At 36.8% G+C, this 72089-nt stretch overlaps 3 protein-coding genes across 4 annotated transcripts in view; 1 reads left to right on the forward strand and 2 right to left on the reverse strand.

The window, feature by feature from the left end:
• Nucleotides 1–12672: 12672 nt before the first annotated feature.
• On the reverse strand, nucleotides 12673–17401 carry LOC104896563 (hypothetical protein). The gene is made up of 4 exons (XM_057395763.1): nucleotides 17392–17401; nucleotides 15241–16003; nucleotides 14924–15156; nucleotides 12673–13131 (listed from the first exon to the last, which is right to left on the reverse strand). Exons 2-4 carry the CDS (start codon nucleotides 15983–15985, stop codon nucleotides 12673–12675), a joined length of 1437 nt encoding a protein of 478 aa, XP_057251746.1. The 5' UTR covers nucleotides 15986–16003; nucleotides 17392–17401.
• Nucleotides 17402–62668: 45267 nt separating this feature from the next.
• Nucleotides 62669–64516, reverse strand: LOC130591829 (uncharacterized). Its single transcript, XM_057395764.1, has one exon. The coding sequence runs from the start codon at nucleotides 64514–64516 to the stop codon at nucleotides 62669–62671; it is 1848 nt and encodes a 615-aa protein (XP_057251747.1).
• Nucleotides 64517–65322: 806 nt separating this feature from the next.
• The window catches only part of LOC104896817 (cysteine-rich receptor-like protein kinase 43), a 7548-nt gene continuing 781 nt past the window's right edge, over nucleotides 65323–72089 (forward strand). Inside the window, exons 1-5 of one of the 2 annotated variants that reach the window (XM_010683610.4) lie at nucleotides 65323–65608; nucleotides 65716–65852; nucleotides 66470–66680; nucleotides 69280–69514; nucleotides 69601–69751. In XM_010683610.4, the coding sequence (XP_010681912.1) occupies nucleotides 65554–65608; nucleotides 65716–65852; nucleotides 66470–66680; nucleotides 69280–69514; nucleotides 69601–69751 (789 nt within the window). In that variant the 5' untranslated portion in view covers nucleotides 65323–65553. Of the gene's footprint in view, nucleotides 65609–65712; nucleotides 65853–66469; nucleotides 66681–69279; nucleotides 69515–69600; nucleotides 69752–72089 lie in introns of both variants that reach the window. The other variant, XM_010683609.4, reaches the window with a different exon arrangement.

Below are 72089 nucleotides of genomic sequence, written 5' to 3' on the forward strand. Positions count from 1 at the left end.
AATAGCCAGCAATCTTCCAAAGAACTTTTGGGCAAAGGCAGTGAATACTGCTTGCTATATCATTAATAGGGTCATGCTGAGACCTATTACCTTAAAGACCCTCTACGGGCTTCCCAAAGGAAGAAAACCAAACATCTCTTATTTCAGAGTCTTTGGTTGTAGATGTTTTGTACACAACAATGGTAAAGACAATCTAGGAAAATTTGATGCTAGAAGTGATGAGGCAGTTTTTATAGGATATGCTTTAAATAGTAAAGCATATAGAGTCTATAAAAAAAGAACAATGTGTGTTGAGGAAAACGTCCATATCATATTTGATGAAACTAACTCTCTATAGGAACCATATTATGAAAATGATTTTGAAATCGGATTGACTCGTCCTGAAGAGCCAGCCAATGTTGATGAGGAAATAACACCTGCAGGTACTGATAAGAAACATATTCCTGAAAAAGAGATGATTGTTCCTGATCCTATTCCTCAAGAGGAACAGGCAGATGAAGAAACACAAGAAGAAGAAATACAACCAGAAATTGAAACAACTGGAGAACCTCAAGCTGAAGGAACAAGAGTAAGAGGTTTTGAACAAAGGCCCTGGAGACACCTAAGATCCCATCCACTAGATCTTATCATAAGCGATATTGAGAAGGGAACTCAAACAAGGTCCCAACTCAAGAATTTATGTGCTTTCCAAGCCTTTCAGTCCATGATAGAACCTCGAGATAACAATGATGCCCTACTAGAGTCTGATTAGATTAACTGAATGAGTTTCAGAGGAACAAGGTCTGGCATCTTGAGACCAAGCCTAAGAACCAAAAGGTGATTGGGCTAAAATGGATCTTCAGGAACAAGCTGGATGAGCATGGAACAATCATAAGAAACAAATCCAGACTTGTAGCTAAAGGGTACAATCAAAAATGTATTGATTTCGATGAGACCTTTGCTCCTTTGCTAGAATAGAAGCCATAAGAATTTTGATTGCCTTTGCTGCATTTATGGGTTTAGGTTGTACCAAATGGACGTTAAATGTGCTTTCTTAAATGGTATTTAATGGAAGACGTCTATGTGGAACAACCTCCCGGATTTGAAAACCTTGATCTTCCAAACCATGTTTATAAGCTTGATAAAGCTCTTTATGGGTTGAAACAAGCTCCTAGATCTTGGTATGAAAGACTCTCATAATTCTTGGTTTTACATGATTTCGTAAGAAATAAAGTTGATAGGACCTTGTTCCTTCGATCTAAAGGAACAGATATTCTAGTAGTACAAATTTATGTAGATGATATAATTTTTGGTGCTACTAAAGAATCTCTTTGCAAGGAATTTGCTGATTTAATGATTGGTGAATTTGAGATGAGCATGATGGGAGAATTAAACTTCTTTCTTGGTTTGCAAATCAAGCAAACTGAAAGAGGAACAATGATCCATCAGCAAAAATATGTGAAGGAACTACTGAAAAAATATGGGCTGGAACAAGCAAAAACAACCATACTCCTATAGGAAACAGGCACAAGGTTAGATGAGGATCCAAGTGGTAAATCCATAGATCAGAAACTTAATAGAGGTATGATTGGATCCTACTAGTAGACCTGACATTTCCTTTAGTGTTGGTTTATGTGCCAGATTCCAATCAAATCCTAAGGAATCACACTTGACAGCAGTCAAAAGAATTCTTAGGTATTTGAAAGGAAGTGATGATCTTTGTTTGTTCTATCCTCGAAGTGACATCTTTGATCTAGTTAGCTACTCTGATGCTGACTATGCTGGAGACTTGGTAAATCGAAAAAGCACTTCTGGAATTGCTCAGTTCCTAGGAACAAGCTTAGTTTCTTGGAGTTCAAAGAAACAAAACATTGTTGCACTTTCAACAGCTGAGGCCGAGTATGTAGCAGCAGCCGCTTGTTGTTCCCAGGTATTATGGATCAAACAACAGGTACGCGACTTTGGCATCAAATTTAAGTGTGTTCCTATATTCTGTGATAATACTAGTGCAATATGTATTTCCAAGGATCCAGTACATCACTCTAGGGTCAAGCATATTCATATTCGTCATCACAGTGTAGAAAAAGGTTTAGTCAAAGTTGAATTTTGTCCCACTGAAAATTAAATAGCTGATATCTTGATCAAACCACTTTCTAGAGATAGATCTGAAAAGATACGCTTGGAACTAGGGATGATCAGAATAATATGAAAATGCCTTTATATTTATTTCCTAAGTAATATTCATTACTAAGTGTGTCCTGCAATTTTCATGAATTTTATTCATACACCTTGGTTAAGGTTGAGAACTCACATTAGTCTCACAATATTCCCCTTCACTAGTACTTTGAGAATAATACATTACTTGTACAACTTAGTTAGAAGGTATCATAAGCACGAGTTCAAATATTCTTCTTTCTTTTTCTTTCTTCTATTTTTTATTCTTTTATTTTATTTTATTTCTCTCTTTATTTCTCAACTTTCTTTTTCGTTTTAACACTTCATATGTTGCATTGTTTTGAAAAATAAAATGCATTCCCTTTTGAAAAATTTAATGCCTAAGAAAAGGGGAACGAACCACATTAAATAAACCTCTCTCTCACGCGCATAAAAACCCCTTCATAAACCTTTCCCTCCATCCATCATTACTCACGCTATTATACTCACTGCAAAACCATCACATCCAAAATTTCTCCAACGTATCTCTCTCTTCTCAAAACCCTAACTCCATGGCACCCAAACGCTCAAGCACCAAAGTATCTCTCTTCCAAGGAGAAAATACTCCTTGTGGATTATGATGAAAGTGATAATGGTACTGAGGCCTCAATCCAAGATTCTTCTGCATGCAAAGAAAATTCGGAGGAATTGGACCTCTCTTCCAAGAAATTGGAAGATGAAATTGAGGAAGAAGACAAAGTAGAGAAAGATTTCAAATTCCCACAAAAGAGGTAAAAAGTCGAAGTCTTCGAAATTTTTAACTGGTTTTTTTGTTGATTTGGTTTGGTGCAAAAAAGTGAAGTGGACGGATTTCTTGATATGATTGGTTTCAAAAATGGTCGAAAGTTTTATGTATTGATGAGGGTGTATGAATCTGAGATAACTGAATTTTTTTCAGAATTTGTGAATTCAAATGGTTTGTGTATTAGTGTGGTTAGGGAAAACTTGGTTCAGTTTGATGAACAGAAACTTAGTGAATGGTTCAATGTACCTGTTGCTGGGTACAAGCAGTATGTGAAAGGGAAGTCTAAACTCAATGTGGGTGGGGGTAAAAATGAAAAAGTTTTGAAATTTTTTGGTGGACATCCTACTAATTTGTCTATGGATCAAAAAGATCTCAGCCCTTTCCATAAATTTCTTTTTCAACTTGTGTGGCGGTTCCTTGTTCCTCGCACCTCCAAAAGAACCCAAGCAAATCTTCTTGATCTCTCTCATGTACTGCCTAGCTAACAACATCCAACATAATCTCCCTGCCCTAATCATCACCACCTTACTCATTGTATCACCCACAAAATTGCATTGGTTATGGTAATGTCATTACCATAATCTTAAAAAAGTGCAAGATTAAACTGCCCTCAAACCCTCTTTTGCCCTAGAACCCGAGAACTACCTAACCAAAGACACCTCTCTCGCCTAAGTCTACAAGTTAATGGGGTGTGTTGGGGTTTGAGGTTGAAGAGGTGAAGATTAACGTGGAGAAGGAGGCTGCCCCTGCTATCAAGAGGAAGAGAGAAAATGATGTAGGATCTGGGATCAAGCAGGTTGTGAAGAAGAGCCAAAGGCTTGCTGGACCTAGGAGGAACTCTGTTGGTGGGATCATGATTGATCTGGAAGAGGAGCAAGATCCTTCAGGAACAGCTTATCACGCTGTGGATTTCCCTCTCCTATCTACTTCGGGTCTTCATGGGATACTCAAGGAGATTCAAGCTTCAATTGCTCTACTGGGAACTAGGGTGCAAGCATTGGAAGCTCGAATTGCACATCAAGATGTTCAGCTTGATCACCTTCTTCATGCTATGAACAAGGGTGCTTCCAACATTTGTACCAAGATCGATATTGTTGCCGCCTCCTTTCCCATTCATAAACTACCCTTATCCCAGTCCCTTCTCCCTTAGACTTTAAAATATTTTGCATTTTGGGTTGTATATTTGACGAACAATTGCATCGTATTTTCTGTTTTTTTTTTGGCAATCTTTTGCCTTTCAATATATGCATCTTTTTTTTTCTCATCATCTGCTCTTTTGCTTCTTGAACTCTGCTCCTGATATTTAACTGCTTTGTTGTGCTAGTTCCTGTACCTTTTTCTTGGAATGTGCGGATGGCTAATATTCTAAGATACTGTGTTAGAGCTACTTGTCTTAATTTAAGATTGTTAACTCTACTAGTGCTGTAGGCTTTATAACTTAGTTTTGATGATGACAAAAGGGGGAAGATGTATTGGCATTTTGAAAAAACTTTCTGATCTTCTTATTCTCTATTGCGTCTCTAGATCATCTTTGTCTCTGTTCCTAGGATTGTTGTCTCTGTTCCTAGTCACAGTTTCATGTACAGTTTAGTGTATTACAATCTTAAATAGTTTTAGATTATCTTAGTTCTTTTGTTGCGTTATTTTTCTTAATCTTTTTATTTTATGTTTTTTCTTAGTAATTTTTGCCAATTATTTGCCATTATCAAAACGGGGGAATATATTGTGTTTCATGTTTTGATGATACCAAATACTTAGGTTAATTTTACTATATAGTATTTATTTATTTATTCGAAAATTATAAAAACCAAAAATAATGTAATGTTACAATTTGAATTTATATCTTGTTGAAAAAGATTGATTATTTAATCTAAGTCAAGATATTTATCTTATTCTCTTTGAATCTTTATCATATGGTATGATTAATATTCTATTAACTTAGAACTCTTTGGATAAAAGATTTTTTAAGTTAGTAGACATATTGTGGTTGTGATTATGCAAAGAAATAAATGAAAAATGCGTGGAGAATATCGTGGAGATGCTTCCTTGGTTCTCTCCAACAAACTCTCATGGAGTGGCAAATATTGAGGAGTTGATCCCTTGAAACTCTCCAACCACCTCGCCACTAACGGCTATGGTAAGGAGCTTATTTCTGTTGCAAAGATCATGGAAGAAGTGCAGCGAAAGCAAAGGCTATGATATCCATCGTTCCACTTACACGAGTTGAGGAGACTATGGAGCACACCATGTCCCAATGAAGGAAGTACTTCGACAACTATTTAAAGGAGAGATTATTTGAAGAAAAACTTAAGAACTTTCATGCGACATCAAGTGCAAATTTACTTAGAAAGTTTTTCTTGTAATTTGCTTCGTCATTTAACATACACATTTGTAAGATTCTTAGAGTGTGGGTTGAGAGAACAAAATCTTGTAATCAAGAGAGAGAAAAGAGAAATAGAAAGAGAAGAGAGAAAGAAAAGACTTCTAGTGAAGTCGAGTGAGGAAAGTCACGTGTTCAGGGGGAACAAGGTGACTAGGAACTGGTTCCTAGAGGAACTAAGTGAGGATTGATTTATAATAAGTTGTAAGAACTATTATAAATAAAAGAGCAAGGTTTCTTCCTAAAGAATTGAGGAAGAGAACCTTGTTAGTTAAAAGGATCATCGTGTGTTCTTCCTTATTACTACTTCTCTTTATTAGATTTCATTTTAGTTTATCTGCAAAAAATTTAAAAATCTCCCCAACTACAATTCACCTCCCTTGTTGTAGCTGATCTAGTTTTTATACTAGAATAACACTCTCAATAAGAAAGAGAGTGGAAGATTATTAATAACAACACGAATTAAAACAAGAAGAAAAAAATAACTTGGGGGCTTACCACCATCAAAATGATGATGGTAGCCCCCCCAACTAGAAGAAAAGGATTAGGGTTTTTTAAAGAGGAAGAGAAGATAGAGGAAAGGAGAAGGCTAGGTTTTTTAAAGAGTGTAGTAGGCATTGTCATATTTATCATGCTTTTATTTGTATGAAGAACTGAAATTTAATTTATTGAAGTATATAAAATGTTTAAAGATAGCATTTCAATTCTAGCATTTAACTAAACATAGTTTCGCAAAATAATATAGTATAAGAGTCAAAAGAGTTTAGGAGGTTGTAGGTTATACTAGAGCAGGTGTTAAAATAGCAGCCCAAATGAATCTCCTACAGCTACAATTCACAATATTTGAAAAAACTAGCCGTAATGAGTCTTTCTTATATATTTATTAAACCTCAAGGATATGTGGTTCATAAAGTTTGCAGCCCCAATGTCAAATTGACGCCTTAGTAATTACATTTGGTGCATATATCGATAAAATGTCAAGGGAATTTGATGCATTTTTTAAACAAGTGGGATATCTAGTGCATTTTTTCAACCTCAAGGGTACATAGTGAAATGAAAAATCAATTCATTTGTTGAAATGTTGTGTTCCCCATCAACTTTTGTCACCCAACTCTTCTGCCTCTAGGTTTCCCTTCCATTTGGTGAAAAAGTTCTCTTTAAAATTTTTCTTAAATTCCTTTTTTTTTTTTTTGGCATGTGATGTGTTGTTAGTTTTAATTGGTGGTTTATGTGGGATACATACACCTTATGTATGTGTAGCATTTCCCTAATTTTTCCGAACATAAATTTTAAATAAGTTTGACTTACCTAAATTTGGAATTAAGGTTGAAATTATGTTGGCTTGGTTTCCATAAGTAAACTTTTGCTACTTCTATAAAAAATATTTAGAGATGTTGTGCACAATTTTATTGTTAAACTAGTATTTTGGTCTGGACGATTCCCCCGGATAGTTACAATTATCACATATATTAATATATATGAATTTCATAATTGATTTTATTAGCTTTCCATAGTATTTACTCTAGTGCGAAATTGAAAAATAGACGTGGCATAAAAAAACTTCTAAGAAATTAGGGATAAAAATAACACATTCAATGGAAGGGGGAGAGAGTGTCATTACTTAATAAAACTGTTAGAGATCAAAAGGCTTGTGTATGTCTTTATAACTACATATAATTATAAGACTTTATTATGTTTTACTTTGAAATATTAAGCATTGAAATTATAGTGGCTTAGTGGTCAAAGTCTCACATTTCATTTTAACGGTCAAGTGTTCAAATCCTTTTAATATATTTGTATATATTTTAATTTAATTCTACAATTGAGAGGAGAAGGAAAGAGGAAAACCGGCTAAACAAGTTGCATGTTAGAGTGGATCAAGAGACTAACTATAGCTTGAAGTATTATGCTAAACATTTATTTTCTATGCCATTTGTTATTTCACTAGGAACAGTACAAGAGGGGGGGTGAATTGTATGTGTAGAAATAAACGTAACTTTTTGCGGAAATTCAAACTTAAACATATAAACAAGCTAAACGAACACAAGGGATTTTTACAAGGAAAAATTTCTTAGGCCCAACAAGAAGAAACAACCTCGGCCACAAGGGATTTTAAACTCAACTCTTTCACTAATTAGGGCAAACAACTTTGTTACAACCTAATTCTACTTACGAGCCACACCTTGAGTTCCTAAACTCAAGTTCCTGAGCCACTGTTCCCTTAACAGTAGTTCCTCTCAACTTCACTCGAAGTTTTCTCACTCTTTCTTGCTTTACTCAAAGCTTCTCTCTTACAGAACTTCACTCAAAGTCCCCTTACCCCAAAAACCAAAATACAATTAATCGAAATGGGCTTAGTGGAATTAGAGTAAGAAAGCAAAGAACAAATGGCATTTATGAGAGAATGAAGGCACTAACTCTTTAATTAGTTAAACTCACTAAATCTCTTAGATAGTTACACTTTGGAACTTAATTGGACATTAATATTTATAGTGGTAGTATTTTAGAACGTGGGAATAAAAACATGTATTTGTGAAAAACCATTATCCCATGATGTTTCTTACCCCAAGGAACACGTTCCTCACACACCCCATGATTCCATGATCACTGTTAGACGTGGGAGTGTTTTTAGTTACTGCTCCTCAATTATAGCAACCACTTTAAGCATTACTCGAAAATCTGGTTAATTAAAAACATATTAATTATTAAATCTGAAATTAAAAATTATTTTAATAAAAATATTATCTTTAAATTACTTCCGTAATAACCGAATAATATTTTTATTATCTTTTGAAAAATAAAACCTTTTCTTTAAAAAGATTTTCCATAAAATCAGATTTTTCCTTGAATAAAACGGTTACCTACATTCTAGGCATAATTTTCTCAACTGCCATCAATGTACCGTTGTAATGCTTCAACTTAAGTCTAGTTCCTTTAAATTGTTAGTTCCTTTAACTCATAAGTTTAGTGCCAATTCGCCTGTTCCTTACCAAGGAACAAACTATCATTCTCAAATAAAAACTACCACAGTTCCTTACCATCTTTACTCGTTACTTTACAATGGAACTAGAAATAAAAAGCCTCGCTTTATTCTTCTTGCTCCAATGCTGCTCTAGTATCAAATAGGGAAACATCTTCACTTAGTCTTCAAAATCCAAACTTGATTTCTTCCTAGACTTAGTATTCTCTTTGTTTCTTTCAACGATACCTTGAAATTCACTCACTTAAATAATTCGTTAGTCCAGTACTTAGTTTGCATCTTTGTTCCTTTGTCATCATCAAAACTAGGGTTCAATAATTTCCCCCTTTTTGATGATGACAATAAAGGTACAAACTAAGGAAATAACAAATAACATAAGCGAATAATAAATCAAAAATAAATAGATTAAGTCTCTTAATTTTGATTTTTAATTTACCTGTACTACTATGTAAATGTATATTTTTTATTTTAGTTAGTTATCAGTTTGTTCCGAATGTTTTCCCCCCTTGTCATCGTCAAAAAGATCAAACTCTGTGTGATTTTAGGAATAGTGATCAAGACCTTGAGACCATGAACAAGGACCCTAAAAATGGTTAAGTTAGGATATGCAAAGGATATACTAGCTCAAACATCAATCACATAATACTAGCCATTCCAAGTAAGAAATTATGCACATAAATCACAAACGAAGACAGAAATAGCAAAAGTCATATATTTATAGCACTTGTTCCTTAAAGTACAAAAAGAGACAAGGAAAAGAAAAAAAAACAAAGCTAAGTAGTATTGTTCCTTGTAAAGAAACAAGAACTAAGTACTAGGAAGGGAAGGGGAATGGTGTTCCTCAACAACTTGTTCTTCAACTACATCCTCCAACTTCTTCATCACCTTTACATGGTGCTCACCAAGTTGCTGCTTCAAAATCTCAATGGCTTGGGCCATTGTCTCCATCTTCTTCTATTGATCAATCACTGCATCACTAAGAACTTTCATTAAACCCAACATCTTATCAGTTTTGGCATCTAAAGTCCAGTGAAGGTGATTATAAAACTTAATCATGTGTTGTGCAGGAAGACAGACTTCATTTACCCAGCCACAATCATCTGAAGGAACTTGTTCCTCTCCCTTAGAACCATAGGCAGTAGGTGGGTTTGGTGTAGGAACTGGGGTGGTTTCTTGTGAAGGACGAGCAGTTCCTGGAGTAGAAACATATGGAGAAGTGGTGGTATAAATGGGAGGAAGAAAAGGTGGTGGTGGTGGAAGATCAGTAGAGGTGGTGGAGAAGGGATTGGGACCAGTCAACTCATCCTTTAACTGTTCAAAACTAGAAGGAATAGAGAAGGATGAGGGAGAGATTGAAGAGAGTATTGTGTGGGGAACGGAGATTTTTGGTGAGGGTGGAAAAGTTTGTGCCTTAGAAGAGTGATGTTCCTGTTCCTCCACATCAGATTGGACTAATGGAGATTCCTTGTTGGAAAGAACAGGGGAAGTTTGAGCAATTTTCAATCTAGAGCTCTGCCTAACTCTTTTAGGAACAGGAGGGGTAGGCTTTTTAGCTATTGTTTTGCGCCTCTTGGGTTTCATTAAGATATCTAAGAATTTTCAATCAGCATCAGCATATCATTTTAACTCAAATGTGTCACTTCTTAGATAGTAGAATCCAAGATCATTTGTTCCTTTAAGATATCTAAGAATTCTCTTCATGGCGGTTAGATGAGATTCCTTGGGATTAGCTTGAAATCTAGCATACAAACCAACACTAAAAGCTATGTCTGGACGACTAGCAGTTAGATACAAAAGTGAACCAATCATTCCTCTATATTTTGTTTGATCAACACTTGTTCCTATGGAGTCTTCATCTAATATAGTTGAAGTTCCCATAGGAGTGTGATTTATCTTTGAGTTTTCGAGGCCATACTTCTTTAACAGTTCCTTTATGTATTTTTGTTGGTGAACAATTATTCCCTTTTCAGTTTGCTTAATTTGTAACCCAAAGAAAGAAATTTAACTCACCCATCATACTCATTTCAAATTCATTACTCATGAGATTTGAGAATTCTTTGCATAATATTTCATTTGTTGCTCTGAATATGATGTCATCAACATATATTTGAACAAGTAAAATGTCAGTTCCTTTCGATTTTAGAAACAAGGTTTTATCCACCTTTCCTCCTTTAAAGTTGTTTTCTAAAAGGAACTTAGATAATCTCTCATACCTTGATCTTGGCGCTTGCTTTAACTCATAAAGAGCCTTGTCAAGCTTGTGGACATGGTTTAGGAGATTATTGTTTTCAAATCCAGGAGGTTGTTCAATATATACATCTTCGTTTAGATAGCCATTTAGAGATGCACACTTAACATCCATTTGATATAATTTGAATCCCATATAAGCAGCAAAGGCAATTAGAATTCTAATGGCTTCTAATCTAGCTACAGGAGCAAAGGTTTCTTCATAGTTGATTCCTTCTTCTTGATTATAACATTTTACTACAAGTCTAGCTTTGTTCCTGATAATGGTTCCATACTCATCTAGTTTATTTCTGAACACCCATTTTAAGCCAATTACTTTTTGTTGTTTAGAAGAAGGAACTAAATGTCATACCTTGTTTCTTTCAAACTCATTTAATTCAGCTTGCATAGCGGTGATCCAATCAGAGTCAGCTAGGGCTTCTTCATGATTTTGTGATTCCACCATTGATAGGAACGCATGAAATGCACAAAAATTCCTTAACTGAGAACTAGTTTGCGTACCTTTGGATATGTCACTTATTATAAGTTCCACTGGATGTGACTTTTCTTGTCTTCAAGGTTTTGGTTGAAACTCTCTTATAGGAACAGGTTGTTCCTCGTAAGTTTCTTGAGTTGATGAGGAGCTCTGATCAGTCGTTCCTCTATTTGTTATGGTAGACTCAGTTCCTTCAAATTGAGGAACAGGAACAGCTCCTTCACCTTGAGGAACAGGAACATCATTGTAATGAATGTTTTCATTTTCTTCATTCCTTTCCTCTTTTATTTCTTCTTCTTCATTTGAATCTGCATTTTTCTCATTTGGTCGTACCAACCCAATCTCATAGTCATCAACCTGTATGCTTGGATTATTTGTCAGATTCATCAAAGATTATGTGAATACTTTCTTTAACACACATAGTTCTTTTATTGTAGACTCTATAAGCTTTACTATGTGATGAGTATCCTAAGAATATTGCTTCATCACTCCTTGCATCAAATTTTCTAAGATTATCTTTCCCATTATTATGAACAAAACATTTGCAGCCAAATGTTCTGTAAAAAGTGATATTGGGTTTCTTTACAAAGTAAAGCTCATAAGGAGTTTTGTTACTGATAGGTCTCATCATGGCATGATTAATTATGTGACAAGCAGTGGTAACAGTTTCAGCCCAAAAGTTCCTTGGAAGTTCACTTGCTATTAGCATGGTTCTCGACATGTTTTCCAAAGTTCTATTTTTCCTTTCCACAACCCCATTTTGTTGTGGTGTCCTTGGGGCAGAAAAATTATGATCCAGACCATGATCTCTGCTTAAGTCATCAAATTTTAATTTTCAAATTCTTTGCCATGATCGAATCTAATATGTATTATTTTATGACCACTCAAATGTTGAACTCTTTTAGTAAAGACAAAGAACTCATCATAAGTCTCATATTTACTAGAGAGAAAAATAACCCAAGTATACCTAGAGTAGTCATCCACAATAACTAATACATACCTCTTTCCACTTCTACTTTGAATTCTCATAGGTCCACACAAGTCCATATGAATTAATTCTAATGGTTTAGTGGTGCTTACTATAGTTTTAGATTTGAAAGAGGATCTAACTTGCTTTCCTGGGGCACATGCATCATAAACTTGATCAATATGAAATTCTATGTATGGTAATCCCAAGACGGGATCTTTTGATCTAAGTTTGTCAAGTAATGAGAAGCTAGCATGTCCTAGACGCTTATGCAAAAGGAGTGAATCATCTTCAATTACACTAAGGTAGCGTTTGGGAACCCAGATTTCATTTTAATTATTGTATTCTAATTCTGAAATTTGAAATCATGTATTTGAATTTCAATTCCAATTTCTCAAACTTGTTTGGAGAACATGGGAATTGAATTCCAATATTTCAAATCTATGTATGTGTTTGGAAAACATTGGAATTGAATTCCGGAATTCTAATTCCATGCTATTGTTTGGATAATCTTGTAATTGCATTCAACAAAAAATATTAAATCCTTAGCAAATAAAAGGCATTTGACATTCCAACAATCCAAAATTGTTATAACAAAATTTATCTCAACATCGAGAGCAACATTTAAGAGTAGTATTTGATAAAGTAACGAAAAAAACCTACAATGACATGAAAATGAGTCAAACTACTCAGCAAGGCACAAGAGTACCCAATCAAGTTTCTCATCCTCCGGTAGCTCTTTCAACATTAGAAATTCGTCGGGATTACCATTCATAAACCTTTTTACTGCCCTCATAATCTGATTCCTAGAAATGCCATATACTTCAGACACAACGGTATATATCTCTTGACAAGTGGGTTTCGGGGTGTCGTTCATTTTGCTTTGCACATATTCTCTGAAGGACTCGGCAAAACTGTTGACCGCATCAGCTACACTATCTTTTTTGCGCTTGCGAGAGCCTGAAACAGTTGGATCCTTGGATGAGCTCTTTCCTTCACTTATCATTTCCTCCTCCATGGCGTCCGCTGCCTCATCATGTTGTTCTGAACCATCCCCAACAGCTCTATCTGCACCGAATAGAGTGCATATATCTTCCCAATTCTCTATGCACTTGTTGCGATAAGAGGCTGCATTTTTGTTGTCCTGAAAATGATTGTACAAGAAAACATGATGAGGCATACTACAATCTGTTTAGCAAAGAGGAACTTAACAATATTCTTTGAAGTGTACAGTTTGGGATATGTTGGGAGATCTGGAAAAAAAGTAATTCACACCAATTATTAGAACAATTAGAGAAAACCGACAGCTGGGAACCTACATCATTGAAGATAGTACACCAGAATTCAGGCAAGATATTAAATTTCAGAAGAAAAATCAAGATAACATTGTCAAGAATAATGTTAGTTGTCATGGCAAATGGCAATAATTATTTAAGAAGCCATACATCCCAGTGTATAAGCCAAAGCCTCTGCCTCATATACCAAAGTTCCCTCCATTCCCTAAAAAGCCATGTCCTCCTATTAGTATTCCTAATTAAGTTTGTAAGAGATAGTGTACTGCTGGTTTAGTTTATGCTTCCAAAAAAAGATGCAGGCTGAAGTAGTACCATCCTTAAGTGGAGAATATATATTTCACTACTGTTTTATTGTTTTCTAGTATGTGTATACCATGGTCTGTCTGTTTTGACAATGAATTTCTCAAGTTCAAAGTAAAATGCTTGATTGAATGAAACTTTAGCTGTTAGTTCTTCTATGTTTCTTCATCTAAATTCATTCTTATCTCTAAGCAAACAATTCTTGAGAAATGATTCTAATAATCTATGTATTGTACTTCTGTAGCAAGACATCCCCACATAAGACACTTGGCATTTGAAGTGTGCTATAGCCTATATGTATAATAATTAACCAACTATGAACAAAGGAATGAAGCGTATGCCGTGTATGTTGCTCATGACTCTTTTTCTTCTCAAGTAGCTAGTTGAGGAATAGGGTAACAAAACAATATTTTGTATGCATATAATGGACCTAAGTCATTCGAAAAAAATCAGATTAGAACACCCAAGATAATGCAAAGTTTGTTGAAATAGATACCTTAATATATTCCTCCCATTGCCTTACATCTTCAATTGTGATGACAATCATTTTTCTTTCATCATCCCACTTAAACTTTGTATAAGTCTTAATGTCGGTGATGCAACCATAGTGCTTCTTCCAAAGTCTAGTTCGATTTCTCACATGCTCCACGTTGATTGGGATGCCCAACTCTTTCTTTAGTTCATCGACAACAGCTTAGGGCTTAAAATCTCCATCTCCTTTTTCCTTGTTGTGGAGTTGTTCCAACAAAACTCGGGTGAGAATATCATCCATCTGTTTATTCCAAGCCACATAGCCTCTTTTAAGAGCTTGCATAGGTTCCTTCCGTTTGTTGCTCATTACTGATGATTTGTGACAATCCACATACAGTTAACAGAGGTTATTATTGCAACAATAAAACAATGAAAAATAAGGCTGTAATTTAGCAAGTATTACAAAGAGTTAGTGTATTATGAAAAAAACACAAATAAGGAGCAAATATTATGGAAAGAGTTTTAAAAAGTGTTGCTCTTAAGCAAAAAAAGTTGACCCTTTAGTCTATAGGTCCAATAATATTCTTTTACAACATTAAAACTTTACTAGAATAACTAAGGTAGAGGATGTGAGGTAGCTCCCCTTCGAGCTTGATACTCCCGAAACAGTTTTTTTGCCAATTCATCTCTAAAATCGTTCCATTGAGGTGAGGCTTGTGTCGTTGATACGAAATCCTCCCTTCATCCTCTAAGGTATCTACAGCTTCAACATTGATAATCCTCATCCACCTCGTATAACAAATTCTCCTCATCCATATTCTCTTCTCTAACAAAGTTATGGAGAACAAAACATGCATTTATGATTCTTACTTGTGTTTGCTTCTCATAAAAACTACTTTTCCTCAATATAGCCCACCTCTTTTTCAATAACCCAAATGCTCTTTCAATAGTATTACGTGCAGATGAATGACGCAAGTTGAACAATTCTTTATAGTTTGTAGGAGTAGTTCCTCTCCACAAGTTCAAATGGTAACGAGTGCCTTTATATGGAGCCAAGAACCTATGTGCATTAGAATATCCCAAATCGACAAGAAGATACTTATCTATGACATTAAAAAGATTATAAGGAACTAAATTAACTATTATTATTATAAGGAGAAAGATGAAAAATCTTGAGGTTTTCTCACTTTTGAGAACTTTGAGACCATTAGGTCTTCGAAGGGCATCCCCTAGAATGCGAGGATCGGAAGCCGATCCTTCCCAACCTGGCGAAACATAATTGAACCGAAGACTAGGATCACATGTAGCTAGTACGTTAGTAGTAACATCTCCTTTCCTATCTCTATATCTAGGCCAATCCTCAACTCGAACTGTCATCTTAATAAGTGTCCCATCAAGTGCCCCAAGTGCCCGCTCGAACCACTTCCACTTATTGTCTCCATCATATGTCACACTAGAATCTACTTGCTTAATATATAACTTGCCTATCTTCATCACAGCTTTGAGCACGGTATGGAACTGACGGCTTACCGTTTCTCCCGAACGAGTGAACACAGCACCAATAGTTCTGTTCTTAAGATCATGTGCAAGAGTATGTAGAAAGAAAGCAACAATTTCTAAGACTGTTACATTCCTAGTAGTAACTAGACCTCCTTTAGCCACTAAAACATGACATAACTTATCAAAACAACTCCGATCCATACGCAACTGCTCCTTACAAATTCTATCATTCATGAGGGAATCCAACCAATACGCTCTTTTCATTGCACGTTCATGTTCATTCCAAGGCATGTCCTTATGCTTAAACCTATTATGCCATGCACCCACTGCTACCATAATAAAGCCACTAACTATTGCAATAAGTTCCATTTCATCATCATTGTCATCTCTAGTTCGCTTTCTAATAGTAGAAACTTGTTGATCATGAGACATATTGTATCTTGTTATATACTGAGACATAAAAATAGCCAAAGATTAATAAAGATAACAAACCCATCACTATCTCATAGCAACAAAAAACATGGAATTGAAAATACTGCACAGCCAACAGGAATTAAAATTCTAGAAATTATTTTAACAGAAAAAAGAAGTAATATTATTAAAATAGAAGATAAAACAATGAGGGTGAAAGAAGTTACAGCCAACATAATATTAGTATGTCAGCCATAGATCTTATGCATCCATTTGATGAGATAATAGTGTACAACATCTATTAATGATTCAATAAAGAAAGACTTATTGAGTGTAGAAGTGAATCCTTTCATCAGTGATAACCACTTTAGTATCACTGGAAAGATACTAGCCACCGAACCAATATAAGTTAGCTAGTTACATGACCATTGAAGTGTTGTGTTTTTACAGAACCCATGTGTAATTAACTAATAGTGCACATTATAGAGAATTGATAAACGTATGGTTGAAGTGTAACTTTGAAGAATGTTCATTAAATCCAACCAACACATACACAAATCACTATACATGCAAAAGAAAATCCCCAGACATAAACATGTTGAACTAGACTGTCAATTTTTAGGGACAGGATATAGCAGATGGAAGCATCAAAACCTCAATATAAGGTCAGGTAGGGCAACACCGCAATGTAAGACTGAATGCATTTATCCAATGTTCAGCAATAAGACAACACTTTCTAGCAATTATTTTGTATAGAAAGACTTGTTCTAGTATTCATAAGCAAATGCTAACAAACGTTTCAGGAACGTTGGTTAAGATAATAAGATCATTATCTGAATCTTCAACATATTTAATCACATCAGAACTGACTAGTAGACTAATTTCTATATTTTCCTTTTGACAAGATATACAGATCATGACATACCATTAACAATCCAGTGACCCACTCACCTACCTTCATTTGTCTGTTCTTCTGACCTTTTCAAACTTAGCATAATCCAATCAACACCATAATGCTGTTACAACAAGCTAAATTTTACTTCTTTTTATCTGGTCATGTGAGTGCAGTATATATGTTATGGAAGAGCCAAAATTATGCTTTCAGACTATCTTATGTGACCAATTTGAATGTTATAGAACTAATAAATCAAACCATTGAAAAACAAGATGTTATCAGCTATCTAACAGTACATAAATATGATTATAGCCAAAGAAATATCAAAATCGCAAACCTATTCCGCAAAATCCGAAACCAAACCCTAATTCTGCAAAATCCGACATAAATAAGTAAAACGCAATATGATTATAGCCAAAGAAATATCAAATTCACAAATTTAATCATGAAAAAAGCAAAAAAAATCATAAACTCGACCATATTAGAAAAAACCTAATTACAAAAGTAGGAAAAACACGAAAAAAAATTGTACCTTCAGATGTAAAATCTTTCCTCAATCTTTGATATCAACCACAAATTAGTTCTTTAAATTTTTGAGATCAACCGGAAATTCGTGCAAGAATCCGCAGGAACTGAAAATTCATCTTGGAGAAGTCGATCGTTGAGGGAGGAGAGAGAGAGAGAATCGTGGTTTTTTTAGGGGAAGGGTTAGATTTGGACTGGGCCTGAATTTGAAATCACATGGGGAGGGGTCTGATTTGAAAATAGCTTTTTCTAACATGGTTTGGAATTGAGGTGTAATTGGCCCAATTCCAACTCCAATTCTATTGAGTACCCAAACACCTGATTTGGGCCAAATTCAGAATTTCAAATGAAATCCTAGTTCCCAAACAGGCCCTAAGACACGTTAAGTTGATTTTAGGAACAAGATCAAGATCCACAATATATATATGTGTTCCCTTTCCTTGTTCCTTCCAAGATAACTTTCTTATTTTTAATGTTAATGATCAAGCTTTTTTTTTTTTTATTAACTTTGACAACATTTATCTTATCACAGAATTGGGAAATAATCAATAGATTATGTTTTAGTCCTTCAACTAACAAATACATTCTCAATGGAGTGTGATGGTGACTTACCAACCTTGCCCATGGCAACTATGTTACCTTTCTTATTATCACCAAATGTCACACTTCCACCTTCGTAGGTTGAGAGTGAGAGAAACTTAGTTTTGTCTCCAGTCATATGCTTGGAACAACCACTATCAAGATACCATGTGTTGTTCCCCCTCACTCCAACCTGCAAAAATCAACTAATTGTTAGTTGTGGGAACCCCTTGTTTCGTGGGTTCCTGTTCTTGACTAGGACTTGATTTGACAATATTTCTTGTTGCTTATCTTCACATTTTTGCCAATCATTTCAGTTTTTAGTTGACATTGATTAATGTAATGACCTACCTTTCCACAGTATACAAAATTTATCACTAGGTAGGTCAACATATTTCTTGGACTTATTCCTTTTCTTGTAGTTTTCAAAACCAAGACCTTCTTTTCTTTTAGTCTGTGGTTTCTCAATCCACTTAGGAACAGCCATCTGTTTGCCTCTGTTCCTTGCAACAACCAGTTCCTTCTTAAGATTAGATTGTTCCTTTAAACAATTTTTCTTTATTCAAATTTTCGATCTCAAATTTGTATCCTTTCAAAGGGGTTGATCTAATATCAAAGGAACTTAAAACAGGGACAAATTCCTTAAGTGTGAAATTTCTAAATTATTAGATAATTTTCATTTTTCAACTTTCATAATATTCTTTGATTTTTAAGTTTTTGTCAAACAAATCAAAGAATCTTGTTTCAACATCTATTCTCATTTTCTTAAGCCATTCTATGTGTTCTTTGCAGACCTTAAGGCTTGTTCAGTTTGTTCACGTTTTTCACGTTCATCTCTACATTCAAGAATTGCATCATAAAGAAGATCATATATTTCAGGCCTAGTTTTAATCTAAGTCTGACTCAAGTCCATGTTGACTTACCTCACATTTTCTTCATCTTCTTTTTCGTCAATGTTTGCCATGAGGCAAAGATTTGCGTTTCTTCAGTTTGTTGTTCTTTCTTCTTCCGTCTCTGAATCTCCCCAAGCAGCTATCATTGCTTTCGACGTTTGCCTTAGAGAAAGGTGCCTTTGATTCTTTGTTCCTTTCAGCAAAGCGTTCCTTGTTCCTTTCTTTGGTTTTTCATTTTCCCAAAGTGGACATTCCTTGATGAAGTGATCTGTACTCCACATTTATGACAAGCAGCTTTGTTAGAAAATTTTTAGTTTACCTTTGAAGTTCCCGTTTTCATGTTCCTTGTACATCTTTCGAAATTTTCGAACCATGGAGCTGCTTCTTCTTCTTCTGAGTCGATCATCTTCATCATCTGCTTTGAGAGCAATGATTTTGATTTGGAGTTTCACCATATCTATGTCAAGGTGAAGCTCATGAGTCATAAGTGACCCGCCAGCTGTTCTAATTGAACTTAGTGAATCTTTTGTTTCTTGTAAGAGTGACTTAGCCATCCATCTGTCCTTAGGAAGACTCCTAAGAACCTTTCGAACCTGTTCCTCGATGAAATAAACTTTCCAAGAGAAGCTAACTCATTAATAATGTTAGTAAAACGAGTAAACATCATCTGAATGCTTTCCTTAGTCTTCATGGAGAACAGTTCATATTGATTCATAGTAAATCAATTTTGATCTTTTGACTTCATTAGTTCCTTTGTGGGTTACTTCTAGTAAATCCCATATTTGCTTTGCGGATTTGCATCCCATGATCCTATTATGTTCATGGGGTCCAAGTCCACAATGCAACAATTTAATAGCCATGGCATTTACTTCCATTTTTTCAAAATCAGCTTTGCCATATTAGATAAGGGTTTAGAGTTACCTCATTTTTGTCATTTGTAGTTGTGACTCGAAATCACCAACTTCAATGACTCTCCATACCTGTAGTTTTCAGCCTTGATGAATATCTCCATCGGTTCTTCCAGTAGTGAGTAGACTTCCCATTGAACATGGGAGGCCTTTGGTAGAGTAACCTTCCTAAGTTTCTCGGTGGTATTCATTGTTCCTTGGATCTTTTTCTCAATAGGGTTTCCTATCTTTGTGAGTTCTAGCTCTATACCAATTGTTATTTCCTAGAACACTACAAGAGGGGGGTGAATTGTATGTGTAGAAATAAACGTAACTTTTTGTGGAAATTAAACTTAAACAATAAACAAGCTAAAGGAACACAAGGGATTTTTACGAGAAAAAACTTCTTGGGCCCAACAAGAAGAAACAACCTCGACCACTAGGGATTTTAAACTCAATTCTTTCACTAATTAGGCCAAACAACTTTGTTACAACCTAATTCTACTTCGAGCCACACCTTGAGTTCCTAAACTCAAGTTCCTGAGCCATGTTCCCTTAACAGCAGTTCCTCTCAACTTCACTCGAAGTTTTCTCACTCTTCTGCTTTACTCAAAGCTTCTCTCTTACAAATTCACTCAAAGTCCCTTACCCCAAAAACCAAAATACAATTGATCGAAATAATTAAGCTTAGTGGAATTAGAGTAAGAAAGCAAAGAACAAATGGCTATTATGAGAGAATGAAGGCACTGACTCTTTAATTAGTTAAACTCACTAAATCTCTTAGTCAGACACACTTTGGAACTTAATTGGACATTAATATTTATAGTGGTAGTAATTTGGAACGTGGGAATTAAAACTTGTGCTTGTGAAAAACCATTATCCCATGATGTTCCTTACCCCAAGGAACACATTCCTCACACACCCCATGATCTCGTGATCACTGTTAGACGTGGGAGTGTTTTTAGTTAATGCTCCTCAATTATAGCAACCACTTTAAGCATTAATCGAAAATCTGGTTAATTAAAAAAATATTAATTATTAAATCTGAAATTAAAAATCATTTTAATAAAAATATTATCTTTAAATTACTTCCGTAATAACCGAATAATATTTTTATTATCTTTTGAAAAATAAAATCTTTTCCTTAAAAAGATTTTCCATAAAATCATATTTTTCCTTGAATAAAACGGTTCCCTATATTTTAGTCATATTTTTCTCAACTATCATCAATGTACCATTGTAATGCTTCAACCTAAGTCTAGTTCGTTTAAATTGTTAGTTCCTTTAACTCATAAGTTTAGTGCCAATTTGTCTATTCCTTACCAAGGAACAAACTATCATTCTCAAATAAAACTGACATAGTTCCTTACCATCTTTAGTCGTTCCTTTACAATGGAACTAGAAATAAAAAGCCTCGCTTTATTCTTCTTACTCCAATGCTGCTCCAGTATCAAATAGGGAAACATCTTCACTTAGTGTTCAAAATCCAAACTTGATTTCTTCCTAGACTTAGTATTCTCTTTGTTCCTTTCAATGATAACTTGAAATTCACTCACTTAAATAACTCGTTAGTCCAGTACTTAGTTTGCATCTTTGTTCCTTTGTCATCATCAAAACTAGGGTTGAATACCATTTGTCATAATATTAGTAAGAGATACTTAATTTTTTCCCCACTTTTTTTAACATGCTAAGCATGAGGTCCAATCTTAATTTTTATCCTCTTTATTATCATTCAAGGAATAAACTTTGTCTACTTAGTGGGTAATATACCTACCAAATATAAACACTAATAATTATTAGAGTTCAACTCAATATAGTTTATTATCTATCAAGTGTGTTTTGAATATATAGTAGATATTATAGGTAGATAAATCAATCTCCATCCTTCAACAACTCAGCGACTAAATATGTATAAAAAATACACTCATATTTCCCCTTATTTTTCATTTCCTTATATCACTAACCTTAATTGGCTTGTGGATGAATTGAACCAAAATGAGGTTGATAAATTCTAGAGAGAGAGAACGAGAAAGAAAAAGAAAAAAGCCATCCCCAATGACTTTCCCTCTACTTTACCCAGAATAACCATTTCGTCAAGCCTCTCCACCCTTTGCTCTTCTCTCCTCTCAAATCTCGCTTTCTACAAATCCTTGAAATGACCTTCCTCCCCAAGCATTAAATCTAATTATAGCACTTTTGGCTCTCCTAAGATCAGAATTTTCGAGATTTATCAAGATTTTAGGCTCAAAAAAATTCCATTAGAGCAGCGCAATTTAGCTTGTAGAGGTAATTATTACTTTTCCAGGGTGATTTTTGTCAACCGCCAAAAATATCTTGAGATTCCCGATTTTAGGGGTAAATTGGGGGATTACTTTTCTATCTACCACAAGATCTACATCATTATGGATAACCCTTATTGCCTTGGGTTAGTGTGCTTTCTTCTTCTTGCAGAAATACTTGTCAGATAATCCGTACTCCCATCCGGGAAAGTCATCTCTCCTTCCTTTAATTAATTTGCATTTTTTCAATGATCTTGTCTCCTTCTCCCTTAATTGCTTCTTCCCCTCTCGCTTGCTTCGGATTATGTGGTTGGTGGGTTCTCTCTCCCTCCCCCTCTCCCACTTGTTGGCTATGACCATTCGATTCTACTTTAATTCCCCTTATATTTTTTCAAATGTTATGCCCCCCTACCCGTAGAAGCCTTAACACAGACCCCCCCCTATAAATACTTCTAGGTGATTACGATTGCATTCACCTCTCCCAAACACTTAAACTCCCTTCCTCCTTCTCTATGATACTGCTTGTGCGCATGTGTGGTTGTTTTCATTCAATCTTGTTGTAGCATCTTTACGTCTAACATCTCCCTATCTTCTAGCTATGCATCCATCCTCAAATTCCTTATCCCTCTTCAACCCCTTCCCCTTGACTCTGATCGGACCAATCCCAATGCAACTTCCTCTTTCGATAACGGTGTTAGTTCACCCAATTTTGCAGCTCATAGGTCAGTTGAATGTGTGGATTGTCACAGTGAAATCACACCTCCCCCTCCCTTTCAATCAGGGAACCCAGTTTCTCCTCTCTCGAACCTTCTAACTCCAACTCCCCCAAGTGTAACAATTGAGGGCCCGACGCTTGATGAAAATTAGCGCACCTTGCTCCAAGCCTCATGTCTTTTGGCAAAATTTGGGGTGACCCGATTTCCTTTGCTTCTATTATTGCGCACCTTAAGCATGATTGGTCGTTCATTCTTGGATTAGAACCTCTCTAATGGTTGGTTCCTTCTCAAGTTCTATAATCCTATAGACAAAATGGAGGTGTGGGATTGAAGACCTTGGTTTATCCAAGGCCTTAATTGTTTTTCTTGTTCATTGAAAACCTATGTTCCAACCCTATTTTAACTCGGTTACTCAATTTGATCAATACGTTAGAATTCCTTTCTTCCGAATGAGTATTGGTCATGGCCTCATCTTACTCACCTTACAAGAAATATTGGTCAACTTGTCAAGCTTGATAGGTTCACCCTCCAAAATGATTACAAAGCCCATTATGCTCGTGTGTGTTTAAACATTAGTATAACCTCCTCGACGCCTTATTCTATCACTATGGTTAATGAGCATGGGACCTCCGAATTTTTCTTAACCTATGAGAATGTTCATGAAGTTTGTCCTCTATGTGGTGTCAAGGACCATGTCTTATATTTTTTTCCTCAAAAGTTGGCCTCTTGTATTGACCTTGTGGTTGCAAAATTAGAAGCAAGCTCCCTTAATCCCTCTTCCCCAAATGTTGATGATGCTAATTGGTTTTTTGTTAAACGTCAAAGGACGGGTAGTCCCCATAACCTTCCTTTTCGTGGTGCTTTTAGAGGAAGGCGACCATAATGTAGGTTCCCTGCTACCCCTCGCCTAACCCCTTATAGGATTACCCCGGTTAATGAGGTAAATTACCCCCTCCTCCTTCCTCCCAATGCTACCGCTGCTTTCCCTACTACTAATGCCTTCGATACGTTGGCTGATTTCCAAATTAATGTGAGGATGGTATCCAACTTAACTCCAACCCCCCTCCCCCCTCCAAACACACACACAGTTGATGTTGACCCAACTTTTCCCACTAACCATTTGGATGATGATTATGAATTTATTCAAGCTCTTGGAGTCATTCACCACTCTCCTATAGTCGTCTTCGATGCGAATATGATAGAAATCTTATCTTCTTGTTGATGTCCCTCCATAGATGATGATGTGATGATGCCCAAAGATAGCCTCAAAAGGCGAAGGAAGAACGATGTTGAGGCCTCTTCCCTTCCCCCTACTACTACTCCATGATTTCGGTCTTCATGGAAGATTTTGGGGTCATTAGATGGACAGTTTTGATGCTTTTCTTGCCTTCTTTTGTTGTTATTTTCTTTTACAACTACGGATTATTGTGTACTTTTGTGGATCATTGTGTATTTTCCTAGTTTCTCTTATCTTTTTTTTGGACAACCCATGTTAGTTTGACATTGTTTATTTTTACTTGCATGGGCATATTTTATAATTAGCTTTTAGTTCTTATTTTCATCTTCTAATGTAAAATGTATCTTCTTCGTGTGCTTGTTGCATTTATTCTGTATTTTTTGGTTCAACACATTGTATATTGATCTACTGCTTCTCTTACTTTACTTCTGGTGGGTTTTTTTGCTAGACCACCATTTTTATCTCTTCCCTCTCTTCGTCTCCCTCTCCTTCAAACTCCATTATGGGTTTTACCAAAGGCTTTTCTGCTCTAGCTAATTCTCCCCTCTTATGTGTTTTGTTCCTTGCCAGGATTTTATGGACTAGCTTCTATTTATTCATGTGCTTATGGTCCCTGAATAAATGGATTTCTTGGTGCCTTACTCCAGGTGCTAGTTGGTCTAGCACTCTTCCCCTTCTGGGCTTTAGGCCTTTGCGCTTCCTTATTCTCAATGTAAGTTATGAATGGGCTTTTAGGCCCCATATGAACTTAGCGTTAAGCGCTTGCACTGGATACTGTATTCAGAACTAAAGCCAAATCTTGCAATTATGAGCTCTAGGCCTTTGTCTTTTCCTTCTCTCAATGTAAATTATTACACATCGCTTGTTAGGCCCCATTTGCACCTATTGTCTATAGCTCGCAACAAAACCATGTATTAGGCCCACCCAAATCCGAAAAATCTGCCTTATGGTTGTACATTAGGTGTGATAGGCACAAAATTCAAATTTGTTTATCCAAATGAAAATTGCAACTTGGAACATTCAAGGAGGCAAGCGGCCAGAAGCCTTTCCTGAGTTAATTTCTTAACTCATAAACACGAGCCTGATATAATGTTTATCTCAGACTCAATGACTTCAAAATCTAATAGCACAAATGTAATCCCCCATAATTTGATGAATTTTATAAATGCATTTTTATGCACATTATATATATTTTGATGTTTAAATTATATATTTCTTAAAAGGTTGACTATTTGAAAGTCAAAGGAATTATTTAATGATTTTAAGTAGTCAAATATTTTATTTAATCATACTTTAAAAATTTTGGGAAGGTAGCTTATAAGTTTTTGCCAATGAAATTTGAGAAAATGCACGATGTGTTTCATATTTCCCAACTCAAGAGATATATCCCTGATAAGAGTCATGTTTTGGAGCATAGAAGAATACAAATTGATAGTAGTCTCACATATGAGTAAAGACTTGTGAAAATTTTGGATAAAAAGTTGTGTAGTACACGTAATAAGAATGTGAATATTGTAAAATTGCTTAGGTCTAATCATAATCTGAATAGGCAACGTGGAAAGCCGAAGATTAAATGAAGAATAAGTAGCCTCAGTTATTCCTTGAGATGAGCTACGAGGGCGTAACTCGTTTTCTTTATGGGGGGGTAGAATGCGATAGAATTTTGCGCTTTTTACCTTATTTGATGGTATTTTTATGCATTTTTTATGCTTATTTTGGCGATTTACACATGATTGTGCAAATAAGTAGGTTCTTCACATGGAAAATGTGTTTATGAGTAACACAAGAGTTTTAAAGATGGTAAAAGTTACACATCAACACATGTTGCGACACAAGTATTTTCCAAATAGAAGTTGAGTCAAAAAATTTGAAACCGTGAGAGTTTTCGTACCAAGTTTCGAGATGAAACTTCTTTTAAGAGGGGTAGACTGTAATCCCCGTAATTTCATGAATTTTGTAAATTCATTTTAATGTATATTATATATTTTAATGTTTAAATGATTTATTTCTTAAAAGGTTGAATATTTGAAAGTTAAAGGAATTATTTAATGATGTTAAGTAGTCAAATATTTTATTTAGTCATACTCTGCAAAAATTTTAAATAGCTTAAAATACCTTTTGGTTTAGTAAAAAGGATTTGAAATTGAGTTAGAGAAGCCCAACTATGCAAATCACCCAAACCCAAACACCTTTTTCTAAACTAAATAGGGCTAATCATGTCAACCCCAGAACCCCCCCAGATTTCCCACACTCCACTTACTCTCTCTTCCTTCTCCCAATGTTCGGCCCTCATTAGTAGAAAAAGGACGATTTACGTCTCCCCAAGTGAGTCGCACGACAAGGAAAATGACGCAAAAGTTAATGGAGACATAATTTGTGTCGCATGCGAGCTAGTGTGCGACGCAAAACGTCATTGCACAAGAACCAGGTCACAAGCTATATGCGTCGGACCCTTATGATGAGACACATATAGCTCAGATACAAGGATGTGTGTCAGACAATGAGGCCCATCCGACGCACATAACTGCATCCATGTGACAAAAATTGAGGCCCTATCTACGTCGCAAATCTTCAAGGTGTGTCGCAAAAGGATGATTTGCGTCAGACCCCTTGACCCATCCAACGTAAATCAGTTTTCCCACTTATTAATTTCCATCCAACAACATTATTTTGAGCCCTAACACACAATTGTAAACTGAAAACTCGAAGTCTCTCTTTCTCTCTCCTGCGACAAACTCACCCCCGCCTTCACCCTCCTCGGCGCTCCCTCACCCTTGCCGGCGACCGTCGCTTCTCCAGTGAATTCACTCAACCCCTCTCACTCGTTTTTCGTTGTTCTTAGATTGCACTTTCGCTCGCTCTCTCTCTCATTCTCGGTCCTCAATCTCTCTCGGTTTTTAGTCGCACTCACACCCTGCTGCCGCTGATATGAAATGGTAGTCGTTAGATAGAGTTCTAGTTCTGTTAGGATTCTATGTAAATTAGGGTTTTAATTTCAGCTTTATTTTAATTAAGTGTTTAAGTGATAAAGGAATCCTATTATACTTAGGAGTCTAATTCCTTATCAAAGTCTAATTAGGAGTCTTAATAGGCGTGTGATATATAGGTGATTATTTATCTTGATCCTTAAGATAAAGATAGATAAGTTTATTAGTTGTTTTACTAGTTCTAGTAGGGTTAGGAAACTTGTACTATATATATGAGTTTTTCGGCCATAATAAAAAGTAAGATTGATTTTGAGTTAATTCTTGTGAATTAAAGTTTCAGAAGAGAATCCACCAAGTTTCAGGAGTGAATGCAAAATCCTAGTTGAACTTTGAGTCGAAATACGCCTAAGTTCTTCATATCCGGTTATTAATTGAGTTATTGCGACGAAATACGCCAGTATACTCAAGGTTACATTAAATAAAAACATAAAAATCCAAACTTTCATAAACAAAGCCACTAAACTACATAAAAGAGCCCAAACCTAGTGAATTCTTCCATAAAGAATCACATCAAGTGGTGTGGCTGCTGCCCAACCATCGCCTACTGCTGCTGCTACGCCCACGCATCGCCTAGCCTTCGTCTCCTGCTGCCGCACACCCTCGGCTCACCCTTCGCCTACATCTCGCGCATCTGTTCGCTGCAATCTCGCGCATCATCGCGCGCACTCGACCACGACCACGCACCATGGACGATACTCCGCCCGACGCGCTCTCGACAATCAACGAAAAACTGGACGCCCTCATGGCCCAATACTCGGCCCTGGCCACAAAAGTGAACCATGTCGAGCGTGACAATACTTTTTCACGCACGCCCCCATATCAACCTCGGCGTGACGACGATCTACGTTTAGCCGAGTTACCTGCCTTTGATGGGGACTTGAATCCCGAAGCCTATTTGGAGTGGGAACAACGGATAGAACGCCACTTTGAGCACCGGAACCTCAGTGATGGGTCTCGCTTCTCCTACGCTATCCTAAAACTCACAAAGTATGCATCCCTATGGCATGAGTCTACACGAACTAGGCGTGCAAGAGAAGAAAAGCCTCCCATTGATTGTTGGTCCTCCCTAAAGACCAAGATGCGCAAACGATTTGTCCTTCGCACCTGCCGCCAAGAGCTATTTGTGCGCCTCACTTATTTACGTCAAACTACTATGAGTGTCGAGCTATACATCAAAGAGTTTGAACGATTACATATGGCATGCGATATTCAAGAAGCAGATGAACAAAAAAATGCTCGCTTTCTTGTTGGTCTAAATAGGTCCATCGCCAATCTCCTTGAATTACAACAGTACGTAACTTTTGATGATGTTTGTATTTTAGCTACTAAGATTGAACGTCAACTACGTGAAAATCGAACCCGTACTCCATGGGCTGCTACTATGGCTTCGCCCACACCTTTGGTCACTCCTTCCAACCCCACGCCTGAAGTGCCTAGTGCACCCCCTCAAGCAACCACGCCATCCACTACAACTCCCACTACATCTACAACTCCTAGTACCACTATTCGAAGTAAGAAAACGCAGTGTTTTCGTTGCCAAGGTCTCGGACATATAGCTAAGCATTGCCCTAACACCACTCTCACCACACGTGAAGAATTGGTGCTCTATTTGGCCGAAGAAGTGCACAACCCTCCTGCTTCTATGGATGAGGATGATTTTTGGTCGAACCAACCAATATGTGAACCAGAACGAGAGCATCCTACATTACTCATTCGTCGCTCTTTGTTATCTTCTAGCCATGATGATTCTGTGGATGAGCAACGTACTAACTTATTCCATTCAAACTGTATCATCAAGGGTTAAGTTTGTCCTTTTATCATAGATAGTGGTTCATGTACTAACGTTTGTGATGTGTCTATGGCTGAAGCATTAAATCTGCAAACACGCAAGCATCCACATCCCTATAAACTCAGCTGGTTAAATGATGATGGCATTTGGGTACGTAAACAAGCTTTAGTTGGTTTTCGTGTAGGTGAATACATGGATCAATTATGGTGTGATGCTTTACCCATTATTGCATGCTCATTATTATTAGGAAGACCATGGCAAAGTGATCGACATGTGATGCATAATGGGAAAACTAATGCATATTCCGTTTTAATGGGGGATAAACGAATGATCTTGCAATCTTTACCTCCTAAATCTAGGCGCCCCAAGGAGAAGGAGAAGGATAACCAAGAAAGAGCTCATGTATGCATAAGTTCATGTCATCATGAAGTTCTAAAAACTGCACAAAAAAAGAAGGAAGGGAGACAACAAGTTCTACAATTACGCCAAGGTTCTAAGATGGACTTAGGAGACAAAGTATGGTTGTCACTTGCTGCTCAAAAACTTCATGTGAATCATAAGGATGGAGAGCCTATGGATGAAGGACCATTTGAAATTGTGGAGAAGATAGGCTATGAAACATTCAAAGTGCTGCTAGGAAATGGCATATGTGCAACATTTCCTTCCTGTGATTTGGTACCATGCTTTCCAGACTAAAACTTGTGGTCAAGTTTTTTTCTAGAGGGGGAGTTTGATATGAAATGGTAGCCGTTATATAGAGTTCTAGTTCTGTTAGGATTCTATGTAAATTAGGGTTTTAATTTCAACTTTATTTTAATTAAGTGTTTAAGTGATAAAGGAATCCTATTATACTTAGGAGTCTAATTCCTTATCAAAGTCTAATTAGGAGTCTTAATAGGCGTGTGATATATAGGTGATTATTTATCTTGATCCTTAAGATAAAGATAGATAAGTTTATTAGTTGCTTTACTAGTTCTAGTAGGGTTAGGAAACTTGTACTATATATATGAGTTTTTCGGCCATAATAAAAAGTAAGATTGATTTTGAGTTAATTCTTGTGAATTAAAGTTTCAGGAGAGAACCCACCAAGTTTCAGGAGTGAATCCAAAAACCTAGTTGAACTTTGAGTCGAAATACGCCTAAGTTCTTCATATCCGGCTACTAATTGAGTTATTGCGACGAAATACGCCAGTATACTCAAGGTTACATTAAATAAATACATAAAAATCCAAACTTTCATAAACAAAGCCACTAAACTACATAAAAGAGCCCAAACCTAGTGAATTCTTCCATAAAGAATCACATCAGCCACCCACTTCGCCGACGAATCCTTGTGGTCGTCTCGATGCCGGTGCACTTGGTTTTTGTCTCCCACACTCATTCTCCCTCACTCATTCTCCCACTCTCTTTCTCGATCACTCTTTCTCTCTCACTCGCCGCCAGTGCCTCTGTCGGCAATATATGTAATTTTTGTTGCTTTTAAAATTTTTATGTATTAATTTACATTAATCATATATTTTCAAGTTCACTTAATTTTTCTAGGGGTTGCTTTTAATGATTTTAGTTTTAATTTTTGTTACGGGGTTAAAATTAGAATTCAACTCATGATAAACATGTGTGAAATCAATTTTGAGATTAAGGCTATGTTCAGTTCACCTTATTTTTGCTTATTTCAGATCTAATAAGATCAAATCAGATCAGCAAAAAAAAGTTCAGATCAGATCAGATCAGAAAAAATAAGTTCAGATTAGATAAGACCAGATCAGATCAGTTCAGATCATATCATGCTTATATTTAAAAACTCCTTATTACTATCAAATATCTTTCATTACTTATTAGTAAAAATTATAATAATTGAATATTAATAAAATACTCATTGAGACGAATCAAACAAGACCCCACATGACTATATTTTTTCTTATATATTGAGAAAAATCTAAAAGATTCTCTCTAATTGTGAATAGTGTCAAGATTCTAAGTGAGAAAGATAAAAAAAATACAAAGGGAGTATTATTATTTACTAGTACATTTGTTTAAAAGGATTATTATTGATGTTGTTGTACTTATTAATTATTAATATTGGTAATTATTATTAATCTTGTTGTTACCATTATAAATGTCATTGTTATCATTATATTAAGTTATTTCTGTTGTAGTAAATAATAGAAAATTAAAAGCCACGTGTTAAGAACATAAGATTGACGCAAAAATAAGAAATAAATATAATATGATAGCTCAAATCCATGACAATGAAACTACTAAGTTCGGGTTACATTTCAAAATAAGCTAAGTGTTAGATACAAATTATAAATTTAGATTCGGTACACCTCTTCCTACCGAATTCCAAATCTCTCTAGCTATTTGAAGTTGCACGCTATTTATTTATTTTATGCGCAAGTCATAGTTGTTTGTATATCTTATTTTATTTTATATGATAAAAAAGAGTAGAGTCTGCCGACTTCTCAAGTGTGAAACTTTTTTTTAAGGGGAAGTGTGAAACATTGTATAAGTGCTCTTATAAATTAATGACTTGAGTTATATAATTATTTTTAGTAATAACAATTATTATGATTATGATTATAATTACTATTGTTGTTCTTATAATAATGATAATAATAATTATTATTATTAATAAAAGTTGTGTAAAAGTTGTAATAGAAATAAAATGATAATAATAGTAACACTATAAAGATGATCTTATAATGTATTGCATAATAATGAATTACAAAGTAATAATATAATAGTAATAATATATCTTATAAAAGATAAGATCTTGTAAATCAGATCTGTTCAGATCAGATCAGATCAGACCAGATTAGACCAGATCAGACCAGATGAGATCAGAAAAATAAGTTCGGATCAGATCTAAAAAAATAAGTTCAGATCAGATAAGTTCAGATCAAAAAATTCAGGTGAACTAAACATAGCCTAAATTTAGGATGTTTGTAGTTATAGTTTGTAGATTGCAGTTTATACTGCTTATGAATTTCTATAGTTTGTGTAGTGTTCTAAAATACTTCCTTGCTAGCTAATATATAATTATATTTATAAGTTTTGTATTGAATCAATTTCTTGCATGTGTTTCTTGAATACTCACTTTAGAATTATGTGTTTCGGTTATGAGTTAGAATTATTGAATACTCACTTTAGAATTTCAAACTTATAAGAATTTATATTATAGTTTCCTATTTATCTTGAATTTTTGAAGTTACTGATATGTTATTGTGTGACGATCCGAACTCATCTCTTTCAATGGTGTTGCATTCTCTCACTTTGCCACTCCTTTACATTGTTCTTCAGTTGTCATCTTCGTGCTCATCGGTTTGATGGTTCTCTAAGCTCACCTTGTTGTGCTTGTCTTCGCTGCTCCTTAAGAGTAGAGGTATGTAGTATACCTTTTGTTATTGTCTGATTTACGTTAATTCAACCATTAGTTTGTATTTGTGGATTTGTTTTAATTGTCTCTATATGTTAAATTATAACCAAACCTATATGGGGGGGTCGGAAAATCTATGGAATTGTTTGGTTATATGGTTTGGAAAGTATATGTGAATTGTTTGGTTCTGTGATTAGGAAAGTATATATTGAATTATAACCAAACCTATATGGACATACCTTAATGGGATGGGTAGGGGAATCTAAGGAATGGATTAGTTTGTGTTGTTTAATTGCAATGTGCATCATTTGCCTAGGTACCCGTTCGATGCTTACTCATTAGGAGTTAGTCTTGAATAACCCTCGGGTTGGGATTGTCTTTGAGTTTCTTATCTCACTTAGGATCTGAATGAATGTTTGGTTTTCGATTCTAAGAAAGATCCCGCTAATTTCCCTAAGCGTTCTCTGGGTACATATGTTGATAGTTTAACTACTATCTTCTTCGTGTACTTGGAGAACTGTAGGGAAGTGCTGCCAAATTTTTCTTTGAATTTAAAACCAAATTGTTATTTCACTAGGAACACTACAAGAGGAGGGGTGAATTGTAATGTGGAACTTATTGCCCAAATAATGCGGAATTTAAAACATAAGCAATAAGGAACTGAAAGTGCAAGAGAGATTTTTACGTGGAAACTTCTTGTCTCAATACAAGAAGAAAAACCACGACCTACTAAGGATTTAAACTCTTCACTATAATAGGAAATCTCCTATGATTCAACCTATTACATACTCAAGTTCCACTCGGAACTACAACTCTCTCACAATCTCCACTCTATACTCTAGACTTAACTCTAAGTCTATCAAGAGTTCCCACAACTCTTTACAAAAGGTTTACTCAAACCCTTCACCCCTAAATAGACTTCACCCTAAGTCTACGCATACACAATAAGAACTTACTCAAGTTCCTAACTCGAACTTGATACAAGAATTCACTCAAACCCTTTACCAAGTTCTCATTACAAGAGTTCACTCAAACCCTTTAACCCCAAACTCAAATACAGACGCTTGATAATTTGGTTTAACTCTAGTATATAGAAACTGAATAACAGTAACGGAACATGGCACTCGTAGGAACTTGAAACTCAAAGGAACTGACTCAAACAAGGAATAGAAAATATAATTCTTTTGTAACGCTATTCCTTAAGCCAAACTTATGGAATGACATAAGTCTAACACTATGGAAAGACACTAGTCAGACACTACGGAATGACACCAGTCAGACACTATGAAACTCAATTGAACTTGTATATTTATAGCAGGCTTTTAGAATGAACGTGAGATTAATCATGTGTTAGTGGTTAAACCATTATCCCATGATGTTCCTTACTCGAAGGAACACGTTCCTTAAACATCCCATGATCTCCATGATCACTGTTAAACGTGGGAGTGTTATTAGTTACTGCTCCTTAATTTTAGCAACCACTTTAAGCATTACTTGAAAATCTGATTTAATTAAAAACATATTAATTATTAAATCATTTTAATAAAAATATTATCTTTAAATTTCTTCCGTAAAAACCGAATAATATTTTTATTATCTTTTGAAAAATAAAATCTTTTCCTTAAAAAGATTTTCCATAAAATCAGATTTTTACTTAAATAAAACGGTTACCTATAATCTAGGCATATTTTACTCAACTGACATAAATGTACAGTTGTAATGCTCATCCTAGTCTAGTTCCTTTTAATAGTTAGTTCCTTTAACTTAGATTAGTAGACTACCACGTCTGTTCCTTTAAGAGGAACAGACAAGACAATTTCTTTAACAATACTTTATACGTATTAAAATCTAGGTTTTTGTTTTCCAAAAACTGAAAAGATAAAATTGAATTAATTAAAATCAGATTCCTAAAGAAACCGATTTTATTAAAAACTTATCTTTTTTTTTTTTTTGAGGGGATTAAAAACTTATCTTTTATTTTAAAACTAAAACTTATCTTTTATTTTAAAACTAAAACTTATCTAAAACAACCAATGCATATTTTATAAATAATTAACCAGTAGAGATTTATTAACAAATAAACTCTAAATAAATTCTTATAGATAAGATAATAATATGCATCAGATTTATTGACTCTTAAATACTTTTGACTCTAAGTTCCACGAGTTCCTTTGACCTTACGAGTTCCTTTAGACCTTGTTCCTTTACCTTTCATGTTTCCATATACTTACATGAATCCTAGAAAATAAACTCATATTTTCTGCCTTCATGCTCCATGCTGCTCCAACTCAAGAACCGCATGTTGATAGCTCCACCTTTGGAACTTCGGTGCTAGTTCCTTTAAGAAACTTGCACTCATAGTTCCTGCTCGGAACTTCTTGTTTCAACTCTGAAACGTTATATTGCTGCTCCCACTCAGGAACTGCTCCAGAACTTCATATTCAATGTTCCTCATAGGATGTACCTAGGAACCGCTCTATTTGTGTTCCTTATAGGAACTCTTTTAGGAACTTCACTTGTGGGAAACCTTCATGATGTGATATATTCAACCTTTGATGACTTGTTTCATGTTAATGTAATATGCACATCTCAAACACACATGTTAGTTAGATAATCATCATTTGTTTACAATCATCAAAATACTACATGACTCAACAATTTCCCCCTTTTTGATGATGACAAACAAATGATGCTTATCACAAATTAAGCAATAAACGATGTACTTTAATTCCCCATAATAAACAAGTCATGCATGTATATGAAGGAAATATCAACATAAATAAACACATCATACAAAGAACATTCATCATAGACTTAGCTATATTTGACCATAAGCATCATACATATTCTTCCCCCTTTTGTCATTATCGAAAAGGATTATCTTACACACATTTATTTTAGGTTAATCATATACACATTATTTTATATGCTACACTTACCACCATCATGGTTTAACACTTGTTAGTCCCAAAAGCCTCAAAAATCTCAGTTTTCAAACTTAGGATGCATCTGCTACACAAATTTCCAACTCACAATCCAAAGACCCAATTTCAAAAACCATTGAAGGAACTTGACAAGTAAGAAAATAAAAGTCAAGCAAAAATCAATTTTGAAAGTCAAGAATGGATTAAGAGATAGGACATTGTAATATCCGGCTCAAAGAAATATGAAAGAAGTTTGTGGAAAATTTTGAGTTAAAGGAACTTGAGATATATTGTGTGCTCTATGGTTTAGACTTTTAATAAGAGGTTCTCAACAATATTATAGTTAATCACTTCACCTCACAATTTTTAAATCTCTGTCAAACCCCACACACATTCACCTTGATATATATCTATCAAGTTCACTTTACTTAACTAATCAGCCATGAGGAACTCATTGAGTGAAGAAACTTGAACGAATTCATCTTTATAGTCAAGTTTTTCAATCATTCGCTTATGTTCCTCTTCTTAAATCATCAAATCCATGAGTAATCATTTTCACAACCATATATATGACATATTGAATTCTAGAAAATAATAAAGATTGGATCACCCTTGTTTATTTTTTTCCTTTTTTTATTTTAATTTTTTTTTTTTTATAACAAGGGTGTCATTACAAGATGTTGTACTTTTCCTAGAATGTCACATTTACCTATCATAAAGAAGTAAACATATATATATCGATTCCTTCCTTATTCCCCCTGAGTTCTTTACCATTCCTTCATATTAGGAACTTATATGAGTAGCTCCATCTAATGATATTCTTTCTGAGCATCAATTGTTAAAACATATAATACTTGCTTCTCACTTCTTCCTTAACTTCCCCTCAAAATGTATTTACCATTTATCACTCTTTATGTATCATTGAACCATAAAAAGTCATGAATTTTAATTTAGAGCACAGGGAATTAGGATATTTGAAGTGACAGGATATGAATGGAATGATAAATTAATTAATCAAAGGGTGTTTGAAGAAATGTGGTGTGAATGTTGATAGTTGGCTAAGAATAGGTTTGTTCCCTCTAAAAGTTAAATGAAATGAAATATATTAAGGGAATTTACCATCTTGTTCCAACAAGGTTTCTTTCATTGTATCTTTGGCAACTTAGGACCTTTATGTTTGCCAGCATCCACAGTTCTATTATGAGACCTCTAACACTCTTAGGCAAGGGAATATGCCTTTATGACACAAAAATTAAGTGTAACATATTTACTCTAGTGTGCATATAATCACTTCAATTTTAGTACATGTAAGAACCCAATTCGACAAAACTTTGGAAAAGAACATGTTTATGCTCAAGTCATACTTCATTAAGTCTTGTTCCTCTAAACAATCCATGAATAGGTGAAATTATAAAGAACATATATTCACATAATTTAAAGCAAGACTTTTAAAATTTATGCATTCAGATTAATAAATTTTAACAATGTAATATATTAATGTGAATAGGAACATCATAACTTAAGTCATATTTCACCATGAATATAGAATTACCTCAAGTACTGGACTGATTTTAATGACTTACTTTTGAATTCCCGAACTGTTAGTTCCATCATTTTGATGTCTTCACATCTGATGGATACTTCCATTCCAACTTGACTCATACTCATCGTTCTTCAAAAGTTCCTTGACATGTTTTTGTCATAATATCATTATGCTCCATGAGAGTAGTTGAGTTCCCTTATCATGCTCGTGTACTCATTTGCCTATAAGGTTAGCAAAAATTCTTGCATAAAATAGTTAGTGTACCAAGCATATTATCCATATTACGATGTACAACTATTAAGTCCATTCCTCTTGAAAACAGAAATTATTGTTAATTTTGAAATCATTTTTCAAGAAGAAACTTGATGTTGTTCCTCGTAGATTTTCAGAAAAAAAATTCTTTTGAACACATTGAAAATCTATTTGGAACGTCCTAAATATCATGTAAGAAACAAAAACAATTAGAATTCTAATGGCTTCTAGACTAGCAACAGGAGCAAAGGTTTCTTCATAGTCAATTTCCTTCTTGTTGATTATAACCTTTTACTACAAGTCTAGCTTTGTTCCTAACAATTGTTCCATACGCATCTAATTTATTTCTAAACACCCATTTTAAGCCAATTATTTTTTTGTTTAGAAGAAGGAACTAGATGTCATACCTGGTTTCTTTCGAACTCATTCAATTTAGCTTGCATGGCAGTGATCCAATCAGAGTCAGATAGGGATTTTTCATGATTTCATGGTTCCATCATTGATAGGAACGCATGAAATGCACAAAAACCTTAACTGAGATCTAGTTTGCATACCTTTGGATATGTCACTTATTATGAGTTTCACTGGATGAGATTTCTGATGTCTCATATGAAGAGGAACTTCTGCTTTGTTCAAGTGAACTAAGATTAATTTCAAAAGAATTAGAAACTTGTTCCAAAAGTTGGTATTTTTCTATACCATTTAGTAGTTCCACTAATATTAGTTTACCATCGCTTCCTTCAAATCAATAGTCAATGTTTCTTGATTTGGGAAGTTGATTTTATGCATTTAATTTGGTGGAAATAGAATAAGTAGGCAATAGGAACAATTTGCTATTATAAGAGAATAAAGGCACTGAGACTTTAATTACTTAACTCACTTAATCACTTAGTCAGAGACACTTAGAACTTCATTAATTAAGATCCTATATAATAGTTATTTAGATTATTCATGAGATTAGATCATAGCATCATGGATTTACATGTTGTTCCTTTCCTTGAGGAACAAGCACATCATGTGCCACTTTGTATACGTTCAATTGAACGTGTTATATCCAGTATCTCAATTTCCTAAATTCTAGGAAATTGTTAAGCATAAAAAATTAATATTAGTTCTTTTTAATAATATCCACGAAGGTTTTTCTTTAAATATAAAAGATTTAATTTTAATTTTTTTTTTAAATTAAAAACTTTCCATAACCAAAAAACATCTTTAAAATGATTTAATATAACTTAGTCAAAATCTTTTTCGTTAAAACCTTCCTAAATTATAGCCTTAATTAAGCTTCTATTATTATTTGAAAATGAACATCAGTTAATAGTTCTGTTGATTCATGCTTAATTACTATACTCATGTGATTATATTAGAGTTCATTTGAATCAACTTAGTTGTGCCAATAAGTCTGTTCCTTTCAGAGGAACTGATAATCATTCTCTTATTACATCTATAAGTTCCTTTACCAATATTAATTATATTCATAGACAAACCTACAAGATATAATTTTACTTGCACAAAAACTTGAAGAGAAGTTAGATTGAAATAATTCATATATATGTAACGATCATAAAACAACTTCTCTTTCATTACCTTCTTCAATCATGTATTTATAAGAGATATCAAAAATCAAATTTGATAATAATAATGACCAAGATATATAGTATGTAAAGATTATTACCCAATTTCCTAAGAAATATATTTCACCTACATACATTTTCTAGCTTTTGTAGTCATAGGAACTCATGTCTAGAAACAACTAACCTCTACATCAAGAGATGTCAGTTCCTTTCACATTACCTACAAAATAAGCAAGTTCTTGGTTTTTGGTACCCAAATATATGTTGGGTCCTTTCTTGTTAGTAGGAGCAACATAAAGTATCCATATTCATGATGCACGCACATATCTACCACTACTAACAAGGAACATCATGTACCGACATAAGAAATATTTCAAATATTCATGATGCATAATAAAACTATCATTTGGCAAATGAATAATAATATGAGCGTGATATAACATGCCAAAAATAATGGATTTTTCTTAAGATGAGAAACCAAGTTCCAAAGACACAAATATGCATTGTTCCATATAACTTGTTCCTTCAACCATTTCTAGTATATGACTCTTTGATATTTTAAAGAAATTGGAAATCTGAATTTTGTCTTTAGAAAACAATGCTAAAGTTATCCTAATTTCTATAAAAACATCAAAGCCAAATAAAACAATCTTACTAGAAATACTATAAGGAACAAGTTCCAATATAATATATGCGTATAAAGAATATCTCAAGGAAGAGATACTTACATCAAAGGGGTTGTTCATAATCCTTGAGTGACTTTTAATTTGTGTATAAAAAGTCAGCTTTCACTTGTTCCTTTGAATGACATCGGGTGGAGTTCCTTTCTCGTACGTGTTCTTTCTTCTTGCAGGAACTTAACTCAGCAGCGTTTCCTGCTTATCAATGAGTTCCAGCTCTGATACCAATTGTTATTTCACTAGGAACACTACAAGAGGGGGGTGAATTGTAGTGTGGAACTTATTGCCCAAATAATGCGGAATTTAAAACATAAGCAATAAGGAACTGAAAGTGCAAGAGAGATTTTTACGTGGAAACTTCTTGTCTCAATACAAGAAGAAAAACCACGACCTACTCAGGATTTAACCTCTTCACTATAATAGGAAATCTCCTACGATTCAACCTATTACATACTCAAGTTCCACTCGGAACTACAACTCTCTCACAATCTCCACTCTATACTCTAGACTTAACTCTAAGTCTTTCAAGAGTTCCCACAACTCTTTACAAAAGGTTTACTCAAACCCTTCACCCCTAAATAGACTTCACCCTAAGTCTACGCATACACAATAAGAACTTACTCAAGTTCCTAACTCGAACTTGATACAAGAATTCACTCAAACCCTTTACCAAGTTTCTATTACAAGAGTTCACTCAAACCCTTTAACCCCAAACTCAAATACAGACGCTTGATAATTTGGTTTAACTCTAGTATATAGAAACTGAATAACAGTAAAGGAACATGGCACTCGTAGGAACTTGAAACTCAAAGGAACTAACTCAAACAAGGAATAGAAAATATAATTCTTTTGTAATGCTATTCCTTAAGCCAAACTTATGGAATGACATAAGTCTAACACTATGGAAAGACACTAGTCAGACACTATGGAATGACACCAGTCAGACACTATGAAACTCAATTGAACTTGTATATTTATAGCAGGCTTTTAGAATGAACGTGGGATTAATCATGTGTTAGTGGTTAAACCATTATCCCATGATGTTCCTTACTCGAAGGAACACGTTCCTTAACACATCCCATGATCTCCATGATCACTGTTAAACGTGGGAGTGTTATTAGTTACTGCTCCTTAATTTTAGCAACCACTTTAAGCATTACTTGAAAATATTATTTAATTAAAAACATGTTAATTATTAAATCTGATATTAAATCATTTTAATAAAAAATATATCTTTAAATTTCTTCCGTAAAAACCGAATAATATTTTTATTATTTTTGAAAAATAAAATCTTTTCCTTAAAAAGATTTTCCATAAAATCAGATTTTTACTTAAATAAAACGGTTACCTATAATCTAGGCATATTTTACTCAACTGACATAAATGTACAGTTGTAATGCTTCATCCTTAGTCTAGTTCCTTTTAATAGTTAGTTCCTTTAACTTAGATTAGTAGACTACCACGTCTGTTCCTTTAGAGAGGAACAGACAGACAATTTCTTTAACAATACTTATTATACGTATTAGAAATCTAGGCTTTTTGTTTTCCAAAAACTGAAAAGATAAAATTGAATTAATTAAAATCAGATTTCTAAAGAAATCGATTTTATTAAAAACTTATCTTTTATTTTAAAACTAAAACTTATCTTTTATTTTAAAACTAAAACTTATCTTAAAACAACCAATGCATATTATTTATAAATAATTAACCAAGTAGAGATTTATTAAGAAATAAACTCTAAATAAATTCTTATAGATAAAGATAATAATATGCATCAGATTTATTGACTCTTAAATACTTTTGACTCTAAGTTTCACGAGTTCCTTTGACCTTACGAGTTCCTTTAGACCTTGTTCCTTTACCTTTCATGTTTCCATATACTTACGTGAATCCTAGAAAATAAACTCATATTTTCTGCCTTCATGCTCCATGCTGCTCCAACTCAAGAATCGCATGTTGATAGCTCCACCTTTGGAACTTCGGCGTGCTAGTTCCTTTAAGAAACTTTGCACTCATAGTTCCTGCTCGGGAACTTCTTGTTTCAACTCTGAAACGTTATATTGCTGCTCCCACTCAGGAACTGCTCCACAACTTCATATTCAATGTTCCTCATAGGATGTACCTAGGAACCGCTCTATTTGTGTTCCTTATAGGAACTCTTTTAGGAACTTCACTTGTGGGAAGACCTTCATGATGTGATATATTCAACCTTTGATGACTTGTTTCATGTTAATGTAATATGCACATCTCAAACACACATGTTAGTTAGATAATCATCATTTGTTTACAATCATCAAAATACTACATGACTCAACACAAATGTTCATTCACTAGTGCGATGAGAAACTCCAGGATGGGTTAGGTTGGAGTGATAAGACCCAAATGTTCATGACTGCATCTGATAAGTCACTTTACATGATGTGATCGATTGTGTTCTTGTTTGGTGTCTCTAGTGTATGAATATGGATCGGAATTGGATGTATGGTAATTGGATTTCGGCGACATTTCTACACAGGGTTGATGAATTTATCAGGGTTGCGTTAGAACATCAATCCCAGATGGGGTCAAAGTTAGTATTGTGTCCTTGTTGTGATTGCAATAACTCTAGGGGGTATCGTGATGTGGATCAAATAGAAGATCATTTGATTCGTCGTGGGTTTAAGAGTGAGTAACTATAATAGGTGGACATGACATGGAGAGTTTTATGATCAGGGTATGAGCTCCACTATCTGTGTCATGATTTGTATGTTTATCACATTGATGATGAGGTTGAGGTTGAAGGAGAGGATGATAATGAGAATGATAGGGTAGATGATGAGAATGACATGGTAGATGAGATGTTGCACAATTTGGAGGATGAAGGAACAGATCATCCGCATATGTATGATTGTATTCTAAGTGCAGCAGACAAACCTATGTATCCGGGGTGTAAGAATTTCACTAAACTTTCTGGCACCCTCACATTGTTCAATAAGAAATCGAAGCATAGTTGGACAGATAAAAGTCTAAGAGAGTTGTTCACTTTTTTACAAGAATTGCTACATGAAGGGAATGAAATTCCCAACTCTACCAAGGAGGCAAAGAAATTGTTGTGTCCATTAGGTATGGAATATGAGAATATACATGCATGTCAAAATGATTGTGTGCTGTATCAAATGAGTACAAGGATTTGGCGAATGTCCAAGGTGCAGAAAGTCTCGATACAAGATAAAGGAGAATGATGAGGGGGTGAGAAAGAAAGAAACTACGGCGAAGGTTTTTTGGTATCTTCCAATCATTTCGAGATTTAGGCGTTTATTTTCGGATGAAAATAATGCTAAATTATTAAGGTGGCATGCGGACGAGAGGAACAAAGATGGGATGCTTAGACATCTAGCCAATTCTCCGCAATGGAGAAATATCGATCGAAAGTTTTTCGATTTTGGTAAAGAATCTCGAAATCTTAGGCTTGGACTTTATACACATCGGATGAACCCATTTAGCACACTAGATACCCAGCATAGCAATTGGCCGGTTCTACTCACCATTTATAATCTCTCTCTCTCTTCTTTTTCCCTCTCTCTTTTTCTCCTCTTCTCTCGGTTTCTCCTCTTCCCTCGTCGACGGCAATAGCCCACGGGCCTCCACCGTCGGCAGCCAGCCAGCAGCCCCCTTGTGTCGCCGTGTGTCCTCCTTCCTCCTCTTGTTGTGGTTATTTGTTCTTCCTCTAGTTTTAATTAATGCAAAGTTTATATTTTTAAGATTGTTTTAATGTGTTGACGATTAAAGTTATTGTTTGATAATTTAAATATAAATTTCAAATTATGTAATTTATATAATGAAGTAATTTAATCTCATATTTATATATTATGTTTAAATTATGGTTTTAAGTATCAAAGCATGGATTTTTAGAGTTTTATGAGTTGGAAAATCATAGTAGCATATTATAGTTTATGAAATTGAGTACTCTTATGATTTTGACAATGTTTAAGTATGTTTTGAAAGGGTTTTAATACATTATAAGTTGCTGAAAATTTTATTAGTATACTCATGATGGAGTTTTTATATTTAAAGTATAAGTTTTTAAGGGTTTTTAATAACTAGTAAAAGCACTATACTAGGAGGTAATAATAATTCAAGTTTGAATGATAGAAATGGTTTTTAAACACTTTTAAAGAGGGTTTAACGTATTTTGGTATTGCTGAAAATTTATTAGAGTATTGATTGTGGTTATATTTATTATTGGTAGGCGGAGAATTCTCTTTAGGCGGCTTTTAAGCTTGTTAAAGTGGTCTCGAACTTTGTCTGCACAAGGTAAGTGCATACCTATGTGTGGGTTGAATTAGTATCATGTGCTAAGGATGGGATATATGTAGTATCATGTATAGGGAACTATTTTTAGTTCATATGTGATTTATATTCATTTGAATTTGCATGTTTTATGTCGTTGTGTCAAACATGTTGATTATGATGATTATATTAAGTTTGTGTGGATGATTGATGCAAGTATATATAGGATTTGAGAACTTATTTTATTAATTCACGTGAAGGGATTAATAATTATATTAGTATTGGATCATAAATTGGATCATGTTGTTCCCTTTGGATCATTTTAATTACTTTATGAGGACTGAGGGTCTTATCTGATCAGTTGTTTTTTTATCTATATGAAAGGTTGGTTGGTTATGTACTCAAATCAACAAATAAATAGTGGTGTTAGAATTATTCTTGGGTTGTTAAGTTGATGATCACCTTATCTAATCCGAATATAAAAATGAAAGTTTATGTATCCTTAATGATTATATTATTTGTCCTACTTGTGAGTCATAACAAGTAAATAATTCATTAATCATTTAAAGTGAAAAGTGAATAGCAATAGCATTGGACTTATGCACGTTTTAAGTGTTGGACTAGTATGAGTTGGAGTACATGATGGTAGCCCATGGCTTTTCTTGGGACCGAATTGATCATTGTGTCCTATTTTTATTTAAATGGTCCCTCAATACCGTAGGCCATGGGAGTACGGAGTCGCGCCGTACGTCGTCTTCTAGATTGAAGATTGGTTTGGTTTCAACAACTCTTTCCATTTGCCTATTCCATATAAATTAATTAACTTATTACTTGTGGAGTCTAGTTCAGTGAAAGTAGTATGCTATTTTATTGTATTGTTATTTATCCCTGTGTAATGTTTATTAGTATCAGATTAGGTTTTATATTTATTAATTATGTACTAGTACTCAGCTTTGCTGATTACGTGCTTTCTGTGTATGTGTTGATCATGGCTAAGCCTTATTGATCCTGTGATGACCCATTTGGTGAGCAATCTCTCGGGATCAATAGAGCATCGTCAATTACAGGTTTGAAGATGATTGATCATGGGTTGGGAAGTTGGAGAGCTTGTGTTGACTTTATTATTTTTATAGTTGACTTTTATATTTGTGGTTGACTTTTGACTTTATGTTGGTTTGATTGTGATTTGACTTTTGGAGTTGACTTTTGGTTGACTAAGTTTATTTTCAAAGTTATTTATTAATATTATTATTCTCGCTACAAAATTCAGAATAAGCCGATATGTTATCACACAGGCGATAATGCTTTGATAATTCTCTAAGTTTTATATTGAAAAGGTATTATGGAAAATAGAGAATTAGTGGGGTGTTACAACCAACATCTTTAAAGCTCTTCATTTTGACAACAAATTAATTATAGACCCCATTAATCATAGTGGCAGGATTTGGATTTTATGGAATAGCAAGAAACTTTATCTATTGAATTACTCCGCCACACCACGAAGTGCTCACCTTAAGGTTAATTTAAAAATGCTAAATAAAGATATTTTAATTACGGGAATCTATGGCCCGACACAAGAACACAATAAAGATGAATTTTGGAACTACATATCCACTTATTTGGAACCAATTAATATTCCTTGGATTACTATAGGGCATTTTGATGAAATGTTCTCCTTTGAGGATAAGAAGGGAGGCAAACCTCTCATATCTACCCAATTAATAAGGCTTCTTCGCCTACTCGCAAATCTTAATGCTATTGATATACTATGCTTGTAAGCTTCCTAGTTTTCAACTCCCCTATATATGAAAGACTATATCGTGCCATTGCAAATCAAGAGATTTTCCCCATGGAGTTTCTTATTATGGTAACTTTGAAGTATCAGATCATGTCCCCATCATCCATGAAACGAGGATCCATGCGCCTAGGCACTTTAGGTTCCAAAATTATTAGTCCCTTGAACCTACCTCAAATTATATTGTCAAAAAAGTGTGGAGTCAGCCCATATGAGGTTCTCATTGTTTTCAGAATTCAGCAAAAACTATGCCGAATCAAAGCTTAACTAAAACAATGGGCTCATACTAGGTATAGGCTATGCCAATAAAAGCTTGTTCAGAATGACTCGAAAATAAAAGAAGTGGAAAATAGACTCTGGAATCGGCCTTCTAATCCAATCCTCCAACATCAGCTCTCCAAGCTAATTCGGCAAAGAGATAAACTATTGTTTTTTAGCCAAAAATATTGGGATTCTAGAAAAACATGGTTGTCACAAGGTGATAGCAATACTAGATTCTTTAGGGCCGTCCCTGGGGCGGGGCAGGCGGGGCCCCCACCTAGGGCCCATAATTATGAAATCAAAATAAGTACTTAACCAACACAAGATTCTAATTACCTGGTATAGCAAAGATGGTAATTTTATGTAAATGGTGAGCGTGCTTTTGCGGCTTCAGCGGTTCAAATCCAAAGACATTGCAATTCTTTCTTTTTAGTTTGTTTCTTTTCTTTTTCCTTTTCTTCTTGTTTTCTTTTGACAATAAACTCCAAAATACTTATGTTAACTTTCTATTCCTTTTGTTTTTCTATTTTTCTTTTTACGATGCAAATTTCAAGTTTGGCAAAAATGTTATACTTTATTCGTTGTTACTTTCTTTTTCTTTGTAGAATAACTCAAACTTACTTCTTGATTTTCCTTTCTACCACCATATTATACTATTTCATTTTTTTAGTTAGTATGATTGTATATCTTATATACCTTAAAATTGTAAATTGTTAAAAAATAATGAATACAATCTGAAGTATATACTTAGATTTCTAATATTTTTTATAGGTGTTGGATGATAAAGTGTACTCTATATTTTGATATTCCAATTTTATTCGTTCAGTTATTAGTTTATCTACTTTATTAAGAGCTACTCCATCTGTTCTACAATAGTCTAAACACTTTTGTTTTTTGTTTGTTCCATTTCAATTTTAGACACTTTTATTTTTGGTATGATCCCACTATTATTCCTTAAATTACGTGAACTAATAAGCGCTCAGATCTTTCTACAACAGAGTGAATATTAGATATATATTAATCATATAAAAATGAAAATTTCCTTTTTTTTTTTTGAAGAAACAGTAGCGAATAAACATTAGTTAGACAATTTTGAATTAGTTTTATCATAGAGGCATGAATATTTTATTAAACTTCTTGTACATTAGGGCCCTTTTTTATATTATTGCCTCGGGCCCAATAATATTCAGGAACGGCCCTGGATTCTTTCATAATAAAATGAAAATAAAATTCTCAAGTATAACCATTTACAGACTCCGTCCCGAATTGAATGAGTGGATTGATAACCTTTTACAACTAAATAATCTAGGGAAATTCTCACTGGTACCATCCAACTATCGACTTTTCTCAATGGTAGGCATTATTCTTTTACCTTCCCAATGGTACCATTATGTTTATGACTTCTTAATTAAATTGATTTTTTTATTAAAAATAAGTTAGAATTATAAATGGCTATAAAGTAGAAATACAATCCTACCCATTATCTTAACTTTTCCTCCTATAATTTAATATCCCAACGATTCATCACATTCCAATTAACAGAGGAAGGTCCAATTTTGATGAGGATGAATTTTTGGTGTTGGGTAGTGCATATGGCAGCCAAGTATTAGATTAGGGTAAATATTTTTTTTTTTATATTTATTAGTTACTTTTAATGTTTAGCCTAATTTCTGTTAACAATAGAACACTTTAAATAAAAAGTCATAAATATAGTGGTATTATTGGGAAGATAATAAAAAAATGTCTACCATCGAGAAAAGTCGATAGTTAGATGGTACTAGTGAGAATTTCCCAATAATCTATTGCATGATGCATTTAAAAAATGTTTTCCTTCTTATGTATCTATCAGTAGAACCATTGACTTAAGTTTCATTCATCCTATTATATCATCTTTTAAGGCGTCTGATTTAACTGCCTTATACTTAGTAGAAGATATCAAACAGATCTTCTTTGATATGTGAATCCTTATAAAGCTTCAGGTTCAATTGAATTTGGAGCACACTATTTTCAGGCTTACTTAAAACTCCCCGAAAAATCATAACCTTAATTAAACACAAGTACTTATATTTAACCGTGGAAATAAATCTTAAGCCTGTGGGATATGAGCCCACTAATACAATGTAGCCTTAAATAGTCCTAGATACTTAGTACACAAATACTCGGCCCAAATAGTGATGATTTCCCCTAATACAAGGTACCATACAATTTCACTTGAACTTTTTCTTTACTAACGGTGCTCTTGCAATGGTTCTGCTCATACCTAAAATAGAAAAACAACACGTCATGAGTCGAGGCTCGGTAACATACTACTCTAACATCATAAATTCATTTAAATTCATTTTATCTGCAATCATGGAGGAGAGAATATAGTCAAACCATTTCGTAAACATTCACTTCGAATCAGGAATTTAAAAGTCATTTACTTTGTCATTCATTAATATAAGCTCCACTGTCATTTTTTCATTATCAGACAAAATTTCCTTGGTTACTTGGCGAGTACAACAGAAGGCATGGCCACTGAAGACATAAGTCCCTCATCCTAAGGTGGCATATAATGCCATGACAGAAGGCAAAATCATCGAGGATATTCATCCTCCATCAGAAGGTGGCATATAATGTCAATAGTAACATAAGGCAAAGCCACCGAGGATATTTGTCCCCCGTCAGAAGGTGGCATATAATGCCATAATGTGGGTGCCCCCGAGGACGTTGTCCCCCTCACAAGGTGGCATTGCCGCCAGATAACAGAACGACACGCGCGCGGCCCAGAGAACATAGTACTTCCATTCACCATCTTTCACTTTCATTTATCATGTTTCATTTCTTTTAAGTACTTTTCAGAAATCATATCAGAGTGCTTGCATGACGTTATATCAAATCATTCATAGAATCGTACTTCGTATAAACATCATTTGCATAATAAAACAGTTCATACCCCGCACACTATGAATAGCATAGCATACATGAACGTTATATAAAAGTATCATAAAACATAGTTGGAAGGGGAATGCGGGTGTTAGCAGTAGACGTACCTACTTAACAAGCTTAATAGTCGGGGAGGCTTGCATATCTCCTCGTTTTTAATCTAATCAATTTAGGGATAAATAGAATACTTATTAATATTTTATTCTAAATTTTGAATTCTTTGATCCAATTCCATCAGGTGTATGTTTTAGGAGGTATTTAGGAGTTTTATATATTTAGGTCTTTGGTGGTTGATAAAAATCATAGGCATTCTTTCTACTTAACAGATTAGCGTCTAAGTGATAATTTATGACTTGCGAGTATGAACTTTTTATCATAACCATTTCATATTTTATGAATCATTAAGCACTTGTTATGATTTTTTTAACTTTAACTTAAATCTTCATCCTACTAATCATAATACTCCTTTAATTATATTCATTATTTTATAGTCTAACAAGTATTATTGCACAGTATATTATTATTTAACCATTTATTAGTCATAGTCTAGTCTCATATAATCAAATTACAAGTATTGTATATAGTAAGTTTTATTATGTGTGAGTTATTAGATAAAGAATCCATCAACATCCAAATATTTCAGCAAATAAAGTTTAACCATCTAACTTAGTCCATCTCATTTATTGATTTATAAAAATCGGCCCAATTAATAAAATAAAATCTTAGCCAAACAAGTTAAATATATAAATTTAGTGAATTAGTTTAGCTAAAACTAAAACTAGAGCTTAGGTCCAAGTAGTCAATCGGTGTTTTTTGGGCTCAAACTACTTAAACCAAAAATTAAAAACAATAGTGGGGAGGTATTTTCATACCTCTGCTTCAACTGAGCAGCGTCAAACTAAGTAGGCTGCAGGGGAAAGAACGACGCTCTGGTGGGCAAAGGCGAGGGTGGAGGAAGCAGTTGGTGCGGAAGTGGTGGTGCTGGAATGAAGCTCGGCGACGCAATCGGGTGGGAATCACGAGAGAGAGGGGAAGAGTTTGAGCGATAGAAGGAAAAAGGTTCAGCGAAAGAGGGAAAAGAGGGAGGTGTTGGTATGGCTACTGGTGCGCTATGAGACGGACGGCGGTGGGAGGTGGCAGTGGTGATGGGGGACGGTTGGTGTGGTGCGAAGGTGGAGAGAGGTGAGGCTAGGAGCACTGTAGGAAAGAGATAGTGGGGTAGTGCGAAACAAAATAGGGCAGTTTGTGGGGGGTGGTTTCCGCCGAAAGTCGGGAAATTTCGATGAGATGAATATGCTGGAAAGTAAAGTGTTGTGTGTGACGAATTGAGGAGCAAACATGGCTTTTTATAGCCATGGTTAGGTTCAAATTCTTTTCAATTATGTTGATGAAAATATGGATTTTGGGATTGTTGGCTTGGACATGGAATTTTAATTAGAGTAGAGTTTTAGTGTGTGCAAATTAAGTCTTTATTTAAAACTTTATTGCTGAATTTTTTTTTTTTAGGAAAATGGAGATGAAGGAGTTGGAAACTCAAGTCATTGGCTTTCCTTTTTTATATTATTTATATTATTTATTTCTTTCTTTATCTCTTATTATTTGAATCCATCACTTGCTATTACTTAGAAATATTAGCTTGGTTTATAATATTTTGATCTAACATTCACTTGTTATTATTTGCCGCTATTGTAATTTATACAACATATGTTTATTTAATAAAACTAAATATTTTTTTTCAATACTTAAATCTAGAGTAACAAATTTCAGTTATACCTTACAATTAAAGGAAAAAAAATTTAACCACTAACAACTATCATTATTTAATTTAGATAAGTTTAAATTTTCTTGGGATACAGTACTAGTCTTGCACTGAACTGAAGTATGTTTAACTATCCAAAGCTTCTTTCACCATGAAAAGTTACCACCCTATTTTTACCACAATATAAGAGCATTAATCCCAAAAAATTCTAACCCCGAAACACCCTTCAGACCGATTAGTCTCATCACATGCTTTATAAGGCTATTTCCAAGCTTATTGTTTAACGCTTATGTCCTATTTTAAAAAAGAATATTAGTCTTCTTCAAATTGTGTTCACCCCTAACGTTTAATCCATGACAATGTCTTAATTGTTCAAGAAATTATGAATGTCTTTCAAATATCTAACTCTAAAACAGGTTGGTGCCCCCTAAAACTCAACATGAAAAAAACTTATGACGGAATTGAATGGGACTTTCTATGGCAATGTCTCAACTCCTTGGGCTTCCCACTTTAATAGATTCAATGGATCCATAAATGTGTTACTAATGTTTCCTACTCGGTAAAAATTAATGGTGAAACAACCCCTAGTTCAAACCGTAAAAAGGAATTTGTCAAGGCGACCCGCTTTCACCGTATCTGTTTATTATTTGTATGGATGTACTCATCCAAAAAAATCAATAGAAAGTAATAAACCAAACTCTGTCCAAGGGGAACACGCATTCCATGTCTTATGTTCGTAGACGACAACTTGGTTATTCGCAAAGCATCTTCCTCAACATGTAATAAATTTAAAGCAATTCTATACTATTTTTGCATGTTATTAGGGTAACTAATCAATTTCCATAAGTTAGCCTTAGTCTTATCGCAACAAATTCCTAATTCGAGAAAAACATTAATTTCTAGTCATTTTAACATGACTATTAACGGCCACCATGGCCGGTATCTTGGGGTGGTCTTCTCCTCCTTTCACCCCTTAAAATATATTTCTATCATATTTTGGAAAAAACCCAAAAACGCATTTAACAAATTGAAGTTGGGTTCTTGTCAAAAGCTGGTAGATTCAACCTTATTCAATCAAACCTGGAATCTCTCCTTGCATACTCCTGCTCCTCATCTCTCATCCCATCCGAAACGTGTCACAAGTTAGATTCAATTCATAGACATTTCTTTGGAGACAAAACAAAGATGAAAATAGTTTACCTTTGATCAGCTAGAACAAAATTTCTTAACCCAAAGCCCAAGGTGGGCTGGGCCTCCATAAAACGCACCCTTTAAATCAAGCCTTTTTAGCTACATTAGGCTGGCTATTTATCACAAATAGCGATAGTCTATGGGCTAAACTAATTAAGGAAAAGTACCTTCAAAAAAAAAACTTCTTTAATTTGAATATACTCCGAAGATAAATGACTCCTTTATTTGGAAAAAGATTTTAAATCACCGCCACATTCTTCAAAAAGGAATTAGATGGAAAATAGGAAATGGAAAATTCACTTTTTTTTGGTACAAATCTTGCTTCGATTCTGAACCTAAATCTTAATAATATAGATCTTAATCTCACAATAGCAACATTTATTAAACAGGACCATTCTTGGGATATTACCCGTCTATAGTTATGCCTTTTTTTTGGGCCCCCTTTTGGGGACCCGTGGTAAGATGAATTATCTCTAGGCTTCCCTCGCACAGGGCCACCTCACCCAGAGGCCTAACAAGCCCCAACCCCCCCCCCCTCATCCCCAATAATATTGAAATTTGCTTCCACCAAGATTCGAACCTTGGTCGCCCATGTGTGAGATAGGAAGCCATACCATTAGCTATACCTACCTGATTATGTTATCTCAAAAATCACTAGTGGAAAAATGCCCATCTAACCCGGTCAAAAACCGAGATTACATATCTAGTTTTGGTCTGGATTGGGTGGGTCTGGAGCGGTTGACAAATGTCAACTGGATCAATTACTTATTAACTTATTCGACTTTCACAAAAATCGGACCAGTTATGTAATAAACTAATTCGGTATTTGGTGAAAATCGGATCAATTAATTGATTAACTAATCCGACTTTCCCAAACAACCGGATCAGTTACCCCTTATTATATTTAAAAAAAGCACCGCTTATGTCAGAGAAAATGCAAAGGCTAACCACATAAACTGTACAATAGAACTTTGGATATATACAGAGTATAATAGATTTTTCATACACCCAAGTATATATATACACCAACATATGATACAATTTCAGAGGAAATATCCCTATATTTTCAGCTCTAGAATTTATATAAACTTGGACATAAAATTAAAAAAACAAAAATATGAACTTACACTGAAAATTTAAAAACTAAAAAAATCAAAATACAAAAAGAATATACATTAGATTAAAAAACAAAAAGAAAATACAAACGGAAATGAAACTAGGACTGAAAAAAAAACTCAAACCTTACATCTAAAAAAAAATCAAAAATTATAATCTAGATCCAAAAACTCAAACGGTGAGGGTTCGTGGCGTTGATGGTGGTTGGCGTCGTGCGTTGGTGGTTTGTGCAAAACGAAGGCGGCGACGATGGTTTGTGCAAAGCGAAGGCCGCGCCGGTAGTTTGTGCAAACCGAAGGCTGCGACGACAGTTTGTGCGGAGCGAAGGCCACAATGATAGTTCATGCGAAACGAAGGCGACGATGGTGGTTTAAGAGAAACGAAGGCGGCGATTCAACTTGGATTTAGAGGTGGCGAAGAAAATCGAACAAGTTTAAGGCATTATATGAATCGAACTTGGAAAAATCAGTTGCTTTTGTGGTTGAGAGGAGGGTGAAGAGAAAGGGAGGCCATGGAATTCAAAATCAGAGGGAAGAGGGAAGATGGAAAAATCAGTGTTGGATCTGCTATTTGAGAGGGGAAGGAATTTGGGCCTATGCTGTTGTAGGCTCGGCGCTGGAGAAGACAATTTGGTATCCAGCGAAATTAACTGATCTGATTAGTGACCCGGATCAGTTTACAAAAAACCAGATCGGTTTTATGTTAACTAATCTGGTTCACTAAAGAACTGGATCGGTAAATTGCCTTCGCTTTGCCTCCTGAAAAAATGCAATATTTACGGATCCGATTTTATTAAAACTGTATCTGTTGTAAAGTGACACATACCGTTTTTTCCATTAGTGAATAAAGGGAATTCCACTCCCTGTTAATAATATTGAAGACATCCCGATTCGGGGCCCAATTTCTTCTAGCGATTTCTCAGTAAAATCTGCAACCTCGTTGGCACATAACATTCCAAATTTTCAGACCTGACCTTTCAAATGGATTTAGAAGCTCAATATTCCTTCAAAACTTCAAATCTTCTTTTGGCAAATCTGTCATAATAGCCTTGGCATAAGACATACACTTCATATCCGTAAAATTGCGCCAAGTGACCAATGTCCTATAGGTAATGTTCACAATGAAACTTGACCACCTCTTTTTAACTATCACAAAGCTTCCATGCTTTGGCTCGCTCCTCATATTAGTGACTGGCTTGAAATTACTATTCCTACAACAATAGATACGATTTTTAACCTCCTAGATAAATTAAAGAATCATAAAAGCATCATCAAAATAGTCTTCCTTCTTTGGAGTCTTTAGAAGGAAAGGAATGCGGTTATTTTTTCGAACGATTCCTGGTTCCTACATAGAGTTGGTCACCAAGCTAGATTTAACCACATTGAATGGACCATGAGATCCTTCATCGACAAGGTCCATCCCCAAGGATCTCCTCTAAGAGGAGCACTGCCCCATCCCCCCCCCCCTTCATCCATCCTTATTTCATGGCTTTCGCCTTCTCCGAACTTCCTCAAGCTCAAATTCGATGTATCCGTCAAGAATTAAGATGCAGCAGCTGGGTTTATCATGATGAATCATATGGGAGAAGGCATCTTCGCCGAGTCTTTCAACCTCGGCTCAACTCCCGTCTTCGTTGCGGAAGCTACTGTTCTACATTGTGGAGGCATTATTTCCGTTCTCAACCTTAACCTCATAAACCTTATGATTGAAAGTGATAATCTTCTTATCATGAACGCTATCAAAGGCACTTGAAACGCGCCATGACAGATTCAAATGGTTATCAAAGACATCCAAATTAATTCTACTCTAAAGTTTTAACTCTTACCAGATTTCTCATGTTTTTAGAGAGGCTAAATAGAGCTGCCCACTGGGTCGCTAATGTGGGTCATCTTGTAAAGTCCTCTTTTACTATTGATCTTTGTAATGCTCATGCTCTTTCTAAAATTCTTGTAATCGATACATTAGGTGTTCCACTCGAGTGGAGAATCTCCTTTTTTTTTTTTTATCTTATCATATTAAAAAAATACCACTAATCCTTACTCCTTTTCTCTCCTTGATTTTTCCACTCCACCTCGTGAGAAGCACTACCACCATCATAACCACCACTCGAACTCCTCTTTCTCTTTCCCTTTTCCCCTTACCTCTATTGTTGTAAGTGTTCCGGTATGGGACAAATCACAGGGTTCTGAACCGGTAAGTCCTTGTGTTCAAGCCGGGTTGGATTCCTGAAAAATAGAATAAGTGAACTAGCCTCGGGGGTTGATCCGAGGAACGCCCCTCCGATGCCTAAGTCAGTATTAGGTTTAAAGCCGGTAGCTCTCAAGTATAATGTATTGGGATTCGTGTACGTACCTTATGACTCAGATCAACGGAGTATTTATAGGGACTTGATTAAGCCCATCTCTTGTTGGGCCCGGTAATCACGGGAGAGATTCCCAAGAATATTCCCTTAGGATATATCTTATCTTTTACTGAAAATATCTTTTAGGCCCGTAGGCGCTGAGATATAAAATGGATCTTAGCCCAGGCTCGTAAGCCCAAAAGCTATTAGACCGGTATCAATTGAACCGGTATGGAACTTAGTCAGCCCCCATACAACTAGCCCCCAAGCCGGTATGCCTATTATAGGCTATCCGGTTTAATAGGTTGCAAACCGTTATGGGAGATGCTGAGTTACTTTTAGCGAGAGAATGTGAATCGTTGTCAGGGAATTCCAACGGTCACCTCGAGCTGAGCATCACATTGAAAGCTCTTCGAAGAGTGATTGCTTCACAGCTGGGTGCTACTAAAACACGTGGCATGATCATGTCGGGAAGACGAAGCGTCACTTAATCTCGACCGCGACTTTTCTATAAATACCTCTTGTGCGACCTCTCTTCTCACTTCTTGCAATCTCTCTCTTGTGATCGCGCTCATATCGGACTTTCTCTCTCCAAAATCCTTTCGTTTCCTTGGCGGTATTTGCTTGATCTCTCATTCCGGCCTCACGCTACCAGTTGATTCCGGTGTATTTTCCTTCGCGTCTTTACTTCCAGGTATTTTATCAAAACTTTTTCCGATCTTTCATACCGTCTTATTTATAATGTCGTCCAATCTGAAAATTCTGATTCCCAAGACATATCTAAGTCTCCTTCTATTATGAGTGAGAGTGATGCCGAGTCTGATAACACCTCCATTAGGTCTGTAGAGGTTACCACATCTCCCCTGGTTACTCCTACTTCCGAACATAGGGTAAATAGCCAGAATGATTGTAGTACTTCCGGTAGACAAGATGTGGAGCCGGCCATTCATGCCTCCCCCTTAAAGATGGTACTGGGACAAGCCGGGGCTTTAGGTCAGTATGGAACCATGAGAGGTTTAGCTGAACATTCCCCTGAATTGTTTCCTTCCGGCTCGTCTCCTGTCAGGCGCTCTACCTTTGAGGTGGGTGAGACATCCATAGACCGGTACCTAGGGAGATTCCGGCCTCTCCTGTCCACTCAGATGCGTAGAGAGTGTAGAAAAATGTAGCGGGACGGATGAGGATCCACCACCTTAGAAGCTGAGTCGGATTCTGACCAGAGGACCCTCCCGAGATAATCCCTGAGGATTCTGATGAGGATACCCTAGCGGAACTGTTCATGCCGCCCAGTGATGAGGGCTGTGCTGGTATGTCCAATTAGATAGCGGCTGGGCAAGGACCTGCCGGCAAAGCAAATTTCTGATTAAGGGTCCCCAATATTTTGCTTTTCCGGAGATTACAAATTAGTCCTCCGGCTGAAGGAAGCCGTGTAACAGATTGCCCTTCCGGTCATGTGGCTATTTATGCCCACATGCTTGATTTTGGACTGCGATTTCCCTTGGATCCATTTTTCGTCAAGGTCTTTAAAGCCTGGAACATATGTTTGGCCCAACTGACCCCTTAGGATGGCGGAATTTGATGGCCTATGCTTGGGTTGTCCGTTATAAGGGTTTTCCGGAAACCTTGAACCTCTTCCGCAAACTCCACTGGATTAAGGAAGACGGCTCTGCCAAGGGTAAAGGGGCCGGGAAGAAAAGGAAGTCCCGGGATAACGAGCTTGAGGGCCGTGGCGGATGGATGTCGATATACACGAAAGCGGGTAAGTTAACGGTCTACCCCAAACCTAGCTCCCTCAAGCTCTGGAGAGGCCGATTCTTCTGGGTGCGTGTTCCTGATGATTTCCCTTTGAGACGTCAATGGACTAAACCCCGTTCTCGCATGGAACATATCAGGGATAGGGGTTTAACCCGCCGGGAACGTGTGGCCTTTGATTACTTTGCGTCGGACTCTATCCCGGCGCTGAGAGGCAAGAAGAGGATACCAGTTCCCAAGTACTGGCTTCCTCACACCAGCTATGTTTTTACTAACCCGGCTTTGTCGGCCTTAGGCTTCTGCCGGTCTGACCCATACGGTGTGTTTTGTTTTTGCTTTTGTTAGCTATCTGCTGCTTTAATTGCTGTTTTCTGACTGCGATCTCGTCTCTTTGTAGGCAAGGATTTCCTGATCCGTGAAGCCCTTCACGTCGACAGATCTTACCGGCCTTTGAGTAACATGCCTCCTAAGCCTGCAAGCAAGTACGTCCCTATCCAACTGCCGGCTGGTGGCGGCCGAGGAGGCCGAGGTGGTCGGGGTCCGCCGGAGATCCGGTACTGACGACGATGTCAGGGATACTATTCCCCTGCAACGCCGTCAGGCGGAGGTCCAGGCCCGGAAAAGGAAACCGAGCAGACGGTGGCCGAGCCGGCGGCCAAAAGATTGCCTCTAGGCGGCAAGGACAAGGAAACTAATGTTTCCACTGCTCCCCCTTGCTTTCCGGCCGGGTTGCCGAGGTAGGCACCTCCTCCCTGCGGCCCAAGATCTATAAGCAACTTACTCTGCCGGATATGGTTCCCGGCCTGGAGTCCTTCGCCAAGCCCAGAAAGCAGGGCTATCTGGAGCGAGACCGGATGGAGATGCCGGATTTTTGAAGAGGCGCTGGGCTCGCTCTCCGGTGAAGAATGGCGAGAAGTTCGATCCAAAGATGACTGTTTTGGACGACGAATCGCTGCTCTTGGACCGTCCTCTTGAGGGCGGGAATCTGGGATACCGTATTTTAAAAGCTACACAGCTTAAATACGACATTCCGGTGGACGAGGTTTATACGCTTGCCGCCACGCATGCGCATAATTTGGCCCTGGTAAGATCAACAACCTTTACCTTTCTTTTGCAAGTTTGCTATCGGTCTATTCGTTGTCTTGACCTTTCGTTTCTCTTTGCCTTTTGCAGTCTGCCCAGTCCGGTAAAGAGCTCTGCGACTTCTACCGGTACTTCCAGACTTCTTACTTCAACGAAGTTAAGGAGAATAAGGAGCTGAAAGGTAGAATGGCCGTTAAGGAGCAAGAGCTGCTTGCGGCAATTACCGAGAAGAAGACGCGCTGGCTGCGGAGAGCAAGGCTGATCCACCCTCACAAGGCGGTGGAAGATCACTCTCTGGTCCTGTTCAATAAGGATGAGGAGATTAGGCTTCTCCGGGAGCAAATTTCTGAAGCCAAAGAGCTGGAGCGCGCCACCGTTAGGGAGTACCAAAAGGGTATGGACTTCGTAAGCCGCTTACTCAACCGGTACAACGGTGGCTGGTCTGCGGCCATGAGATGTGTTCGTCACACCTTCCCGGAGCTCGACTGGTCCAAGATCGAGGAGGCGCATACCAACCTCGTCCATGGGCTACCAGTTGAAGGTGAGGACCTGGATCCCGGTGTTACTGAAGCTGACATCGCCAATGCTGACCCCAGATTGAATTTGAGGAGGAGCAAGAGGCCGTCAACGATGCCGCTGATGCCCAACCCTGATGCCGATCCTACCTGGAGGAGCCAGTGGTTGTTGTTGACGGCTCTGAGGGGAAGAGCAACCAAGTAGACTCTCAGCCTTCCTCCTTGCCCTTCTTGTATTGGGTCACTTTGTGCGTGGTGTGCTTTATGCCCCCATGCCGTCTTTCTTCTTGGGTAGCCAAACTATCTTTACCGTTCTGTAAATCCGTTCGCCTGTGATCGGCTTTTTGTTTTTCTTTTGGCGGTCACACCGTATGTGGTTGACTGCTTAGCTCTAGGATTATAATTTTTCATTGATTAATGAAGTACAGTTTTTTGATGGACTTTGGTATCGTCTTTTATTGTTTGTTATGTTCGTCCGACATATTTATCGTGGTTATTGACCGATTTCCATGTTGTTATTGACGGTTTAATGCTTAATTTATTTATACCGGAGACCCAGAAGGTCATTGACCGGTTTCACACTATTGTTAATTCAGCAGATCCACTAAGGTTATTGACTGATTAATCAATAATGCTTAATTTATTTTATACCGGCAGATCCACGAAGGTCATTGACCGGTTTCACACTATTGATTAATTCAGCAGATCCACTAAGGTCATTGACTGATTAATCAATAATGCTTTGTTTTTATACCGGCAGATCCACGAAGGTCATTCGTTCACACTATTGATTAATTCAGCAGATCCACTAAGGTCATTGACTGATTAATCAATAATGCTTAGTTTTTTATACCGGCAGATCCACGAAGGTCATTGACCGGTTTCACACTATTGATTAATTCAGCAGATCCACTAAGGTCATTGACTGATTAATCAATAATGCTTAATGGGATGGGGCAGCATTGACTGATGTGTGTGGAAGATGCTCATTTTATTAAGATAAAACGGCTCTTCTCGGTTATGCCGGAATTATTGCCTACAATTAAGCTGATAAAAACTTTCGGCACAAGCGCCTGATTATTCATCCTACTGGCAACATTGCCCATCTTCTAACTAAACATAGTATTCTTAAGGACACTGGCGTTCCAACTATTTTTCAACAGCTTGCCTGCCATGTCTTCGAGCCGATATGACCCTGGTACTATCTCTTCTTTGACCAAGTAAGGTCCTTCCCAATTGGTCGTTAGCTTTCCGTCCACGTGGGCTTTTCCCGTTGCTGCCGTCCGCCTGAGGACGAGGTCTCCTTTGGAGATAGGACGGCTTCGCACTCTTTTATTGTAGGCTTTGCTTATCCGGTCTTTGTATGCTGCCGACCTCAGCTCTGCAGCCAATCTGACCTCTTGTAAGAGGTCTAAGTCCTCCTTGTGTATTTGTTCATTCAAAACGGGCTCATAGTTCAGAATCCGCTAGTTGGGTAGTCCTACTTCCACCGGGAGTACCGCCTCTGCCCCGAAAGCAACCTGAACGGGTTTCTCCGGTGGCCTCCTTTTCGGTGGTCCTGTTGGACCACAGCACTGCTGGTACCATGTCGGCCCATGCTCCCTTCAGCTCATCCAACCTTTTCTTAAGGGCATTGAGGATTTGTTTGTTAGCGGCTTCAGCTTGGTCGTTGCTTTGCGGATGGCAGACTGAAGAGTAGGCGAACTTGATGCTGTAGGGACGCAAAAAGTCGCGTATCGGACCGCAATCGAACTGTAGGAACTGGACCGCAATACCCACTATTAAGAACTTTCTTCCTCCGGATGCCGGCGTAAAGGGCCCTATAATGTCCATCCCCCACTGTGCGAAAGGGATTGGATTTAATATCGGCTGGAGATCATTGGCCGGCTGGTTGATCACTGGTGCGAACCTTTGACACTTATCGCATTTTTTCACGTAGGTTTGGGCATCCGTCAGCATTGTAGGCCAGTAAAACCCTGCTCGCAGTGCTTTCAGCGCTAACGCTTTACCACCGATATGGTTCCCGCATATTCCTTCATGAATTTCCTCAATTATTCTTGTCGCTTCATTGGCTGTGACGCACCTTAGTAAAGGTAGTGAGAACCCTTTCTTGTACAACTGCCCTTGAAAGATGCAATACCAGACAGAATCCCTTCTCAGTTTTTGTGCCGCCATCTTATCTTCCGGGAGCTCACCTTTGAGCTTATATGCCAGTATACCCTCATACCATTCTGGTTCGGTAGCGATTGTATTAACGGATGCTGGGACAACTTCTATACTTCTGTCTACCAAGGTCTCCACCCTGACGTTCCTTTTCTTGTCACTTAGACTGGAACTCGCCAGTTTTGATAAGGCGTCTGCCGCCATGTTTTCTGCTCTCGGGACCAATTGCACTTCGAAGCTTTGTAGTCCCTTTACCATGTTCTTTACCAGATGTAGGTATTTCTGCATTACCGGTTCTCGGGCCTCATACGTTCCCTCAATTTGGCTTGAGATATTAATTGTGAGCGTTATCATAATGACGTTTCTTGCTCCAGCCGCAATGCTCAGACTTAGTCGGCCAGGGCTGCTTCGTACTCAGCTTCATTGTTGGAGCCTTAAACCCGAAGCGGATGGCATGTTCAAAGATTTCCCCTTCCGGAGATGTCATGACCACTCCGGCTCCGGCTCCACTCTGGGCTGCTGATCCGTCCACCTCGATTTTCCACCTGCCGATTCTCGCGCTGGTTCAGAGTAAGTTGTCTCCACTATGAAGTCTGCTAAAGCTTGGGCTTTGATCGCGGTAGCGGCCGGTATTCTATGTCGAACTCCGACAGCTCGATTGCCCACTTCAATAGTCTCCCTGTGGTGTCTAGTTTGTGGAGGGCTTTTTCCAAAGGCTGATTTGTGAGGACTTGGACAGTGTGGGAGTCAAAGTATGGTCTCAGCTTTCTTGCTGCAATCAAGACGGCATAGGCCATTTTTTCCAGCAGTTCATACCTCTGCTCTGCTCCGGCAAGTACGTGACTGACAAAGTATATGGGGCTTTGCTGCCCCTCCCGATTCACCAGTAACACCGCCGCGACCGTCTTCTCGGTTACCGACACATATAGCTGTAGTTTTTCCCCCAACTCTGGCCGGGTTATGGTGGGCAGTCGTTGGAAGTGCTCCTTTACCTTTTCAAAGGCTTGCTTCTGCTCTTCTCCCCATTCAAACTTCTTATTTCCTCAGAGTATTTTGAAGAATGGCAAGGCCTTCTCTGCTGATTTGGAAACGAACCTTGTTAGGGCCGCCATCCTCCCTGTCAGCTTTTGAATGTCCCGGATGCTCTTTGGCTCCGGGAGGTCACTGATGGCTTTAATTTTGTCCGGGTTGGCATCTATCCCCCTTTCGCTCACCATGAAGCCGAGGAACTTGCCGGATCGTACTCCAAACACGCACTTCTTCGGGTTTAACTTCATTTGGTGTTGCCGGAGTGTTTCGAATGTTTCTTCTAGGTCAACTATATGGTCCTCTTCAGTTAAGCTCTTAACTATACTGTCGTCCACATATACTTCTACATTTCTGCCTTTTTGGTGTTCGAAGATCTTGTCTACCAGCTTTTGATAGGTAGCACCGGCATTTTTGAGCCAAACGGCATTGCTTTGTAGGCGTAAACTCCCGCGTCTGTGATGAAGGCCGCTTTATTCCTGTCGGACTCGAGCAAGCTTATCTGGTGGTACCCTGAGAAAGCATCCATGAAACTTAACAATGCATGGCCGCTAGTTGAGTCTACTAGCTGGTCAATTCTCGGCAGTGGGTAGCAGTCCTTTGGGCAGGCTTTGTTGAGGTCGGTAAAGTCTACACACATGCGCCATGTCCCATTGGATTTTATCACCATTACTACATTTGCCAACCACTCCGGGTAGTCGCAGGGTTCAATAAAGTCTGCCGCCAGCAGCTTGTCTACTTCCACCTTAATGCCGCGTTCTTTTCTGCTGAGAAGTTTCGCTTCTTTTGCTTTACCGGCCTTACTCCTCGTTCCATTCAGGCGATGTACCATGAAATCCGGATCAATGCCCGGCATTTCGTCTGCCGAGAAGGCGAAAATGTCGGCATGCCCTCTTAACAGGGAAATTAAGTTGACCTTCACTTCTTCACCCAAATCAGATCCGATTTTCACGTTCTGTCAGGTCTGTCTTCTTCCAAACTTATTTTTCCGTTTCTCCCGCAGGGCTAGGCCTCGGCTGATCTGCCGGCCTTCCCTCGAAATTCTCCATGGACAGGTCCTTCCTGACCTTATTTTCCAGCCTTCTCCGTTTTCTTTCCGACGGCGGCGTGTCGGCCGGTCTTTTATGATCAGAGTGTTTTAGTGCGGTAAGGTAGCATGCCCTTGCCGACTCTTGATTGCCTCTGATTTTCTCCGGGTTACCGTCATTAGAGGTGTAGATCATGGTAAGGTGATATGTTGAGACCACAGCCTGGGCGTCATGAATTAGCGGCCTCCCAATGATGGCATTATACGCCGCCGGGACGTCTACAACCAGAAATTCCACCATGAGGTCTTTCGACCGGGACCCTTCTCCTATTTTGACCGCCAACTTTACCGTCCCTTCGGGACAACAGATGCTCCTGTGAAGCCGATAACCGGGTAAGAGACTGGTTTCAGACATGTTTCGTCAAATCCCATTTTTTCAAATGTCTCTTTGTAGAGGATATTGGCGGAGCTTCCTCCGTATACTAGAACACGGTGAACCATCGCATTGGAAATTTGCAGAGATACTACCAAAGGGTCGTCGTGAGGATAGACGATTCCCTTAGCGTCCTCTGAGGTAAAAGCTACAGACGGCATAGATGGGGGTGCCGGCCATTTTCTGGCGTTGTTATAGTTCACCTGGTGACGGACTTCTTTGAGGCTGGCTTTCGCCCCGTGAATGCTACCGCCTCTAGTTGGTCCTCCGCTGATGATGTGGATCTCAGTGATCCTGTCCTTTACCGGCCTTCTGTTGCCATTGTCGTCCTCCCTTGGAGGAGTCTTGCGATCGTTACTTGATAGGTACTGGGTAAAGTAGCCTCGCCTAACGAGGTCTTCAATCCCGTCCTTAAGGTCCTTACAATCGTCTGTTTTGTGGCCGTAATCATCATGAAGTTCGCACCACTTGGACTTATCCCTACCCTTATAGTACATTTTTCGCGGCCTTTGCCACTTATCGTCCTTACTATGAAGTTCAAAAATCCGGGCCCAGGATATTGTTAGAGGAGTATAATTGTTGTATTTATCTGGCCTCCCTTCGAACCCCTTTTTCACAAAGTTACTTTCCTCTTTTCTGCCAGTTGACTCCGATTTTTTATCCTTCCGGTATTTGTCGTCCCGGCGATCCTTATCTTTGTCTTTCTCTTTGTCTTTTTCTATGGCCACTGGCCTTTTTGCGTTAGCTGCCTTGTCAAACTCTTCCCCCCTAATGAAGTCATTAGCCTTTCCCAGGACTTCTGTTAGGCATGTCATCTTTTTTCTGCCGAGATAACTGCGAAATGGGGTGCCTTCTTTCAGCCCCGTCATTAGGGCCAGTACTGCTACTTCCTGCTGCAGTGTTGGGATGGTGACGGCTTCGGCATTGAAACGCCCGACATAAACCCTCAAGCTTTCAGTCTCCCCTTGTTTAATAGACATTAACTCGCCGGTTGTTCGTTCGCGACGCTTATTGCTGACAAAGTGTGTCACGAACATGGATGTCAGTTGTCGGAAATCGAACACAGTTGCCGGCGGAATGCTTTTAAACCAGGTCTGCCCCAACCCGGTTAAGGTGGATGGGAACACCTTACACCATACTGAGTCAGTATCAGTGTACAACATCATATGGCCTTCATAAGCCGAGAGGTGATCCTCTGGGTCCGTCTTACCGTCATACTTACATGTCGGCATTTTCAGTTTTTCCATGGGCTCCTGTAGAATTGCAGTGGAAAAGGGGGAATTCCGTAATGACAACTGCGCTCTACGCCGGTATTCACTTCGGCTTCTCGGCTGGGAGGAATGCTGCTGAACCTCAGTATCCTGCGCCTCCTCCTCTTCTTCCTCCTCATTCCCCACCTGCTCTGTGGGGGTCTTCGAATGCGCCACCTGATCCTGGTCATGCCGGTCTCGCTCACCTTGGCGGCCCGTCCATGGAGTACGAAGTTTTCTCACTGGACTGTGGGCTCTGCTCAAGGGTCGCTTTGGCCGGGGACCGGTCGGTGGAGTTCCGCTTGCCATTGCATGAAACACTTCCGCTGCGCTTCTGAGTTGCTCTGGGGTGAACATATTCTGCAAGGTGTGGAAGATATCTTCCTTGGGAGTTTCAGGAGTTTTCCTAGTGTTCACAGGCGGTCGAGTGTGCCTAGCGGCCGGCAGCGGAGTTGAATACCCCGGGGGTGCTTGGTCAATGGGGACATTGTTCTCATCGGTTTCCGGCATCCCTAATGGCTGCTTAGGATCCATAAGGGTTGTTTGGATGCAAGGGACGGCTTAGACTACAAGGTATTGTTCACCCCTCCTTCTAGCGCCAATTGTTCCGGTATGGGACAAATCACAGGGTTCTGAACCGGTAAGTCCTTGTGTTCAAGCCGGGTTGGATTCCTGCAAAATAGAATAAGTGAACTAGCCTCGGGGGTTGATCCGAGGAACGCCCCTCCGATGCCTAAGTCAGTATTAGGTTTATAGCCGGTAGCTCTCAAGTATAATGTATTGGGATTCGTGTACGTACCTTATGACTCAGATCAACGGAGTATTTATAGGGACTTGATTAAGCCCATCTCATTGTTGGGCCCGGTAATCACGGGAGAGATTCCCAAGAATATTCCCTTAGGAGATATTCTTATCTTTAACTGAAATATATCTTTTTAGGCCCGTAGGCATTGTAGATATAAAATGGATCTTAGCCCAGACTCGTAAGCCCAAAAGCTATTAGACCGGTATCAATTGAACCGGTATGGAACTTAGTCAGCCCCCATACAGTAAGCTAAAACTGCGGCACCCTGAAACCCAAGGAATTAAAAAATAAAAATGAATTGGTTGAGGCGCGTTGTTGACGATTAACCACAGGGCACAGGCAGAGGCGTTCCATGAGTTTTTTGTTTTTTCATTTGACCATTTCCACTACATGGTACAACGATGAAAAGTAAACCCGGAAAAGTTCCACGTATATGCATATGTAAGCTATCACCGCGTCCGTATTTCTCAATCGCAACTCACTGTCATCATAGCTAAAAACACTAAAACATTAAATTAGTCAATTTCAAGTCAACTTATTTGGCCCTCAAACATCTCTCTCTTCCCCAAAAAAAACAAACAATCTTCCTTCCATTTTCTATCTTCAATTCCCATTCTTGAACGCCAAACATCTGAAAAGTCTGTCATCTTTTTCTCTCCTGTATATCCTTTTTTTCCTTAACCAAATTTTCAACTTCATATTATCCTATCAATGGAATTTGATTCAAATTGTTAAATCAAATATGAAAACAAAAGACTTCATTAAGAGCATGATCAAACCATTCTACTCTCAAAAAGGTTCCTAAAAAAAAAATCTTACTAAATTACTTTGTTTATAATTACTTGATACCATGATCAGATCGAAGCTAACTTTATTTTTTTGTATTTTTATTTGGTACTAGAAGGATCAAACGAAGCAGACTTACAGAGGATTGCAGCACAAGAACAAAAGCAATTTTCATATGAGACATTGTCTAAAGCAACCGATAAATTTCATCCTTCTCGTAAACTAGGCGAAGGGGGTTTCGGTCCTGTGTTTAAGGTAAGCTATTACTTTCTCCATTTTATTTATTACTTTTGCAACATCGAATACTCCCTCCGTCGTTCCATAATACAGTGCTTGCATTCCTGGTGTCCCAAAATATTGTGCCTATTTCTTTTTTATCAATTTATTTGGATTAAATTATCATTCATTTCTACATAAAACTTTCCAAAATACCCTATTTTCTTTTAAAATATGTGCCCCTATTTATCGTTTTACACATTCCAAGGTATATTTATTGCTCTTTTATTTTATTTTAAAATAAAAAGAAGAAAAAAACTAGTTCCAAGATAAAAATACCCGATAAACATTTACTTAAATATATATTTTTGTGAAATCCTAAAACTCTTTTCATTTTCCTTAATTTTTGTAAAAAATGAGAAGTGAACACTATATTATGTGACGGAGGGAGTATTAGACAAGGTAAACGAACAAAAAAAAAAAATTTAAATACGGGTTAAAGGGAAGGTTTGGGTTTATATTATTAATTTTTTTTTCCCTACTCCTTGTCTAATTCTAAAACTGGGAATTGAATTTATATGATAAAGAAAAAAAGAAATTTGGTAGTACCCAATACTACCCATGATGAGAAATTGAGGATTATGTTTTGGGTGTAGGGAAAATTGGTGGATGGGAGAGAGATAGCAGTGAAAATGCTGGCAAAACATTCGAGACAGGGGCAGAAAGAGTTCGTAAATGAGGCAAAGTTGCTGGCTCGAGTGCAGCATAGGAATGTTGTGAATTTGTTGGGTTACTGTACACATGGCGAAGAGAAGCTGCTTGTTTATGAATATGTCTATAATGAGAGCCTTGACAAGCTCCTCTTCAGTAAGTTCTTCGCTCTTTTTGCGTAATTCTGTTTTTTTTTTTCCCTATTGGATATTTGCTGAATGTGAGTTGTTTATAGTGTTGGAATTTTCTATAAGGTGATTTTCTGAAGTTTGGTTTGGCTGTGCCTTATCACTTATTGGTTTTAGTAATGTATTAGATGGCTATTGATGGTAGAAAAAGGGTCTATGGCAGGTGTTGCGTTGTGATTGTAAATACTGTTACATATTGGCATTTCGCCGAATGGCAAGTTCAAAATTTGTTACAGAATGATACTTCCTACATTTAGAAATAGTTGCACCATTTCATGTTTCATGTTTACCGATGCATGATTTCAAATATTAATATCTTTAGTTATCAATTAGTAAAAATTATAAAAAGCTAATATTAAAAAAATATATACATTGAGACCAAACTAACGAAATCTCATACGACTATATTTTTCCTAAAACATAAATCATTAAAGACAATTAAAGTGTAAGCTATAAATAGTAAACATTATGCAAATGGTGCAACTATTTCTAAACGGATGAAGTATTTTGTAACGAGATGACATTGTTTAGATTTACTCTAAAACCGCCAAATCAATGCTAACTGGTCAATATGGCTCTCAAAGTGTGTACTGAGATGCCCATGGAATTGTTATCTGCTTGTAATAAGCACATCTGACTTCTGGTTATGATGCTTGCTCAAGTGTTATATTTGAAGCACTTAGATGTAGCTTCAACAGTGAAGATTTATACGAATGAGGTTTTTCTTTCTGCTTTGAGAAGCGACTAATAATTATGCCTATACAAGCATGCTCTAAGTTTGTTTATCTCACATATTGCTTCTGGTGAGGGTGTTAACAGAGTTCATATAGAACTGACCCGATGCAATGCAAACCAAAAAAAAAAATTCGAATTTCAGATCTAACAGACAATCTGACTTTGGATGCATTATGGGTGAATACAAGTTGGATATTGGGATTTCTTGCATTAAATTCGATCGGATCACTTCGACACTTATATTTTGAACTATTCGGCATACTGGGATGACATATTGCATTAAATTACTTGCATTTGGAAGACCCCCCCCCCCCCCCAAACCCCCCCTTCCTTGAACAACTAGCTGCAATACAAGAGCGAGGACAGGAACTTAGGAGAAAGTTTACATCTTCAACAGCATGCATAAGTCTGAAGAGACACTGATAGTTCCTCAAAGTTAGAAAGCGATCATACCCAAGCCTTTACATTTTAATCGCAGCTGTCATGGTGGAATTCTACCTGGCATACCTGCATCAAGAGTCAAATACCAGAAGCTTAACTCACGCAACTAAGAAACAGTGTGATAGTGTTACATGGTCCAAACAGCCAGATTTTCTCGGTGCGTAGCTTTTAGTCATTTTAATTTTTAAGTACTTTAGTCATTTTAAGTACATTATATTGTTGAAAGTAATATACCAGTATATTGTATACCACAAAGAGAAATTACTGTGTTCAAAGTAGTGTTATAAGGATGCCACTTCTTTTCTGTGCAATACTTTGGAAAAGTTGCTTCTTATTTTTCCACCTATCATGTCTAATTGCTACTCTGATTGTTGAATGCTGAAAGCTTTTAAGCACTATTATATCAAGATTGATTGTTTCAAAAAAGGTGTTGGTAGTGTTAAGAGGAAGCGGAAATTAATGTCTTCTTGACCATTATAGCTTTTTCTTCTGTGATTGATCTCACTGCTACAGGTTATTCGTTGGTCCAAGGAGATAGTTTCAATGCTGTATGTAATCATCAAGCTTACTTTTCTGTCTTTTGCTCGATCATGAACTATGGATGCTATGTTACCTTTGCAACTTGTCATGACTTGCAAGTTGCAAAATATCTCACTTACAAAAGAATATGGTTTCAAGGTTGAAATTGTATGATTACTTTGAGTTTCTCTACCCACGTTGTACTCGTTCTTTCTTTACAGTACAGTTGTTTATGTCTTATTTCTTAATGTCTGCTCACTTCGTCTGTGCATTGAAGAATCCACTGATCTTTTGAAGCATTTATGGGTCAAAGACAAGCAATTGGGAGTGAAACCAGAACCATTTAATAATATGGGAGCAATGATGATATTTGAAAATTATATTCATGTTCAAATGCCACTATTAGTTGGTAAAACTTTCAGAATATATATATATATATATATACATTGAATCTATTAAGGTCATCGAGCTGATAGCGTGCATGGCCTTGAGCGAGTGTATTGACTATAGAGCATACCAACACCGAGCATATAGGCTTGTAATTTGAACGTATTTCGCACGTTTAACATCCAGGCCTTCTATCTATTGCTCACTAAACATGTGTTAGTGATTGAAGCCATAATTTCTGACTATTTGTGCCTCCAACTTATGTATACCATGTAATTGATTCAAGTTTCCTTTTTTTTTTTTTTTTTACTAACACCATGTTGTATGATTGTATTCATAAGACCCTGACATCATTGACAATGACCCATGCTGTAACTTATTTATCTTAAGCGACTCAGAAGATGTTATTGTAGTTCTAATTAATGCTGATCCATTTATAGTCAATCAAAACATTATGTGATACTGATAATGTCTGTCTGATGCAGAACCAGATAGACGTCAAGTGCTCGATTGGAAGAAACGGTATGAAATTGTAGCAGGCATAGCTAAAGGATTGTTGTACCTTCATGAAGACTCACATAGTTGCATCATTCATCGCGACATCAAGGCCAGTAATATCTTACTTGATGATAAGTGGATTCCTAAAATTGCTGATTTTGGCATGGCTCGCCTCTTTCCTGAAGACCAAACGCATGTAAATACCAGAGTTGCCGGTACCAAGTATGTTTTTACTTATTACAAGGTTTATTTATTCCAATGCAGCAGCGTTCTGATTGTCTGACCTGCCATTTATTTGATTGAAACAGTGGTTATATGGCTCCGGAATACGTCATGCATGGGCATTTGTCAGTGAAAGCAGATGTATTCAGTTTTGGAGTGTTGATGTTGGAGTTGATTAGTGGTCAGCGGAACTCCTCATACAACCAAGCCTTTGAGGCTCAAAATTTACTTGAATGGGTAAGTTCTTGGATATATGTATTGTACTTTCCATTGAGCATCGAATGAGGAATTAAGGAGTCTTGTGAGTATATAATTCATGGTTAGCAAATCTCTTGTTCTGGGTATAGACAACTCATTGACATACGATTCTACGAATGATCAACTTATAGATTTACGACGGTCATTTACTCACTTCTTGCTTTATTAATGTTATTGTTGATCCGATGGCTGAATACGAGTGTATGATGATAACTGTGACATATAAATCTTAATTATGGTTCTGCTTGAATTTGACATTTTTGAATGATATCAGGTGTTGAAACTAATGATTGTGCACGTAGAAGTGAACTCTTTATTGAGGGTTCATACTTCATAGGTTTTGACCTGATGAAACTCAATATCTGTTTGGGTTTTTCTTCAAGGCAAAACCGTAAACTTGAGAGTTGTTTCATGTTTTATGAAAAGAATTATCTAAAAAAAAAAAAGATGTATGGTTTTGCCAACGAAACCATAGAATCAGTTTCCTGGATATGACACTGTCTATATTCAGCCAACTTTGTGGAATTTCCAGTTACACGGTATTCCTATTTCATAATACCAATCACCTAGTTATATCCTATTCCTAATAGTTTATTTGCTTTTTTTCTGTGCTCCAATAATAACTTAATATTTGGTAATATATGTAGTTATCATGTGGGGTATGGTGGTAGGTGTGCTGTTTACTTTTTGCATTATATGATGTCTGGGTGATGGTATGGAGGCTAATTACAATTCTGACTAATCAAAGTTTGGTCTAGATCAGGTAATGACTTGGGAAATATAAGCCCTTTGTCTTAACATAATAGTGCCTTTTTTCTAAGAAAGGGCAAAAATAATTGGTCGTAGATCTCTTGTTTTCACTTTTCAAGGAGTGCAATCTTTTATGAAGATCTGTTGCTGAAATTCAATCCACATGGCTAATTTCAGCCTTAACTTTGTTTTCTTTTTCTTTATTTTTAATGTGTCACAGTGGGTTGGAAGACTTGACTTATTGGGATATTTTTATGCGACCTTTTTAAATAAACTTTCTTATGTTTTAAGGCTTTGTTTGGTAGGAAGGATTTGGATGGAAAAGAAAGGAAAGGAAGGGAAAGGTAAAAACAAACTTTCTTATGTTTGGTAAAAGAAAATAAGAGGGGTTTGATTGCAAAGGAGAGAAGTGGAAGGAAAAGAATACTCTTAAATCCTTGCTTTCCTTTCATGCCAAAATCGGAGGAATTTGACAGGAAAGAAAGGTAACAAGCTTTTTACCTATGTTTTCTTTATTTCCTTCATTTCCTTTCCTAATGACAACCAAACATGTGATTCCGCTTAAATCCACCAAGTATACCAACATGGAAAACTACAACTACTTTCTTTTCTCTTCTTTTCCTTTCTTTTCCTTTCTCTTCCTTTCTTTTCCTTTACTTAACTAAATAAAATACCAAACAAAGTGTAAAAGACTCATTGGGAAGTCGGTCCTTGATGATGTATGTATCTGTAGCGCTGTACCATACTAATGCTTCTAGAGAAGCTCCTGCATTGAGCTTGGTGTTGCTGGGCTAGTAACGCTTACATGTCTTGCCTATGTTATGACGTCGCTTACAAGTTTTTGATGTTTGAGAAAGGCTGAAAAAGGAAAGTGAAGGGATGGGGTCTGTGTAGAGACACTCGAGAGAGAGTGTAAGTTTACAAGGCATATACAGCTACAACCTTGTAAATTGTTATATGAAATAAATCACTGCATTGTAGTAGTTTGTAAGATATACACTGCTACAAGACAACCTAAAACTTAAATGTAGCGCTATAAACATCTACCACCACAATCATATGTTATACCAAAGCTACTTGTATTTTCGATTCAGATTTGGTGGGTTGGCAACTGCAAGGGAGTTTGGCAAACATGTACCTTTATCTGAGGTGGCGATTGTGATTGAAGCCAAACTCAAGCTATATGTTTGAATCATTGAATGACTTTTGTTCGAGTCATCCCGTGTGTTTATAGATTGTCTCTTTAAATATTACTATTAGTTTACATAGAAAATTTCCTTACATTCTACTTTTTAAAAGATTTGCATCTTTCATGAGGTTGTGCGATCCAACTTTACTAAAGATACTTTGGGTAGGAGAATCCACCTTAGCCTTCCCCCCTAATCCAATGAGCCTTGCTTGTGTAGTTGGGGGCAGGTTGACCCATCACCCATGCACGCATGTTCAATAAAACATTTCTTCTTACCCACCTTGAGAAAACAAAAACATTATCCTAGTGAATATTGTCTATACTTGTTTATGGAAGATGCACTGATGCAATATTTAGAGTTAAAACATAACGACCTAT

Source organism: Beta vulgaris, chromosome 6, assembly GCF_026745355.1.
Source record: "Beta vulgaris subsp. vulgaris cultivar EL10 chromosome 6, EL10.2, whole genome shotgun sequence".
Classification (NCBI taxonomy): Eukaryota; Viridiplantae; Streptophyta; class Magnoliopsida; order Caryophyllales; family Amaranthaceae; genus Beta; species Beta vulgaris.

What these genes read in the sequence shown, in the direction of transcription:
- LOC104896563 (XM_057395763.1), bottom strand. Translation starts at nt 15,985, where the DNA reads ATGTCTCATGATCAACAAGTTTCTACTATTAGAAAGCGAACTAGAGAT. An exon ending in TGGTCTCAAAGTTCTCAAAA is followed by an intron (nt 15,157 to 15,240) that starts GTGAGAAAACCT and finishes TTAATGTCATAG; the next exon opens with ATAAGTATCTTCTTGTCGAT. An exon ending in TTTATGAGAAGCAAACACAA is followed by an intron (nt 13,132 to 14,923) that starts GTAAGAATCATA and finishes AATCATTTTCAG; the next exon opens with GACAACAAAAATGCAGCCTC.
- LOC130591829 (XM_057395764.1), bottom strand. Translation starts at nt 64,516, where the DNA reads ATGCCGGAAACCGATGAGAACAATGTCCCCATTGACCAAGCACCCCCG.